The sequence below is a fragment of the Megalops cyprinoides genome, chromosome 4 (assembly GCF_013368585.1).
Source record: "Megalops cyprinoides isolate fMegCyp1 chromosome 4, fMegCyp1.pri, whole genome shotgun sequence".
NCBI classification, from domain to species: domain Eukaryota; kingdom Metazoa; phylum Chordata; class Actinopteri; order Elopiformes; family Megalopidae; genus Megalops; species Megalops cyprinoides.
This window is the reverse complement of record NC_050586.1, coordinates 40,381,443-40,450,987: the sequence shown is the minus strand read 5'-3', so window position 1 is coordinate 40,450,987 and position 69,545 is coordinate 40,381,443. Positions and strand designations below refer to the sequence as shown.

At 45.7% G+C, this 69,545-nt stretch overlaps 6 protein-coding genes across 8 annotated transcripts; 1 reads left to right on the top strand and 5 right to left on the bottom strand.

Annotated features, from left to right (window-relative positions):
* The first annotated feature begins 919 nt into the window (after positions 1-919).
* Positions 920-4,604, top strand: LOC118776632 (RNA-binding protein MEX3B). Its single transcript, XM_036527100.1, has 2 exons — positions 920-1,654; positions 3,387-4,604. Exons 1-2 carry the CDS (start codon positions 1,099-1,101, stop codon positions 4,589-4,591), a joined length of 1,761 nt encoding a protein of 586 aa, XP_036382993.1. The 5' UTR covers positions 920-1,098; the 3' UTR covers positions 4,592-4,604.
* A 4,443-nt stretch (positions 4,605-9,047) lies between these two features.
* Positions 9,048-19,086, bottom strand: LOC118776075 (mothers against decapentaplegic homolog 4). 2 transcript variants are annotated; one of them, XM_036526149.1, is made up of 12 exons: positions 18,807-19,086; positions 16,656-17,228; positions 15,864-16,038; positions 15,727-15,756; positions 14,066-14,281; positions 13,449-13,571; positions 12,993-13,097; positions 12,831-12,881; positions 12,043-12,226; positions 11,307-11,475; positions 11,046-11,184; positions 9,048-10,211 (listed from the first exon to the last, which is right to left on the bottom strand). In XM_036526149.1, exons 2-12 carry the CDS (start codon positions 16,893-16,895, stop codon positions 10,000-10,002), a joined length of 1,644 nt encoding a protein of 547 aa, XP_036382042.1. In that variant the 5' UTR covers positions 16,896-17,228; positions 18,807-19,086; the 3' UTR covers positions 9,048-9,999. The 2 variants fall into 2 exon arrangements, with proteins under 2 accessions (XP_036382042.1, XP_036382044.1); XM_036526151.1 differs by lacking the exon at positions 13,449-13,571.
* Positions 19,087-23,684: 4,598 nt separating this feature from the next.
* On the bottom strand, positions 23,685-26,349 carry LOC118776076 (mothers against decapentaplegic homolog 4-like). Of its 2 annotated transcripts, none has more exons than XM_036526152.1 (5): positions 25,774-26,349; positions 25,322-25,493; positions 25,187-25,216; positions 24,506-24,589; positions 23,685-24,072 (listed from the first exon to the last, which is right to left on the bottom strand). In XM_036526152.1, exons 1-4 carry the CDS (start codon positions 26,011-26,013, stop codon positions 24,537-24,539), a joined length of 495 nt encoding a protein of 164 aa, XP_036382045.1. In that variant the 5' UTR covers positions 26,014-26,349; the 3' UTR covers positions 23,685-24,072; positions 24,506-24,536. The 2 variants fall into 2 exon arrangements, with proteins under 2 accessions (XP_036382045.1, XP_036382046.1); XM_036526153.1 differs by having other exon boundaries at positions 23,685-24,069.
* Positions 26,350-29,391: 3,042 nt separating this feature from the next.
* Positions 29,392-32,332, bottom strand: elac1 (elaC ribonuclease Z 1). The gene is made up of 3 exons (XM_036527964.1): positions 31,825-32,332; positions 30,802-31,284; positions 29,392-29,932 (listed from the first exon to the last, which is right to left on the bottom strand). The coding sequence occupies exons 1-3, from the start codon at positions 31,979-31,981 to the stop codon at positions 29,451-29,453; spliced, it is 1,122 nt and encodes a 373-aa protein (XP_036383857.1). The 5' UTR covers positions 31,982-32,332; the 3' UTR covers positions 29,392-29,450.
* An 855-nt stretch (positions 32,333-33,187) lies between these two features.
* On the bottom strand, positions 33,188-51,212 carry me2 (malic enzyme 2, NAD(+)-dependent, mitochondrial). The gene is made up of 15 exons (XM_036527841.1): positions 51,083-51,212; positions 44,712-44,836; positions 41,636-41,769; positions 40,617-40,766; positions 40,460-40,535; positions 40,190-40,351; positions 38,966-39,179; positions 38,486-38,583; positions 38,165-38,278; positions 37,935-38,046; positions 37,663-37,805; positions 37,427-37,529; positions 36,082-36,152; positions 35,811-35,909; positions 33,188-35,641 (listed from the first exon to the last, which is right to left on the bottom strand). Exons 2-15 carry the CDS (start codon positions 44,817-44,819, stop codon positions 35,480-35,482), a joined length of 1,746 nt encoding a protein of 581 aa, XP_036383734.1. The 5' UTR covers positions 44,820-44,836; positions 51,083-51,212; the 3' UTR covers positions 33,188-35,479.
* Positions 51,213-55,850: 4,638 nt separating this feature from the next.
* On the bottom strand, positions 55,851-69,049 carry mapk4 (mitogen-activated protein kinase 4). The gene is made up of 5 exons (XM_036526985.1): positions 68,077-69,049; positions 63,619-63,763; positions 59,942-60,103; positions 59,076-59,307; positions 55,851-57,909 (listed from the first exon to the last, which is right to left on the bottom strand). Exons 1-5 carry the CDS (start codon positions 68,617-68,619, stop codon positions 56,913-56,915), a joined length of 2,079 nt encoding a protein of 692 aa, XP_036382878.1. The 5' UTR covers positions 68,620-69,049; the 3' UTR covers positions 55,851-56,912.
* Between the last annotated feature and the right edge of the window lie 496 nt (positions 69,050-69,545).

The following is a 69,545-nucleotide window of genomic DNA, read 5'->3' as shown; positions in this document are numbered from 1 at the left end:
ACACCTGGACCATTTGCACTTTGCCTCTTAATCATGTTGTTGTCTTCTCTATCCATAATGTTCATGTCACATTACATTATCACAAATCAGCTAGAACCCATAATTATACTTCTGATATGACTCATTAGATGGTTACAAAAATGTCACCTCATGGCAGCCAATTACTAGTTTGCTTCGTTCTTCAACTTGGAAGGCATTATGGGTGTTACTGCACATGTAACCACACTGTGTGTATGAATATGATGACTAGCTCACAAGGCCCCTTTGGAGGGTTCTGCTGCCAGCCCTGAGATTTGCAACTGAGAAAAAAAAAATATTCAAGTTAAAGTGAACTGTTAAAAAATCCCTGTCATTCAAAAGTATCTGTATGTAACGCCATCTTAAAACACGGGCAACTTTGCAAAAATTCATTCACACACACTGAAGAGCCACTATACCAAACAATGGCTGGCCAATATTTCTGTGCTTTTCAGCAATTAACCTGGCTGAAAGCGTTTTTGTATTGTACCATCAAGGACTCCAGTCCTCTTTTCACAAACCAAAACGCTATTCTTAATTTACTGTTATGTAGAAAAAACAATCTTATATATGCACCACATTAGCGAACATATATCCACTTGAGAACTTGTGTATAGACTACTTAGAACGCACCCCAATTTAAGGTCTGATACTGCGTTAGCCTACATGGGACGCAACTGGAGCTCGTCTTGCCCAAACAGAGGCGTTCACAAAACGTAACTTTTGCCGGCTCAAGCCAATCGTGATCGGGCTACGTTTGCTAGCGTATCCAACCCAGAGTAGTAAAACTGCAATCAGTCTCAAGTAGCCAATGCTAAAGCAGCTCTGTGTGACCCAGGGCGTGGTTCTTGCGGCTGGGTGATGAGACAAAAGAAAGAGCCAGGGAGGGCGGAAAAAAATAGGTTCACGGAAGACATCTCGACCGGCGCGGGCGGTTTTTGATTTACTGTAGCCACCCGATACTATTATTGTCGCTAAACAGATCACAAAGTTTATAAGTTATATATTTATAACCATTACCACTAAGTAGCCGTCTCGGGTAGTGGGAAAAGAAGCGGCCGTTTGGGAAAGTGTTAAACAATGCCCAGTAGCACATCTTTGTTGGAAACCGAGGAAACGGAGCCGGAGATCCCGCCGCTGGTACAGGCATTTGCCGGCGTAGGCCTCGATGACCACGGCGCGCAGAGGCAGACAGAACCGCAGGAGCCCCTTCTGCATTCGCGCCCGGCCTCCCACTTCAGCCTGCTTGGCACCGTCCTGGACCTTCAGCCTCTGCCGCTCCGCAAGCCGCCGTTAGAGGAGGAGGAGGAGGAGGACGTGGAAGAGGCAGATGAGGCGGTCATAGCGGAAGAGTCGGATTCCAGCACCACGCTGCTAGCGCAGGCCCAGGTCCCCGCGCTGGGCTCGGTCATGCTGCCCGGAATGGAGGCCCCGGAGACGGTCCTGCTGTACAGCGGCGGGCTCGAGGACCCGACGGCGCAGCAGGTCCCCGGGATGATGATGTTACCGTCCGGGTACGGGGAGCCGGGGTTCGAGATCGAGCAGCCGCCGCTCGCCCGGAGGAAGAGCGTCAACACCACGGAGTGCGTGGCGGTGCCTAGCTCCGAGCACGTAGCTGAGATAGTCGGTAGGCAGGGTGAGTGCACTATTGTAGACGGATTATTGCTTTTATCTTTTGGTATTCGATCAGGTTTGGGGGCAGTTGTGCCAGCATTCGATTTCTAAACTAAGACCAGAGTTAAGTGGCTGTGTGCTTAGCTAGCCAGGGCTATGCTAATGTTCACTAGCTAACCAGCTCTCTCAAGAGGTCGAGAGTGCAGCTTCGATCGGTAGGTGAGTAGCGTTTAGTAACTTTTTCTTTTACGATTGTAAACAAACACGCGTTGGCGAGGTTTGTTTTGGCTGTGGATTTATTTTGCTTAACTAGCAACATTTTAAATATTGATGTCATTGTCTGGGATTTTGTTTGGGAAGCGTGGAGCATGTCGACGACTGAAGAATAGTTTGTTTGCAGATTAGCCAACAAGCTAATGTTTACGGTGCAACGTAGCCAGATAGTTTTCGGCAAACGACTGGTTCTGGTTTGTTAGCTTAGCTTTGTTAGCTTAAGCAGATGGATAGTCTACCTCCTTGTGTCTTTATAGCGACTGTGCTCGAGTACTATCGCAAAGTTAGCCAATGTTAGATTAACAGATCGTTTTCACCTGTCCGAGGACGGTAAAGAATTCCAAAGTGTGTCGGCTAAATGGCGGCGGTAAATGGCAAGAACTTTGATAAGTTGGGTGATGTTTTTCTGTGTACCGACTGGTGCACATGTTTAAAGTGACCTACTTGAGTAAGGAAAGCGGAAATGTAGGGTTGAGAGAACTAGTTAGCGAGCGCTCTGAGTTCCAGGCAACTTAAATAAATTGGTAAACTAAGATGGCTTAGCTAGACGTTAGATATCGTATCTAACGTATGTAATGCATTCCATCACTACCAGTGCGCTTCTAAAGTTTAAAGCTTTCCACGGTTTATGTATTATTTGTCTGTTAGGTCATTGTTTTGTGAAGTGTGTTAGATCACTTAGGTTAAAATATTATGTCTCTTTTTTAGGGGGTTCTAAAGCTTAGAACCTTTAACCTACATCTTAAAACCTACAACTTTTTTGACGTTGAACGTTTGGTCTTTCTAGGTGTTTATGAAATGGTTTGATAGGTGTCGTTAATCCGTAATCCTAAATTTATTTTTTTATCTAATAAGCAGTTTCTGATAGGATATATCGGATAGAGACCGATACCGATGACTACATAAAACTTCCCTTTACAAACGACAGGCATCGTTTTTTTTGTTTGCGTAGCTGCAGTGTTTTAATTTTAAGAGATCGACCGCATTCTCCATAATTACTGGCTTTTTGACAAGTTAATTAAAAATGCCACTGTTTCTAGTAATTATGAGAAACGAGGCATGATTCGTATTCCCATGCAATTCACACATGGAGTAACAGGCGCATCTCGCATCCCTTGGTCGGAACTGGACGTTCTTCCTTTGATTTGCGCGCACGTCCAGGACCGCTTCTGTGGCGCTTTCTTGCTCGCTGTTCTTGAAACATTACTTCAGAGACGACGGCGGTGCAGTGTACGTCTGGGAGTGAGGTTTATGTACACCATAAAATGATCTACTAATTGTTTTATGGGAGGCGTTAAACACATTTGAAAGGAGGTTATTACATTTTTAAGAGTAAATATTTCATTCACGGATTAACAAGTTTTTATAATTTTTGAATTGTGGAGTGTGTTTTTCAGTTTATATGTCCCAGGTTGGTCTCATCTAACTCGAAATCTCACCCCTTTCCCTTCTCTCTCGCCCCTCTTTTTGACATCCCCCAGGCTGTAAGATAAAAGCGCTGCGGGCAAAGACCAACACCTACATCAAGACCCCGGTGCGTGGGGAGCAGCCGGTGTTTGTGGTGACAGGGCGCAAGGAGGACGTGGCCATGGCCAAGCGGGAGATCCTGTCTGCAGCCGAGCACTTCTCCCTCATCCGGGCCTCCCGCAACAAGGCAGGGCCTCTGACGGGGGCGGGGCCGGGTCTCCCGGGCGCCCCTGCCCTGGCAGGCCAGACCACCATCCAGGTGCGGGTGCCGTACCGCGTGGTGGGGCTGGTGGTGGGGCCCAAGGGCGCCACCATCAAGCGCATCCAGCAGCAGACGCACACATACATCGTGACGCCGAGCCGCGACAAGGAGCCCGTGTTCGAGGTGACAGGCATGCCGGAGAACGTGGACCGCGCCCGCGAAGAGATCGAGGCGCACATCGCCCTGCGCACTGGTGGCTCAGCCGAGGCAGCTGCCGACGACAACGACTTCCACCACAACGGGACGGACGTCAGCTTTGAGGGGGCAGTGCCCGTCGTCGGGAGCGGGGTCGCCTGCGTGCGCATGACGCCCAGCTACCGCAACGACAGCTCGAGCTCGCTGGGCAGCGGCTCCAGCGACTCCTACTACGGGGGCCGCGTGGCCGACTACAGCCCCGGCAGCCCCTTCAACAATAACAACAACAACAACGGCGGGGGCAGCTTCTGGTTCGGGGAGACCCTGCTTCCTCTGGGCTCTGATGACGTGGCGGCACTGGAGCCGGCAGGTTTTGAGGCCCTGGCGGTGGCCCCCGGCCCCGCCCCCCACCCGGTCCTGTGGAGCCCCTTCGAGCAGGGCGTCCCGCTCTTTGAAGGCCGTGGCCACGCCGCCCTGCAACAGGACAGCCAGCCGGGCACCCCGCGCCTCTCCCCCACCTTCCATGAGGGCCTGGAGCACCCGGCGGCGCGCCGCTTCCCGGCCTATGGCCCCGCCCTCTCGTCGTCTGGCGACAGCACCGCCTCCAGCTCTCCCCCGGACTCGGCCGGCTCCGGGGGCGCCTACCGCGGCCGACAGGACTGTGTCCGCTGCCTGGAGAGCGAGATCACCGCCGCCCTGGTCCCCTGCGGCCACAACTACTTCTGCATGGAGTGCGCCAGCCGCATCTGCCAGAGCCCCGAGGCCATCTGCCCGGTGTGCCAGACACCCGTCACCCAGGCCATCCGTCTGCGCAACATGTGAACTGCCCAAAATGGACCGGGGGTGGGGGGGGCATACCTGCGTTTGTTCTCTAAAGGACCGTGGTGGGGGTTTGGAGGGTGTTACCTGAATGAGATATTGGTAACAATTTTTTTTCCTTTTACTTTTTACATCAGTTCTCTGATCCTTTTTTATTTTTAAGGTTTTATTTTTTATCTGCGTATCAAGTTTGCTATGACTGTTAAATTAGGTGTTAAGACAAGTTAAAGATTAAGGCTAAAGGTGGTTGGTCGCAACATTTTAAGTTTCATCCCGTTCATTTTAGCTGCTACATCCGTTTCGTATCGCTTCACCTGGCCTGTCATTCTCGCGGTGCTGACGGTGGCACAGAGCTGTTGCTCTGGACCAGCAGAGGTGTGACCGGTATCGCCACGCCTGGCATTATGGCCTTTATTTTTAAAACGTAGGTTTTTAATGTGTTTACAGTAACTCGTGCCTGATTTCCACAGATCATCCTGTAAATTTTAGTCCCGCGGGCAAATGGGAATGTGGTACACCCGCAGACAGCCCAAAGCCTTCCAGGTGACATGCATTGTTCTTTTACCCGCTCCCCCCCAAAACACTATAGACCCAGGCCCTTTTCTGGGTCAGTAGGATGATTTAAGAACGGACGGATCCCGGTCATGTGAAGGTGGATCACCCCCTCACTCACCCCTCACGGCTGCCACACTCACTACAGCTTGGTTTAGGGTGGCGGGGGCCCCAACATTCCAGCCATATCTGTTGTATTATTTTTTTTTTATTTCCTTTCTTCTTTTTTCCATGCCCGAGAAAGCATACGGTGCGGAAGAGTGCCGAGTGTGTGTCCCGCTCGCTGAACGCGCGACCTTTTTTGGGGTACAGAGCTGCTGCGACCTGCACTCGCTGCACTGAAACTCCCGTCACCCCCCAACAGCTCCTCGAACAAACTGTTTCTTTTGACGGCGATCAAAGAGTTTTGTCACCCACCCCCCACCTAGGTCTTGTTTACGTACCGCCAGCAGGTGCGATGGTGAAAGTATTCTCTCTCTCTCCCCCCCCCCCCCATTCCTGTAAGTAACGAGAGCCAAAAGAGAAGGGAGACTCGCTGCTCCTGAGCCCCGCGGAGAGACGGCCCCACCCCTCCATCCACCGTCCCCCGGGGGGAGGGGAGGGGACGACACCAACCCTCAGCCTCTCAAGATTAATATTGACTTTTGTGTATTGATTATTAATGTTATTAACTGGTAAATACAGATTTTTATTTTTTATTTCCACTTGAAGTTACATTTCTTATAAATAAATAAATATATATATATATAAATCTATTAAAGTTTACAGATAAGATTATTTTTCTTTTACTCCAGTAAGAGCTGACCGTGGATGACGAGCTGCGGGGCACTGCAGACCGTCAGTGCTATTTGCTTGTAGTATAGTTTGACAGTATTGAAACTGACTTAGCTGCCGTCTTGTAGGCGAGGAGGAATGCGCACATACGCATGTTTTTTGATGTACAAAATGGCCAAGGATCTCACACTTAAGCTGCGTGTATGTCTGTAAGCCACCTTCAGAATTATATAAATGTGTCTGTATAGTACATATTTGACGTATATAATATAGCTGTGTACCATAGGCTATATTATATATATACATATATGTAATACTGTACCAACAGTTAAGTATTTGCTAATTTTACTACACTTTTGTTATGTATATGTAGGGCAGTCTTAGGGCATATAAATTCAATAAATTGAGTAAAGTTTAAAACAGACTATATTTTATGATAAAGGGCCTTTTAAGTTATGTGGCCAAAGCACTGATATATATTTGCTGTAAAGAGAATTATAAGAGTTTTATTTTTCTGATATTAAAGTTACTTAATAAAGACGGTTTCATTTTAAAAAGCTTTGTTTTGCGTCATGGCTTTCACTGTTGGGCTGGGGGGAGGGGGGTGGAACCAGAGATGTAATGTACACACAGTGGGCATCTGTTGTGGCCTTTCAATGTACAAGTGTCAGTCCATTTCATTTTGCTCTGTGTTAGGACAGAGGGATCATTTCTGTAATTTACCAACAGGTTTGAATCACCCCTTTTCACAAGTAATACTGTAAAACCAGTGATGTGCAAGCAGGCAACCTTGTGTGTCCCTAGCTTAAATGGATGTGAATTTTAGTATGTGTCCCTACAAAACAAAAGGTGCTCAAACTATGACCCAGCCCCTTTTCTGGCCAGACTGGCACCATGTGTGCATGTTCTGGTTGTGTGAGCTGCTCCTATCGGTATGTTACAGTGAGGCTCTCACTCGGTTGTGCAGACCCATTTGAGAGGGGTTTGAACGAGCGTTTCCTGTGCAGGTGTGAAACGCTGGCTCTCGACACCTGCACGGGGGGTAATTCTTTACCCGCCGCAAGCCAAAGCATCCCGGCAGTCGCTCTCCTCATCCCCTCACAGCTGCTGCCTGCGCCGTGTGACAGCAGCACGCACGCGTGTGTGTGTGTGTGTGTGTGCGCGCAGACAGAGGGCGTCTCCCGCGCACTGCCGCATTGTGCCGGGGCTAGCCCGTCTGCCCTCTCCTGCCGGGAAGTAGGTCAAACAGGATGCGACAGCTGCCTGCTTATGAAACCTCTCCCCGTCAGCGCGCGGCTTGTTCTCTGGACGAGATCTCAAAACGAGAGCCGGCGCACTTACACTGACCCTCAACAAATGCATTCTGCCTTACATAACCTTTTTCCCCAGTCTCTGTGATGATGTAAATCTAAGATTGGGTGTTTAATATTCTATATATAGAAGGAATGATGTTGTTCTTAGGTCCTTAGTCGGTCTAACAGCAGTGCAGTTCATCCCAGAAGAAAGTCACTTTTATAGCACCTGATAGTGAAAAATGCAACAGAAAAGTAGGACAAAACAAAATGGTTCATACTCAGGTCTTGACTCATTTAATTATTTTTGCATTAGAAATACAACTTTAAAAAGAAACAAAGTGCCAATTGTCCAGTTAACCAACAGCTCACCTTGTTTACATTTCTCCACAATCCAATAGCATGTGAAAGTTATACAAAACCGTGTATAGACCTATGCATATTCTTGATACTGCACCTCTCTAAAATAAGAAATGTTATGCTTAAATGTCTTTTGTCCAACAAGAAGTGAGGAAAAAAATGTTTGCCAGCAGAGAATGATGGCATTTTCAGTTTCAGCATCTCACCCTTCAATTTCATTGGTTGAAACTCCTAACATGTGAGAACTGCTTCTAACACAGTGCTGTTATCGGAGAAATCAAAGTAAAATATTGGAAAAAGTGACATACGCAAAAGAAAGCAAAACAGTTCATCATATCACACGCCTTGGCAGTTCAGCGAATTTGATCAAACCCAATTGCCACAACCGACTTGGCACTGACAATACACATTTCTTTTATACGGATACTTTATAAATGCTTCAAAAATGATTTTTTACCTTTCAATATTGTGATGAGTTACTAAGCTTCACATGTAGTCAAATGAGCATTAACCTTTAACAACGGGGTCACTGAACATGACCAACAGGGAAGTAAACCTACTACTAGTCATATTACACTGGATGACACCTCTCGAAAGTGGGATCAATCCAAGTTCATACAGTGAAAAATTGATGTATGGGCTTGTTTGGAACTGCAATATCTGACACTGATTGAAAGATTCAAGCTCCATCTACTGCTGACAGACTTGTTTCATATTACTTCCTGTTCCTTCCCTTAAAAAAATGACTAATTTATTACAAAATGTTTATTACACATCATTACACAATCAACAGTTAATGGTAAGGGGGGAGGGGCTTCTGTCACCAATTCAAAATTATACAAAAGGCTACACATTTATGTATAAAAGAAAACAGCAGTTCTGCATCATTGCTCTTACATTATTACCATTCTGATTAAATAGGGTTCAGAGTTTAAAGTCAGGACTTTTGGGAGGAGATAGTGTGATGTGGCTACAGTGACCTCCACGAGAGCAGAAAGAGTATGCGTGTAGGGAGATCGAAACATGCAGGGAAAGACTACAGCTGTGGAAGGTCATACAAGCGCCTCGTGTGAAAACAAGGCCTGGTTTCTCTGTGGGAAATACTCGCCCCAGGACAGGCAGTGCCCACCGCAGGGGTCTGAGGCCATGGTAACAAAATAACACATCAGTGGTGGCCACTCGCTATCCTGTTACAAGTTTTCATGCAGCCTCAAGTCTTAATAAACTACGTGAAGATACTGAAAAGTCTATGAACTCTGTCACCATTTACTTTTGGCCTAACTGGAGTCTGGGAGGGCTGGGAGTTGTGTGAAACTGACAGGATTTTGAATCCCCCAGACCAGAAGTGGCCTCCAACTGCTCGCGATTCTCACTCAAACATCCACATGCATTTCAAAAACAAACGGCTGTGGCGACAGTATTTACAAAATACAAAACAAAAACAATACCAAAAAAGAATAACGCTTTTTTTAAATGTGGAATTCTGTAAAATTTTGATTTTAATCTCCTTTAGTGAGGTAAGCAAACTACATAATGTGGAATCAGAATCTAATAATTTTCTGGAAGAAAGCAACAAAAAAAAACAAAAAACAAAACAATAAACAGGTGGCTTAGTGTTAAAATTGCGCATTTTGTGTAGTTAATTGTGACTATTTGTGTGTCTGTGTGTAGAAAACCGCTCTGTCACCGGTGTATCTGTACCTCAGAATGCAACCCACCGAGGGGCACTGAGGGGATAAAAACAAGGAAACACCAAAGTGCTACACCACTTTTGTTTTGTTTTGTTTAAGGTTTTTTTTCCCCCCAAAATTTCAAGAATTTAAAAAGCAAAGTCAAAAATGTGTAACAGGTTGCTGGACTGCTGCAGCTGCCTCCCCCTGCCCTGTTTTGCGCTAATGACCCCCTGTATGCAGCTGCCTCGATGCTCTGCCCGGGCGCATCTCTCCCCTGCAGCAACCGCGCGCTAACCAGCTTGGGATGCAGCCATCTGCAGACTAAAATACAAACCAGGAATCCTTGATGAGAACGACCTACGGAGAGAGAGTATGGGCTTTGAGCAGGGGTGGGGGGAGGTTCAAAGGAAAGGGGTAATACAGACAAGCAGGTGGCTCGGTGCAGCACATCCCCCGGATCTCAGTCCAGATCCCGTTCTGTACAGGGGCGGCAGGGTAGGGCAAAAGGACAGATGTTAATAATCACCAGTGAGAAGTAGGAAAAGAAAGACCCCCCCTCCCACACACACACACGCACACGCGCACACACACACACACACCCACACCCACACCCACAGAAGTCTGCAGTTATCAATGACGTGGTTCAGAGAAGGGGTTCCTCCCCGTCTGTCTGGGTCAGGGTCTCTGCTGGAGCGTCACAGTGTGGGGGGGAGGGGGGCGGGCGCCTCCCCCCCCCTCTCTCGGCCTCGCGGGGGGTGGTTCAGTCCAGCGGCTGAGGGTCTGCGATGGGCATGGTGTGCAGCACCTCATCCAGCAGCTGCAACGCGCGGTGCAGGTGGATCTCGATCCAGCAGGGGGTCTCCTTAATGCTCTGCCTGGGGTAGTCCGGCCCCCAGCCCTTCACGAAGCTCATTCTCAGGATGCAGAGTCTGCGCAAGTCGTCCACGCCGATGCCGGCTGCCGCAGACAGGCCTGGGGGGGGGGGAGAGGCGTCATCACAGTCACCATTACCATCACCGCCACTATCAGCAGCAGTATACTCCAAAACTGCACTTCTCACATTACAATGAACTGCTTCAAAAACAATGTAGGATCAATCCGTTCTATCCAGCTACCCAGCATCCGTTCCTCTGGCGAAACCATTCACTAGCCGCTGTGTGCAACAATGAAATGCTTCTGCTAGCTACAGTTTGCCATGGGGATGTGTTTGTGTATGATGTGGGAGACTGAAAACATAACTGTCAATCAAACATGAGTCAATGAATCTTTCTGAATGAGGAGGCCATGCCCAGACAACCCTGACAGTGTGGATCCTTGATAAATTGTGGTTTGCAATATTTTATTACATACTTTAAATGAGAAAACCGATATACATTCATTATAACATCCAAATCAAAAATACTGGAAAGGATCTCTCAACCAAGATATAGAACCTGAAATTATGTTACAGAATATGGGAACGACAAAGTTATTTATACTGGCTGAGAAAGTCAGTATTAAAAATTTACACTTTTGCTCTACTTTAGAAATGTGAAGACAAGAAAAACATTGTTCTGCAACATTGTTTGTAACTGACTGCCAGTGTGTAGCCTATTTATGACATGAAATGGCAGCCAAGATACCTGGCATTTAATTCAGAATACATGAGTGTTTTTTTAAGTAACAGCTCAGCCCTGAAAACTGAGTAATGAGGCCTCCAATCAGAGACTGTACGTCTAAGTGAGAGAGAGAAAACTGTACAGGAGTTCCGACAGTAAGGCATGAAGGCATTTTGGTATGAAACGGACATAGGAGAGGGCCACTCACTGATGGCGGGGGCGATGCCTCCCACGGAGCCGGGTCCCGGGATGTTGCCGGCGACGGCGGCCGCCTGAGCCGCCGCCGCTGCCTGCGCGGTGGCCGCCTGCTGCTGCATCTGCCTGTGGCACTGGCGCAGGTCGAACACCTGAGGAGGAGGAGGAGTACAGAGGAGAAATCGCACCCGCATCCGTCCAGCATCCGCTCCGCATCCATCACCCTGTCCCCCCCCCCCCCCCCCCCCAAGTCCCCTTGGCTGCTGCTGCTCACCTTTATGTACGCGCTGGGGTAGATCTTGTGCACGGCGTCGCCGGGGGCGCGGCCCGCCTCCCGGTCCAGGTAGTAGCTCTGCACAAAGACGGCGTGGTCGCTGAGGCAACGCACCCACACGTCTCCTTCACCCTTACACTCCAGCTGTACCCCCTTTCCAATGTGCAGCCTGAGGGGATGGGGAGACAATACAAATTACATCAGCAATAATATACAGGAAAACGCTTCTGAAAGGAGCTGTTGTATAAATGAACAACACAGAAACAAGTTAGTGGAAATGAAAATCAACACATATTATTGACACAAAGTGATATCTGCCAGGTGTTTTCACATAGCAAAATTTCAAGGGAATATTCCCATTAAAGGCTCACATACATGCTTTTACATAACTGCTCACACATAACTACTGTGGTGTTGCTAAGTTTTCACCTGAACTTTGAGCACCAATTTCTGAACTATCTGCGTTATCCTTGAACTGAAAATATATGGGGAAAACTATTCTGAAAGGGGCTGTTATGTAAAGAATCAGTGTAAAACACAGAGGTGTTAATGAAAATGAAAATCAAAAACGACAGCCAGCTTTTTTCAGATACCAAAATTTCAAGGGAATATTCCGAGCTTATGTATATGTTTTTCACTGCAATAACAAACCTCTGTGATGTCATTCAGATTTCACTCTTGCTTTTGAGTGCCAGTTTTAAACTCTTTACTTTTTCTCCCTGAACTCAGGCGGTACCTGGCTCTCTCGATGGCCTCGGTCCGGTGCACGTTGCTCAGCTGACCCAGGCAGAAGCGGTCGCCCCCGGAGGGGTCCACGTAGCCGTCCACCGTCACGATGGGGCAGGTGGAGGGCACCTTGAACGTCTCGCCCACCTGCACGTCCATCTCGAAGTAGGCGATGGAGCACCAGTAGTCCGGCGCTTGAGGGGGGGGGAAGAGGCAAGGGCACCGTCACACGCTCACGTCTTCCCTCCATTTACGCATGAGCCACTGATACACTTCACTAAGCTGTTAGAGTATTCAGTATTTTAAATACAAATGAATTTTAAATATCGAGGACTAGCATGAACAGCCACCCTTCATTTTGCTCCCGAGTCTGAATCGTTTATATTCTTCTGTGCGAGTTTGCAGGCTACTTTGTGCTACATCTCTTCGAAAACCTTCTGAAAGTCATCCAATTTCCTGAGTCCTGGGATGTCCTTATCTTCGGCTTCTTTCTTTTTGCTCAAAGGTTTCGGAATAATTCTCCTTTTTAATAGCAGAAGAAAACCCTAGTTGAAGCTTAGTATGCTGCTGCAACTAATGACATCCATATATTCCGAGACCTGAACATGTTAAGATGTGTATTCTGTGAATATTGTCAGAACGCACCAGAGCCATACAACTTCTTTCGCAATGGAGACTTAACACAATCACAGCTGACTTTTAGGGCCCTGGTCATACAGCTGTGGGACTTCACAATGTGTTTACATTGAATGCGAGACCCACAGAGAACTGCCAGTTAAACTGGAGGCCAGCACTTACCAGGATGGTTGGATATAGGGGGCTGGAATGCCATTTCATTGTGCACAGGCCCTGGAATATGATGACACAACATCAATGGCACTGCACAATCACTGTAAACGAGCCATACTGGTGTGTTGCCAGCCATTTCATAAACCGCTCGGCCAGATGCCCTGTACTCACAGTAGTGCCCCGGGTGGGGCATGGGGGGGTGGTGCTGCAGATGTCCGTTCTGGTGGTGGGGGATGTTGGGGGTGAAGCTGGTTCTCGTCCAGGTGGAGGTGGCATCTGTGGGAGGGCACAGTTGCATGCTTGTAGGTGAGCAACACAACCTCAGGCACACCTTCAGAGTTCCAACGAGCCGACCGCACTCCGTAACTACTTCACCGTTTCACAGAGGGAGAGAGACTAGCAGAGCCAACAGGTGGTAAGCGAGAGGAGGCTGTAGATGGCGAGCTAATCATGTGACACATCAATGAGGAAAGCCGCTGCGCTGCGATCCCTGTGACAGCAACCGCAGGCGACCTGCTCGGAGCCCTATGGGCTTTTTGTGTTTGGTTCGAGGGTGATGTTGAAAAGCTTTCCGCGCCCCCCTGGGGAAGTGCTGGGTGTGGCCTGTGTGCGGAGGGCGGAGCTTACTGTGGTGGTAAGTGGCGGGCGGGGCGGGGGGGAAACCGTTCTGCTGCGCGCCTTGTCCCGTCCCAGAGGCGATCTGCAGCAGCCCCTCACTGTGACTCCCTGAGTGCAGGCTGCTGGATTGGGCTGGGGAGAAAAGGGCCGAGTGACACGTGCACGTGCACAACACACACACACACGCGCGCGCGCGCACACGCACACACACACGCGCAGATACACACACAAAGGACCGTTAAACACAGGCGGCGGCTCACATGCTGGAAAAAAAAAAAAAAAAGAAACACCAGCTCTCCCACCACAGAAAGCTTTTCAAAATCACCCCGTGACTGTTGGCAGGGAAGGAGACAGGTGGGGGAAGGCGAAGAGGGAGCTCGGACAGACAGGACTCGTCCCCCGTGGTACTTAGGGGGCAACGTGTGTCTGGGAAGAATGGGCAGCACTACGTGAGAGGAATGAGCTTAAGCCTAAACAGTGTGCTGTAGGAGGGGGTGGGGGGAGAGAGAGAAGGGAGTGTACGGAGAGAGGGATGTGAGGTCGCAGAAACGAGGAGAGGGAAAAGGCGGCGGTCGGACGGAGAGAGAGAGGCGGATGGATAGGGCGAGGGCGGCCTGGGGTCTCACTTGCAGAGCCGACGGGGATGCTGGGGAAGGTGGAGGAGGAGGCGGAGCTGCTGGCGTCTGAGGGGGGCAGGAGGGCGGGGGCGCTGAAGGTCTCGGAGGGCGCCGCCCGGCTGGAGGGCGTGTGCTGGATGGTCTGCATAGAATGGCCCTCGATGCTAGGCAGCGATGACTGGCCGTCGTACTCGTACTCGTCTTTCACCATCAGTCCAGAGGGAGCTGGAGACAGACGGTCCAAACGCAGGTCACCACAGACCGCATTGGCAACTGAGCAGTTAACCACAATGCATTCACACTTTGCAACCTGGATAACTGAGTCTTAGACCAAAGATATGGACTTAAATATAACATTTCCAACATTTCTGCTACATTATTGGTGGGAAAATGGCATGACCCTGTTAAGTTTTCTTGAAAGGCTGCATACACATTTGTCAGGAAGATATTTGTACATAGGCATTTCAAATTTTCATCTTAAGTATTTTTTTTAGACTCATTTCATTGTTTTTTTTCCCCATTTTTGAGCATACCCAGGCACCTCTTGGGATACCGTAATTTTTTATCTTATAAAAATATCTTTTTATATTTGTTGAGGCTTTTGGTGTTTCCCTCATACACTGTGGTCTGCGGAGAACTATACATTTTCAAATGTCAAAAATCCGATCATGAATAGGTTGAATTTTGTTGAAATGTGGTGATAATGTTATACACAATATTATGTTTCCAGAGCACTGCAAATCTCAGAGTGGGACTGCTTGTCGTTACCGATATATTGGCCATATTACGAGGCGAGAGGGTTATTGAGGCCATTCAATAAATATAATCTGATTGCCAATGCACTGCACAATTACTCTTATTGGACCCCTAAGACTACAACCCTGATGCACAATGTGTGCAAAGCTTTACCTATGTCCTTTTTAGACATATGGTGAGTTCTGCATTTGTCAAGACTCAATTCCCCCACACATCACAAGAATTTCATCTGTTCTCGGGTGCAAAAATGGATGGGCTCAAGCTGGTGGGATGAAGCTCACTTCTTCCTCTAATGTGCTCCTGAAAACCTCCAGCAGTTTCACATCACATTCTGGGTAATTTCCCCAGTATCAGGACATGTCAAGGGTTTTGAAAAGACACAGACTGTGACTACAATGTCTGTGGGTGGCCACAAAATGGCAAAAAATGACTCCCTAAATCAGCAATCAATTATTTCAGATACAAATTGGGGTTTTTTTCTATGTTTGAATCTTTGCATTATAAAAGTATGTGTCAATAAGAAAACCTGAGAAGGTCATGCCAAAGTCAGTCCTATTTCATACAGTATGAACCTTACACTTGTCTTATAGCCTACTCTGCAAGTTTTTTCACCAAGTCCTTTACAAGCCACTCTAAATAATGGAGTTACATAGCCACATATGGCAGTTCTGACTGTAACTACTGATAACTGACCGCTACTTATGATCATTATTTGTACTGGATTTAATAAGAGATTCCTGCCAACTGGATGAGATAGGTGGCTCTATGATGCTTTATGTATCTGTATGCCACAGGGTTTTCTGCAATTATTTGCAGTTTGTGCTGTGCACTGTACTTGTAATATTCAGTAATTTACCATGGACAAGGGCATCTGACAAATAAATTATGGTAATAAATAGAACCCAAACACTCACCAGAGGTGCTCAGTGTCAGCCCTGACAAGTCTGAAAAGAAAGGGAGGATGCTGGTGAATACATTAGTTTCTCTACGGCAGCATAACTTCATTTGAATTTAAGAGCGCAAAGGACAGGCAAAAAGAGCATGAGCTCACCGATCCCAGGAGACACCACTCTCTCGTAGTGGTACGGGTTCACGCACACGCTGTCGCACTTGAGGTCGAAGGCGAACTGGCAGTACTTGACGTGCTTCAGTTCGTTTTTGTGCAGGTCAGGCCATCTCCACAGCCGTGCATAGATCACGTGGGGGAACCCTTTACGCCCAGCCACCTGTTGGGGGCCAGACAAGTGACACACAAACACGCGCACACACACACACACACACACACACACACACACGCACGCACACACCCACAAATAGGTCAGAAGCATAGCCAATAGGTACCGGTCAGAACTGGTTATAAACTCTACTGGGGTAAATACACTGCATGTATGTGAAAATGCTTATAGACACCAATCTCAGATTTCGGCAAAACAAACAACATGCTAAAAGCAGAGGGGAGGGGGGAGGGGACTTCAGCTTGAAGTTGTGGCCTGCAGGGAGGGCTCAACAACCTTTAACGAGAGAAACCCTCAGCCCTCTCCACCATCTCCGCTCTAAAACAATCACGGCAAAGACAGACCTCTCTCTCCTCCTCACCTGTCTGTTAATCCCTGACCCCCTGCCCCAACCTCCACACCCGCTCAATGCACATGGCGTTATGTATACATTTACATGACATTACTGTCATTTAGCAGGTGCTCTTACACAGGTTACAGTTTTTACATATTATCCATTTATACAGCTGGATAGTTACTGAGGCGACTGTGGGTTAAGTACCTTGCCCAAGGGTGCTGCAGCAGGGAATCAAACCGGCAGCCTTTTGGGTTAAAAGCCCTGCACCTACCTGCAGGCGGCCATCGAGGGTGCGCTGGATAGTGACGCACTTGCTGGGGTGCGCGCCGTTGGTGGTGATGGCGGTGATGAGCGAGTCCAGCTCGTCCTTCTTCTCCTTCAGCTTCTTCACCAGGCTCTCGATGGCGCGCTTGGCGAAGGTCTCGCTCTCGCCGCCCTGCCGGTGGCACATGAGGCTGTGCACGATGCTCAGGCAGGCGTCGTTGCTCGTGGGCGTGTTGGTGATCGACATCGCGGGGAGATGAGGGGGGGGCGGGCCGCGTTAAGGAGCTGGCTCCCAGGGGTTGACCCTTCAAGGCTCGTCCTGATCGGTTTTTCTGGGGGAGGGTTTTTTTTTGGGAACCCACCCTTCACTGCTGCTTCCCGCCTTGTCTTTCTAAGTTCGATCGCACCACCCGGGGCAGTGCACCCATAGGATCCTGGCGCGGGAGCAGGGGCGTGTCGCTCTTTGGACCTGCCTGTCACTGGAGGGGGGGTGCCCCAAAGACGGCACGGCGGTCAAGCGGGGGGGGGTGCAGCGCCGTGCCCCCAGAACCAACAGCTTCAGTGGCGGCGTTTAAAAAAACTGAAAAAAGGAAAGAACGACAGTTAAACATCTTATTTTTACAAATCTTCTCCTAACAATTGTGTGTGCATATTATTGTATTTTTTTTAAGTCAAGCCAAATCAAACAGCGAATCTAATTCAAAATCTTAGAGTTGGCTGGCCCAACAGGATACGTAATGCACACTGTAAAAACTCACTCACATTAGACACAAGAAAACAGCTAGGAGAACCTTGACAAGGCAAAGGAGAGGAAAAGTAACTCGTCAAGAGGAGGAGAGAGCAAAAAGAACATATTTTACAGTCTACGGGCTATTCATCGACACACAACACGACTCGGTTTCCATGCTGATGCTCTTGTGCTATTTAAATAGCAGAGAGTGAAAATATGCCGTTCCATCTTCAATGCACACATTTAGGAATATATGCAAGAACAAGCATCTGTATTGCGGCGCAGCACAGATATAATTGAGTGTGCAAAACTATATCTTTTACTGCAGCTGTAGCAAGAACAGACAACAGACGTATGAGACGAGAACAACGATTGCTGTGCTCCTCTGTTTTAAATGTAAAAAATCCAAGTCCTTAGAAAGACGAGAAAAATGTCTCAGCAACGTCGACCAACGTGACTACACTCTAAAACAAATTTCCTCCTACACTAATCCCAATCCAACGTTTCATTTGCCTTTCAGTTTTACTTATCGATTACTGATAATTCAAGTTAACTGTTGGTCAGCAGGAGATTAAAACTACTTTGAAGTATTAAAGCAGTTAAAACTACTTTAAAGTATTATACAGGTATGACATAGTTATCCGTGCCCCGGCAAACAATATTGCAGTATTGCAGTTTTGCTAACAATATTAACTGTATTGTTTTCTAAATCCGATCGGACCTTCATCAAAGGAAGGCAGCCAGCTCCATCTCGTGTCGCTACATTTCGTGCACACAAACACAGGGACTCCACTTACCTAACTAACAGCTTCAAAATTTGTGGTGATTTCACGTCAGTGTGGTATTTTAACACCACGCTCTACTCACTAGACCGCTAAATTCACTACTGCCGCAATAACAAAGCGAGTATTAAAAGATTATAAAGCGGCTAATTCTAAAAAAAACTGTTTCCAGTCGGACGTCATTAAGCGCAACACCATCTCTTCACGATTAAAATAAACAGCTAGCTAGCTAGCTAACCCCACTGAAAACCAAAAACAAAAACGCTTGGTTTCTGGAAATTCACTAAACTGATGAAGCACACATGAAAAAAATAAATAATCCCAGCTAGTGCGCCTGCGTTAGCACATGAGAAAGTAATACAGGTAGCTAATAAACAACACTGCGAGCTAAATAATGTAAACTAGCTAGTCTCCATAATCCCGCTCGCAGTTTACTATTAGCTCGCTAAGCAAGCAGGCTTGAAAAAAAAACTTAGCCCCGTCGATAGTCTTTCCGCGTTCGGATCGCAATATATATGACTTTCAGAGTTTTTATTTCTCAACATTTTAAATTTTGTATATTGCTTCAACATTTCAGCGATATTCCCGCGGCGAGCGTGTGTATGTTTTTAGCTAGCTGGTAACAAATCCCTCTCTCGCATCATACCTCGCCCCGGACGCGGCCAGCGTATTCCGATCTCCCAGCGGCGCTGCTTGCTCGGGCCGGTTGTGCTCAGCTTTCTTTAGTTCGGATCTGCGCTGAAGCGTTTGGTTATTTAAACCGAGATCTTGAACTATATATAATGGCGATCGAGGTTCTGATTTATTTTACTAGAGGTGCACGATCGTGTGCGAGCACGGCTTGTAAACCAGGCTTGTTGGCTACAAAACGATCGCTTCTCTCCGGGCTCCAGTCACAGCCGCCTCCGCTGCTCGCTGTCACTCTACCCGTATCAACATGGCGATCCGCGCATGGGCAGAGCGAGGGGCGCGGACAGGAACGAGCTAACCAGGCCGGGGTCGCTGCGCTCAGTTTCGGGTATCAGGGACAGAGAAGGACAACGTTTAGGGAGGGGGGAACACCAAAATAGAGTGAAGCTTTGTTTTAGGATACACACGAGGACAAACCTGGACTTTTAGCTAGGTCTAAAATGGGTGTGTCCTGGACAGTGGTGGCAGATAGCTAGCTGGTCGATACATTTTTTGTATAAGCCGTTTGTTAGCTAGCGTTTACTAGTTCAAAAGCAAATCAGAAATAGGTATTCGCGATTTATATTTTCTGAAGAGGCTTTTAGCGCGCCTGGAAAACGGGATGCCATCAACTGTTCCGACAAAAAGCGCGCACATGTGCTATGCTATGCATAGCAACTTCAATGGACACTTCTATACGGCCCACGTGTGCGCGCTTATGGCGTGCGGATTTTTTTCTTGTTTGCTTTCTTTTAAACAAACACAAGTCCGATCTCCTTGCTCCATAGAGCCGCTGACAGGTTCGGTGAGCATTCGAACCTTATTACGCACCCTGTCAATTTATGCCCACCAATCAGAAGCTGATCTTTTACAGACTTGTCTAATGTGATACTTCATGACATTAAATGGTTATAAAAGTTGGATTAAATTAAATTAAGACTAAATTAAGATTCAATTAAACTGTTTTTATTTTAATAAACTGATTGATCATTGGTTTAAAAGTTTGCAAACTTCAAATAGTAAAGGGAATTATTCTGTGAACTGCACAAAAGCAGAGGCACTGCTTAAAACGCACTGAAGTAAAAAGGATTAGGTGTTAAAGGGTGATTTATTGAAAGAGTCACGCTTCCAATCCCGCAAAACTAAAGCTTAGTAAGGACTGCATTATAAGTATCAAATAATGGTCAGTTCCCTTGCATCCACCACCACACTTCCGTTATCCACAGCCAGACTGCATTTTTACCGGTTGTGCAATTCAAGACTTCAGGCACAAACAAGCTTCACCAAGAAAAGGAAAGTGGTACAAATTTTAGTCGAGTATCTTTATCTCCTGATAGCGTCTCATCATCAAAGGTGTTAATCGGTTGGTGTTACGATACAGTAATCCCTCTTCATGAGTTTTAGCCAAAAATCGGGTGGGTACACAATTATAGGTATAAAGTAGTTAGACTTCACCAATGAAGACAACTTTAATGAAATGTGAAGAGCGAGTGTCTCTTGATTTGGGGGTAGTCTAAATGATAAAAGAGATAGTTGTACTATGTGTACATATGGTTAGTTCCAATGAAAACAAAAGGAGGACAGTTGGTATTTTAGCAGCTTTGGGTTCATCGACTAAGTTAGTTACACTGTAGACTTATGTAATAAATAAATAAATATATGAATAAAACCTATTGCTTGAACCCACTGGCACTCACCATTAAAACAGACAACAACAACAACAACATCATCCACAACAACAAAAACCCTAAAAAAAGATCAGCCAGTGTCAACTGCCCCATTATGGTCTGCCCTTCTATCATCTATCCAAGGAATGTGCCTCTACACCATCTACTTTCACTACAGAAATGAGGATAACCTTTGAGGCACACAACTTGTCAGGGTTTTGAAGTCCCTCAACACTTTTACAAGTTTCAGAACTGTTTATTTAATATAGACATTTCTTTTCAAGATTCAAGACAGTTTAGAGTATTTTTGAATATGTACAGAAATAGTGCTTATGGTTATGTTCAGCAATGTTCAGTACTTTGCTGTGGAAAATAGTTTGTAACACAATACAGCAGTGACCAGTTATTGTCCCAAGTTTCAATTAAATCAATTAAAGTTAAAAGGCTTCATATGGGAGGAAACAGGAAGAAAATACCACATGCATTGTGAGTCTTGGATAGGAGGTTCCACACCTTAAATAATTATAAAGATGTGAAGATACGGATGCACATATGTGCATTTGTATGTACATTGTTTAGTTCATCTAATTCACCATATTTCACTGATGAGTAACACCACATATTCAAACCATTAATTCACAGATTAATTAGAAGAAAACAGCTGGTCAATGTTTATATCAGTGTTGACCTAATAGGTCCTCTATGAGTGCGCTAAAGCTTTGCATGAGCACACGTGGTTATTGTGGCCACTGTGTTCATAACATTTCACTTGTTTTTTTTTCTCCACTCTCACTGACAGTTCTGAGAAAACACTGGGCAAGGTAGCATGGTAAGGAATAGACAAGAGGATGCAGAACTGATCGCTGCCATCTGGACCAACATCGAGATTAGACAGTTCAGAGGATGAGCCTGATCGTGACTAGACCCCCGTGTGGGTGTCACGCACATATGAAAGAAGACTAAGGCCTTCTGCTTTTCACCTGAGATGCCTTCAGATTTGTTTATCCCTTGGCTCGGACACACAGAGGAGAATAGGTCATTGCTGAAGTGTCCAACGCAATTTGCTATGTGCTTTTTCAGGAAATCATTTACCCTGGAGGGTCAGCTCCCCAGCAGACACATCATTCACAGATGCTGTATCAATGGTATCGAGATGTCAAACTCTGTTGCTCATTGAAAGTTCTGTGTTTACCCAATGTAAAGAGCTCTGCTGAAGACGGATACTTTTAACATATTCATCAATAGGAAACCACTATTTTTTTGGTTCAGTTTCAAATTACACAAAATCCCAGAAAAACAAATCATTTAAAATCTGTAGCAAAATATGTTACAGACCTGCCTACTCATGACCATTGAGACAGTCACGCAACTTGCTGTTTGAAACAGGAAGGAAAACAGAATGTTGGGGCTCACCAATGATTAATGCTCTCTGGACGAGTCCCTTCATCTGTTAAGGAGGGGCATGCTAGAACTTGCGTGTCTACTACCGAGCTAGAGGCTCATCCCATGTCACATGGGAGAAGAGAAGAGAAGAGAAAACAAGGTAAATTCAGTTTAAAGATATCTGTAAAAGATTTCAACAGGAAGAAACATTGAGATAGGTGGTGCATCTTTTGAAAAACTGACAACCTTACAATTTTTTTTACCTTTTTTTAATCTCTTACGGGAAAATCTCAAGCAAATTATCTTCCTAACCAATAGACAAAGATTTGACTCACCATTTTGACTCTAGGAAGGGAAGAACAAGAAAAATTGTCCCATGAGATCTTTTTAAAGCGTATCTATTCCCCTGATTTTTCTTTGTTTTTAGGTTTTTTTTTTTTTTTTTTTTACCCTACACTGTATTCGTTCCATTTTTCATGTGTACACGTGTTTCAGGACAGGAATGAATGCTTTATTGTATTCATTTTTCTTCCTAATTTAAACTTTGTATGGAAACAAAATGCAGTCAATAGCGATCTAAAGAATTTCACTGCCCTCTAGTGTTCGCTCATATTTATTTCATTGTCCTGTCTCGACATAAGGTTTGTAAACCTCCCCGCTATGATTAAATTGTGGTACTCTTCAACATTTCATCGGCTTTACATCTAAACATAACCCTAACCAGTTTATTTCTCTTAGTGTTTATTGTCACTATGACCTTCCACGTTGCTTATATAGCTATCTTGGACTGAATGATTGCTCTGTTGAAATTAAATCCTTTTTGCAAAAGAGAACTAGACTACTAGATTAAAGTGGATGTCTTCTACACTACAGCAGACTGTGAGCTTGGAATTGATTTGACCATGGAGCACATTTCATGCTTGATGAAAAGCACTATATCAAATGGAAGGCTGATACAAGAATGCTGGGCAGGAATAGCCTTCACTTTATTTGATAGCATCACAAAATGCCTAGAACCTGTTGCTCAGGACCTTACTGATAATTGAGATGGTAAGTATACCATCTGCCCTCATGACCTGCCAGGTATGACCTCAACTACTGCTCTACAATAGATGGCAAATTTCTGATGACAAAGTATTCCACCACCAATGTATTAACCACCACATTCAGTGTATGAGCAGTGACAAGTTTCTGATAGGTAATGGAGTGTTGGAGATTAAATCATCTATAGATTTCCTTATGCAATGGATAGACATTATTTGTCATTGCATGAAGCTGACTGGATGGTTTAACAAATAAACAAGTACAATCACAGATTGCAGACCCTTCAGTGCAATACCTCCATAAAAATGTACACTCAAATGTTTTTCATGCAAACATGAAGCTAAAAATGTGTATGCTGCCTTCATAAGTCAAACATATCAGATGAACATAGCTGAAATCAGATAGGCAGCAAGAGCAGGGCTCTTAACCGAAGGGGCACTGGTTTGATTCTCCACTGAAGCACTGCTGTTGTACCCTTGGACAAGGTACTTAAACCACAACTGCCTCAATAAATATCCAGCTGTGTAAATGGATAACATGTAAAAACTGTACCTGATATAAGTTGTTCTTCATAAGAGCATCTGCTAAATGACAATAATGTAATGTAATGAAACAAGCTTTATTTGTACATGTGGTCACTGTAGTTGAAGCTCTAAGAAAAAAAAATGAATATAGGAGACAGAAACAAAAATGAAGCTTTTTATGTGTTGTTTTTTTTTATTAAAACTGAAAAATCAACTGGCCACCATCTAACTGCTCATGTAGATCAATCCATACAGAACTTGTGAGTAGTTTGTTAGTTAAGGGTGGGTAAAAGTTGATTTGACCGTCCATGCTCCTTGAAAGACAGACAGCCAGCTCTCAGGAGAGCTTCTTGATGGGGTTGGACAGCGGGAATCCTCAGAGAGCGTGACCTCCATCCCGGTGCCCTGTGGTGCCCCTAGGATAGCCTTGCGTACCATCATCCCCACCGAGTCTTCCCTTCCCTTCCCCTGACAGGTCCGCAGCGGCGCCCTCGCCCAGCAATGTCCCACAGTCCCCCGGTGTGCATGCTTTGAGCTCCAGAACAGCTTCCTTCAGCAGTGCTTCTGGGTCAGCGCTAGCCTGGTCACCAGTGTCACTCATACCTTGCTGTCACCGCCTTCACTGCTGAAAGAGACAGGAGTGCGTTCAAGTTACAAGTGCGCTATTCTGGAGAATACGAATACCTTCTTCTGGACAAAGGGTTCAGATGTGCCTGACCTGTAAACATCTGTTTAATTCATGCTTTTTTCATGAAGTATTCATTTTCTTAGAAGAATCAAATCTCATTCTCAAGAACACTAACAGGGTAAAATACATACTGATATAGTATCATTTAAGTATTTATTCCATTATGTGTTTTTGATCAGTCTATATTTCTTTGCAATTTTATTTCATAGCATTCATCCAATAAGCTACATATACTTCAGGTGGTCATGTACAAAGACAAAATGACTTTAAGATCATAACCATTCTTTATATCTGTTTAATCCTCATTTGGGTGGTTTGGTATATACATTTTTGTAAAATAAAGTACCCAGCAAACATTACCCGGCCTCACCTTCCTGTGTATAAAACCTTCGTCCAAAGAATTACTGGTAATCATCAAATCCTTCATATTCATCTTTTACCATTCGTGTGGAAGCTGGGGACAAACAAAAAGTCAGAAAGAGCACAGGTCATCACTGAGCAAAACAACACAGAAATTACAGGCAACTGCACAGGCATTAAACTATTCTTTACTTGTTAGGCTTCAAAATGTCATCAGTCATGCTCCTTGGGCAAGACTGGAACTGTGGCAAGTTATGTTCATCTGTTGAGTGAAATAATGCTGACACAGAAACAGATCATTTCAATCAACTATATGTCAAATGCTAATGTGTATCAACATTGGCTCATGGGTCTTTTTTCACTAATCAGGGCTGTTCCCTCACAATGCATTCACAGTTCTGCAGCAGGAGAATTGTGTCAGAAGTTAAGATATTACGAATAAATAATAAATTCCAGATATATTACGGCATTTGTTTTAGTAGACTTACACATCACAGGGTGCTCTAATAAACATGTACATGCAAAAACATTTGCTAATAACAGTTGTCTATTTTTTTTCCCAGCTAAAATAATGCTACTTTCTCACAATCATTGTTTTTTTCCCACTTGCACTTCACACCAAATCATCTGCCTGCTACTCTAAATAAGGCAGCCTGAGGCTGCAATATGCAAAGGACAACACATCACTCACCAGAGCTGGTCAGCGACAGTTCAGATAAGTCTGAAAAGATAAGGAGGGGGGCATGTGAAAACATTCTTAACTATCATGACAGAAGGTCTTCATTAAAATGGCGCAGCACTGAACAAAGAAGAAAGTGTTGCTCACCAATTTGAGACAACACCCTCTCGTAGTGGTATGGGTTCACGCACACACTGTCGCGCTTCAGATCGAAGGCAAACTGGCAGTACTTCATGTGCTTCAGCTCATTTTTGTGCAGGTCGGGCCATCTCCACAGCCGTGCATAGATAATATGGGGATAACCTTTACGCCCATCCACCTTTAGAAGGGCAGAACAGACACACGCTGGGGTTGGGGACACAGCTAATGCACAATTAGAGCAGTGAGAAGCTGATTTACATAGGGGGGGGGGTTAACATACCTCTCAGAAAAAACATGTGTGGCCTACTATAGGATGTGCTCCTAACCTTCAGAGACAGAAATCCCCTGTTTCTGGCCCACTCCAAGCTCCACTCTAATCCTCACCCCTCTTTACCAAGCCTAAGTTCCACCATTTCCCATAATGCCCTCTCCCGTCATGCCCTGCCCTGTTACCCTACCTGCACACGGCTATCAAAGTTGCGCTGGATGGTGACGCACTTGCTGGGGTGTGCACCATTAGTGGTGACAGCTGTGACAAGGGAATCCAGCTCCTCCTTCTTCTTCCTCAGCTTCCTTACCAGACTCTCAATGGCCCGTTTTGCATAAGTCTCACTGTCGCCGCCCTGCTGGTAGCACATCAGGCTCTGCACAATGCTGGCGCAGGCTTCGTTGCTTAATGGCATGCTGCTTATCGACATCTTGAGGGTTGCAGGTTGGGGTTAACACTTTGTTGGATTCTCTCAAGGGGGCTTATCCTGACGATTCTTCTTATACTGAGGAAGCTGACCTTTATAATATTTTGCTTGTACCTTTCAAACTCTTGCTAGAGAGACAGCGCAACCAAAGTATCCTGGTGTGAGGGTGTGTCACTCCTTAGCCCCACCTGTCATTTGAGGGATACCCCAGAGACAGCACAGTGAAGTGGAGGGGGAAGAATGGAGAATGTGGCATTGTAGTGCACGATACCACAAAGTTTGTTTCTTTGTGTAGTGCAGTGGTGTTAAACTCACATCTTCAGGGGGACCGGTTCAGAAATCTGAAAAAAAAAGTTAGCAAAGAACTATAAATGCACATTTATAATGGTATGCAAATGAAAAGTTATGGTAAGAGTAGACAACATGCATGCAATCAAAAAGCACATTAATCTCTTCAGATGCATACATTAATGTTTAATGTATCTGTATCGTGAACTGTGCTGCAAGAGCAAGCATTATGGAATTAGTCATATGCACTAGCAGTTTGAAGATGCATCCATTGAATCCACCTCCGCGTGTCATTTCGTGTTTATCAACCAATAAATGCCTAGCCAATTGTCATAAGCAGTTTCCTGTCGGACGTCCTTAAACGCAACACCATTTCGAAAACAAGTAGCCTTGCCAGCTAACTTAGCTACTGCACCTATTAGCAAACTAATTTAGCCATTAAGCAGCACGACTCCGAAACTCACAATGAACTATCAGGAACTTCAGGTTTAGTTTCTGTGCGTGACGTTAAATTTCAGCGGAACAATTAAATTCTACTCTTTAAAATCCACCACGATATTTGAATATCCAGCAAGTGAAATTGTGATCCAGTAAGTGATACTAATGTTAGTCTGCATCTAGCCGGTCACCTTAGTTGCATATTTATGTTAATCGTCTATCCGTTATAGTAGCGTATCTAGCTACCGATGTGACATGCCTACCTGACGTTACAGTCAGCTCAAAAATCCTTTCCCACAATCATACCTTGGTGTTTCCCACGCTGTGAGGACACCTTGTTCTATCGCCGGCGTTAAAGCGGGGCAGTTGATCTGCAGCTGTGATGAGGACGATCGGTTGTTTAAAAGAACATTTTAAGTCAAGCTCTTTCGCTAGCTAGCTAATCAAGCCTACGAATTGTTTTGCTTCTTCGTCTGTGGTGTTTAACGGAGACAAAAAATTAACTTCAACGGCGTTACCGCCACCCACCGTTTCGTCCTGAATTACCGTTGTGGATATAGGTCTACTAGGCAAGACAGCCTCTAAATAGTAGCCTCCCACTCCCAAGTCAACATGGATAAGCAGGTGAGCCTGCAAAGGACAAGTCGCTTCTTCTGCTCTTCTATAACTGGGAATCCTTATTCCACTAAGACTCAGCAGTACCACCAACAGTATTGGAGGGTGTGCTAGGACACTGCGTTTGTCAAATCAAACCTTTTTTCAGGGTTAGATGTTATTTATAAGCATGAGTACTAACCTCTAAGACGTGTCCACTACAAATAAAAGGACTATGTTAGTCTGTGAAAGTCTGAACTCCAATATCAGTCCGTTCTATGGACATTTTTTTAATACTACTGTCAGAATTACTACAGCTCTTGTGTTCTGCAGTGAGTACATAGCCATAGGCCATCACGTTGTTTACCCAGCACCTTTCTTCTGTTTTTTAGCCTTCTGATAACAGCCTCCCTCCTGCTGCCACTCCCATAAGAAATCTGAGGGCCTGACTAACTAAATCTGTGTATCTCACATTCTCATCCTGCTATTCCCTTTGAACCTGAACGAGTGCTGTATTTATCTTCCATGTCCATTGGTTACCCTAAGGTTCCAGACTGGGACAATTTTGCCACAACACTATCTCATTCCACATCACCCCTAAATGCACCAGTGCCTCTGCACTACAATAGAGAGGGCTCCTGGTTCAGAGTGGTTCAGTCTGAGCTCGTTTCAAGCGCAGACTGAGCCTTACAGAACAAGGCATTTCAAGCTGTAGCGTGGGCGTTAGCCAAGAACGGCCGGGAGCTGGCAGCTGTGGAATATAACTGGCTCTGTTCTGCCAAGGTCTGTATCAATGTCAGGCATCTCAGCCCAAGTGGCATGGTCACCATTTCCATCTGCAGAGCCATGATAGGAGTAGAAGGAGTAGGAGGAGGAGTAGAAGGAGGAGTAGAAGGCTACACAACAAATTCACAGTGTCTTCCAATGAACTAACTCCAGTTTGGATGGCAATGATTTTGCCATCAACCTGCAAGCCTTGCACTCATAACCCTTCACAGAACCAACCATCCTCCTGTACATGGGCAGAAGACACTCTATTCGCTCCACATCTGAGTTGGAGTGGCCCCTTACTTGCATCACTTTACTGAGTTTGGAAATAACTAAAATAAGGTGTGGATATGAACCACCTAAATAAAATTTTCTTCCATCCATATGCCTAAAAAATGTAAACAATGAATTCACATACATGTTGGTCATCGAGTCACAACAGTATTGACTCGAAGGCAAAGTACTTTTATCACTACACCTGCTTTTCAGTACTGGAGAGTGAAATGAAGTAATACTTAAGACACATACATAGTGAAAATCCAGTTTTGGTCAAAGGTCTAAACGGGTGTATCCATGTGCGTAGTGACAGCTTGGTAGCTAGCTACCACTTTCTTCAAAACCTATTCCAATTTAGCACAACATACACAGATAGATAATCCAAAATGGGATTAAAATATTTTTTCTTCTAACAAGAATGCTGTTTGACACATGGAAAGGGGGGGGGGGGGTCAGCATGGATAAAATGCAGCAGACAGGTGTACTACTTCTTCATTACCAGCTGTAAAAAACATAAGAACTGGACAACGCATTAAGCACACAATTCTGTACAAATGAAAATCCTTAAGCCATTATAGAACACTGCTTTTTGTGAGTAAGCATAACCTTTTCGGTTTTTAATTTTAGGTCTTGTAAATATAGAAGGTCTATGTAATTGATTATTAAATTGTCCTGAAAATAATCCAGTTTGACAGTACCAGCATTTTAAAATTTGTGGATTTGTGGAATTTCATAATGCATAATATGCCCATAACCAAACAATTTGTAAGGTTTTGGATTTCAAACTACAAATGTTTGTGAAGTCTGTATAGCAGATGAGAATAAAATAGTTAATGGTAATTTTTATTACAATAAAAAAAATACACAAACGGTGTCTCCGGCTGTTTTAGCACAGAAAAAAATACTTTGATGACAGAATTAAAATGAATAGTTTTTATTAGGATTTTATTAAATAATACAAACTTACTGGTTACCGTCAGAGTGCTCAGACAGGTCAAGCCATACACACCCTGGAAGTTTTGTGTTAAGAGGCTGGGTTGTACTGCCAGTCCGTGTTCCCTGCAGGATAGAGAGCCTCAGTGGGGCTTCTTGATTGGGATGGGCAGCGTGAGAAAGTCCTCGGCCAGCACGACCTCCACCCCGGTGCCGCATAGTGCCTCCTCGGCCTGCCTCCCGAGCTCCGCCACGTCGTCCTCCCCCTCCCCCTCCTTCCCCAGGCCCAGCGGCCTGTACCTCTGGCTGAAGTGGGAGAGCACCAGGCGGCGCGGCCGGCAGGCCCGTGCCACGGCGGCGGCCATGCCGGGCGTGCTGTGGCCGTGCTCCACCGCCCGCTCCCGGTGCCCGTCCCCCAGGGTGGCCTCGTGCACCAGCACGTCCGCCCCCCGGCAGAGCCGCACCGGGCCCGCACCCACCAGCGCGCTGCAGTCCCCCAGCACGCACACCTTCCGGCCCGGGATGGCCTCCTCCAGCACCTCGTCCGGGGTCACCACCCGCCCGCTCTCCAGTGTCACTGTCTCGCCATTTTTAAGCCTCCCGTAGATCGGGCCTGGTTTCACCCCTGAAACAGACCGCTCAGGTTAAAAGAGCTTTGCTAGACACTACAAATCAACAACTATCTGGACTAGAGTAGATCCTGCTTTTTAAAATATTTCTTTTGCCTTGAAACAAATTCATACCTTCAAAAAAAGAGCAGCTTTACAAGAAGAATCTAACTAATCTAATCTTTAAGACAGCAAATAAAGATGGAGGTGTCCAAGTGTTTTCTGGGTTAAAGACACAAACAAAACAAAAGTGTCTGACGATCACTTTCAGCCAGTCTGACCCTTACCAGGAGGCCCACTATTCATATAATTTGCCACGCTCAATCATTTTAATGTGCTTTTATGAATGTGTCCATCCTTGTTTCATGCTTGGCTTCCTGCCTAGCTACACAAGTCTATGTATAAATTTAAGTATGAAAAAACAGGATTTTTACAGGTGACAGTTTCTTTCTGGGAAACAAGGTTACAATACACTTGGAATTCCAAGGATCCTGTTCCCATAAATGCCCTATATCCAAGTATGAACTACCATGTGCCATTTCACTCATTTTGACAGTGTCATACAGAAGTATACTCCCATACACTATTCACACTGTTCTGACATGGAGGCCGTGAGTGACAAACCAGAATCAATTAAGTCCGATTAAGTCACATCATCAACTGTTGCAGTATAATCAGCAACCATTATGTATAGCTGGGCTACTCATCCCTACTTTTAGAGGGCTGAGTATATGTCCAACTGAATCAACTGGTCATCTTATTTAGATCAATAAATCTGAGTGTATGAGTGGTTTAATGAGTGCTGGAAAACGCTGGCCTCCAGCTGTCCAGGACTACAGCTGAGTTGCCCTTGTACACAGTAAAAAGCAGAAGTACAGCAGATTACCCAGATCCCGCAGCAGCTGAGTCCTGAGCCGGCCCGGCCGCTCTCGCTCCTGCACGCAGAACCCGAACGACGGCAGCCGGTGAAAGAGCCGGAACGCCAGCACCACGAAGCGCTCGTCCTCCAGGAGGGCGTAGCACTCCTCGGCCGGGTCCAGAGGGATGTTCCGTCCCAGGCGCTCCTGGGGGTGCAGGCGATCATCAGCGGGGGACGCCTCCGGCGGGGGGCTCAGCCAGCCCTCGGGAGGACACTGGTCGGCGGTGGGCTCCAGCTCGTGCACGGCGTAGGGGAAGGGCAGCTGGGAGCCCGACAGTTCCAGGGCCACACGCAGGAAGCGCCTCAGGCCCCGGGGGCCGTATATGTCGACACACACGGGCGTCTGAGCGGGGGAGGGGCTGCAGTTCAGCGCCACGGTGCACAGCAGCCCCGGGAGCCCAAACAGGTGGTCGCCATGCAGGTGGGAGATGAACACCTTAGTGATCCTACCTGAGAAGGAAACAACAGCGGTTAGAGACAGCAGCCATGTGATGGGAGTTGAATACCATCTCCTATGCACACACTTAATCATGTATCAGTGGGAGTGCAGCCATGCTGAGTGGAGTTCAGGGCACTGGGTAGCCTAAACACCACACTGGACACCACACTGTTCACATTATGACCAAATCATAAAATAACAGCTCTGTTGTTACCCTCCAACTCCATAAAAATAAAGATGGCTTATTATGAGGTTCTGTTAAAATCAGAACACAAATACATGAAACGGTTTAGCTATAGATGCGTTCATTGCACACTGAGCACAAGGCGTGGAGCGTGCTCAATGCCGATGTCACTGTTCACAGAGATCGTTCTATGGCAATGAAATAATGTGGGGACGCATCATGTTAAGTATAGCAAGGTTATTAAACTGACATTGCACGGACTTGTTTTTCACTCTTTAGCATTCGTATTTTTAGTTAAAGAATGCAATCACTACACGGAACAACAGCGAAGCTACCTGGGGCAGAGCGTTAGTGGAGAGGAACTCACCGGCTTTCAGGTGACTTTTCATCAGCTGCGTTTGCGTGCCCTCTCCGCAGTCGAAGAGCCAGCACTCTCCCTCGGTCCGGAGCACCAGGGCCGAGGCGCCGCGGTGCGGAGACGGGTATGCCGAACCCGTACCGAGGAACGTCAGGTCCATGGACATGACTGACAAATCACGTTGACGTTAAGTACCTGATGTTTCTAACTATTTAAGCAAAAAGATACCGTGCCATCTAATTAGCTAACTCATATAAAAGCCTGGTAAGAACGCTGTTCACCCGGACCTGTACATGATTGCGCTAAAGTTTGCTACAGAAACTGAGACCAGCGGCAACAGAAGAAACTGTAATTAGAACTATTAATACTTTTACTGTATTCTTGAACAACTCCTACGATGTAGGTTGCTGCCTAGCAAGCGAGCTACTGGTTTGGAACCAAGCTTCATTTGGGTTATTCAGATCTAACAATACTGTAATTAAGGACTGAATAACAAGACCATCAAGGCAACCTAAACTTTTGCACCATAAATAAGGGTACTGGACAACTGGCCATATCATAACAGCAACCATGCTAACCACGTTCCACAGGGCTGAGTTCCTAGCTGACTGTTTCTTTGGTTGGCTGTTTCAGCCTGAGTTTTGATACAACAAACACATTCCTGCCACCTACTGCTCTGGATGTCTCAGTGCATCCACATGGTAGTCAAGTACAGTTCACTATCAGCTTTTGACAGGCATCCCGGCTTTTCAGTATGGTCTGCGCAGATCTGTAGACCTCTCTTGTTTATACCGTGGCGTCAAAAACTAACAGCCATGTGTGGAATATGCCTCTCATGCGAAAACAGAGACATGCACTGGCATTTCTAACACGCAACAGTGTGTGTAAGTTTATCAATCAGTAATTCAGACTGCAATGGCCCAACATTTAACCATCAGATTCAAAACTAAATATACATAGCCATTTATGATGACTTCTCAAAGTAAGTGTAAAAATATGTCTCCAGGAGCCTGGTAGATCTATCACACTATAGAAAAAACAATGGCCATAATGATACTGTATGCAGGACGGCCATCAAAAATGCATAGGCAAGTTGAATCCAGATTTAGGCAAAGATACAGACTTGACAGCTTGCTCCAAAATGTCACCATGACTGTCTTTGTCCGCTGACACAATGATGTGGCTATCAGGTGATTTTCACCAAAATGTACTTAGGAGGGAACAAGCGTATTATTGTCTTGAGCTGTTGAAGTATAGTTTGATGCATTTTTCCAATACAATAATACAATGTGCAGTTAGACAATATGGACACATAATTATTGACAAGCGAAAGAAACAGCAGAGATCGACTGTAAAACTATGGTTTTAATTCAGCACTTGTAATGGTGCACACAGAGAGTGGAGCAGCACATTGCACGTTGCGGCTTTGGGCGCATACACGCTAAGGCAACACTGCATTACAAATATAAACCCCATGAACTCAGTGGACGTACACACACTTCACTGGCACTGGCGGAAAGTCAGGGAGGTTCAACAGCACAGGTCTGTTAGGGCACTTACAGTAAATTGGAGCAGCTACATATCCACACAACACATCATGTGACCACTTGAAAGATACAGCACAGTGGTCTTCAGAATCGGACATATAACAGCGTCAGGAACCCTGATGTCTGACAGGGTTCAATGCAGTCCAGAAGCTCAGCTCAGCTTCCCTCCTATTGGTCCATCCAACTGATCCTGATTGGAGATTAGTGAATTTCTCTCAGTCATTTCACTCTCTAGCGCTAAAGCTATGGTCCGCAGCCCATCAGTCAAGAGAGGGAGACAAAGTGAGACTTTTCTCAGCCCTTTCAAACAATAAAGATATGTGGAAAAGAAAAAAACAGAAAACCAAAATGACAAATGCTGATGAACTGCTGGTACATCAATTTGACACGTTTCATGTTACACATTAGAAACTGACATTTACTCTCATGTTGCAACAAAGGACAGCAATGAAAGGATTTGATAAAAGACGATAAAGGATTTATTGTCATTAGCTCTTGTATGAAGCATTTTCCTCAGCTGAATACCATGTAGGTCCATGTAGGAGGTACTGAGCTACCACTGTAGCTCAGAAGTCACATTAACATGAAATGTATCTTTTCAAAAGAGTAGATGAACAAAGACTTCAAAGTATAAATTGAAAGCTGTGTTGTACAAACTGAAAGTGATGTAAGTCCCTCTGGATAAGAGCATCTGCTAAGCTTATGTAAAGTGAAGGATACCTTCGCAGGAACTTCAGTGGAGTGGGGGGTAAATTTTAGCCATCCTGTACCCCGGGGTTTTAAACAGCAGTCCCAAATTTTTGACTGCAGGGATTATTATCATCATTATTATATTTGGGACTGAACTCATTCATTAGGCAGAGAACTGATGACTGATTTTGCCTTGTGCGTTGTGCGTAAACAGTGTGAGCAGTATTACCAAGGTCGGTTCAATCAGCCTAAACAAATATAATAATGATAATACAGAAACACCTACAAAATTAATTCAGTGAAACACAGCAGGAAACTATGCAAAATATAGGCAATGCTTCACAATGAACCTGAAAACATATCGATTAAAAATATACACTAAAGATTATTCTATATGCTCTGAAACTTGTGCGCTTGAGTTTTCACGTGCAAGTGTCTTTAAATGAATGATATTAATGTCCCCCGTGACAGTAATGCCTATCGATCTGTCAGTCATCTGTTTGTAGCCATGGAAATGGAGGTGGCAAGGGACATAAGGGAGATCAGAACACAGTCCGGGATCCTAATTACGACGCAGACAGTAGTCAGTGTTCACTTGCGTCACAGTCTCATAAAAACAGGGTGACGTTTCACACACTAACACCACTTCTCTTATCTTTGCTTACCAGCCACGTATCAGTCCTACATCGTCTGACTATCCTTACATGCATGAGGTAACAACTGTGATCCTAACTGAGATACATATGCACAGCCCATCCCTACATGTCAGGAGGAACATTGCTCAATTATACCTTTTGTAAAAAAGTGCAAAGTCTACTGTGTGCTGAGCTTTTGACTGCTCAGCTTTTGTATATATATATTACCTCAGTTTACAGCATGGCTGTAACCTGATGCATGCTGGAAGACAAGACACAGCAGGTGAGCAAACGGCATTCGTACCCTACCCTTCTCTGCCTCTCTTATGTACGACTTTCTGAACTGCACAAAAGGTGCAAGATTGACAGAAACACAACACTGGAGTGTGCACAAAGGAAAAATCATTCTGAAATGTAACACCTACAAATCTTAAGAATTCAAATAAGTTAAACAATTCAAATATTTTTCACATAAGTTCCATGAGAGTAATCGGTGGAGTGTTGTGTTGTGACCGCGGGACGGAGTGCCTTTCCCTTTATGCCATTAAAATGCGCATCCCTCTTTGGAGTGTTTCAATGAACAACCCATTCAATGGCAAACTGGGAGCTGTTCCTCAACAGAACTTCCTGGGAGCATCTGAAATATAAAACTCAGCTTCAACATTAAACCAAATAAATAACCATAATGAAGGCAAAAAGGAGGAGTGGCCTCTGGCCTCTCTGGCTGTAATAAAATTCAACTTTAGCTCCCTTTTGTCACTTTGTCCCCCCCCTTCCCCCTTGTTCCTCTTCTCAGTTTTGCTGCGGTGTGTGATTGGCCCCTGGCCATTCATAGATGTCGGGCAGGAAGGAGTCATAGTGGGTGTCCCACACGGTGGACCTGACGTATTTGTCCTTATCCAGGGGCTCAGGGTAGTGAAAGGCCATGCCCTTGGCGTACACGTACTCCACCACCTGTAAGAGGAGCCGAGATGTGAGTCCCTGAAGTGAGGACTGCTACGCAACACAAAGGGAGAGGACTCATAGTTCTCCCCTTTTCCTAAGCCACTCTCCCATCCCCTGCTGTTTGACTAGTAAGAGCGTGCTCCAAGCCCCTCCCCTTGGCCATGTGACCCCGCCTCACCTTGACTGCCATGCGGATGGACACCTCCCGGATGTTGGACAGTGGTGGGTACAGTCTGCCCTGCCTCAATTCCTCATCTGTCAGCTGCTCTGCCAGTGTCTGAACATAATGAAAAACATTTATTAAAAGTAGTACTCTTACATGCATACACACACACACACACACACACATCCTGCCACCTCATCAGTCAGTGTCAGTGAACACAGTCAATGAACACACATGTACTGATTCACTTGTACTCAACACAGTGATGGATGAATGCTGTGCTAACCTTTGCAGCCTCCAGGAAGAGGGTGTCACTGATGTGTCTGACACCACTGAGGATCACAGCTAGGGCCACCCCTGTAACACACAGGCATACAAAAATCTCAAACAGCATGCATATACATTTCAGTAGGGAATTCTGAGTCGAATCAGCTCTTAAATCAGAGCAGAGATAAAGGCTTCACCTCTCTTCCGCATACATGCTTCACCAAGACAAAGCAAATTTATCCAAACTGGGGAGTACAGGGGAAAACTTGTGGGCCTGTGGTCCTGCTCTGGAGGAGTGGAGTTTATGCACTTTAAGTGGTTTCAAAAACAAATCGCAGGATGTGAATAGCTGTTTATGTGGATGACTCTTATCTTGTACTCAAAAGGTCAAGGGCCACTACACACAAGACAGAGTGTGTCTATGTGTAGTTCCCACACCATTAGGGAACACTCAAAAGCTGAACTCAGACAATAGGCCCCTGATGAACAGAAAATATTCCCTGCAACAATAACTCCGGCTGTGCTGAATAACTTCAATGCATTCAAAAAGGGCAGAGACTGTAAATGTCCTCTGAAGCCTCATGCTCTCATGCATACACTGACGAACACACTTTTGTTGTTCTGAAGCTGTCTATGTAGGTTACAGTGCCATTGTCCTAGAACACATATTACAAACAAATTTTGAAAACTGTAAGCCAGGGTGCTGTGAGGGAACCTGATGCGCTGTGGACCAGGCCACAAGAGAGTCACTAGGGTTGGTGCAGCTGCTTTTTTGAAAATGGGGGAACTGTACTTCAGGTCATCGCCTTGGGACTCAGAAACAGTTTACGACCCATTAAGCTTGGAGCTCGCCTCTCTCTGGCATTAGTGTGTGTCTCTCTCTCTCTCTCTGCTTTTACGCTGTGGCTCTAACAGGTAAGAGCGTGCAGGAAACAGACATGTTTTTGTTTGTTGGCACATTACATAACTGACGGGTTATTTTCCATTGGTTGTTGGCGGTCCAGCTTCGTTTGTGAAAGCTGACACGGAGCAGGCAAAAATGGCAAGCCTGTGGGAAATGTACTTGCATGGGCTCTCGCAAGAGCAATTATTCATGCTCATAAGCACCCGACACACATTTCAGTAAGAACCACAGCAAACTTGTAGACACTTTTAAAAGAGCTAAACTGATACTAAATTATAATTTGTATACTAACTGTGCTCGACACAAACATAGGAACTTAGGAAATTAAGGTTATATGACAAAACAAAATAACACAAATTGTGATGCAAATTGAATTTCACTTCAAACAGAGAAAGCAGAAAATGTAAGAATGTGATCCTTCATGGCAAAGATGATGATGAGTAAATCCCCCCCCTCTCACCTGGGAAAATGTAGGCGTTGTTTCCTTGTCCAGGTGTGAACGTGCGGCCATCGCTCAGGGTAACAGGTCCAAATGGGCTTCCACTGGCAAACAGGCACCTTCCCTACAGCCAGCACAAAGCGCGCAATAAACAAGAATCAGTATACGGACGCGTGCCTGGACTACCCTGTACATGGAACTGTGTGTGTGTGTGCGTGTGTGCGCGCACGTGTAAGCGCGTGTGTGTGCATATTTACCTCTGTGAGTGTGTAGGCGTCCTCAGCAGTGCACTCGGCCTTGATTGTGGGGTTGCTCAGAGCAAAGATAATTGGTCGCTCATTTAAGGTCCCCATGGCTGTAAGGACTTCTTTGGTAAAGAGCCGGCCTGCCCCAGCCACACCTAGGAACAAGTCGCATGAAATGTCAATGTAAAGTCTGATCAGCAGAAGCACAGAAGACAGAAGAGATCAGGAAAACAAGAACACTGCTGGGAGAAAAGCACAGGCCTTAGTGCATCAGGGATTCTTACCGATGATGGCAGTTGGTTTGATTGTGTTGACAGCGTCCAGGAAGCTCTTGACGTCACCTGGGCTGGGGTGCACAAAGGCCTCCTGATTGCTGTCTGTGGTCTGCTCTCTTCCCTACACACACACACACACACACACACACACACACACACACACACACACACACACTGGGTTCAGCTGCAGACATAGGGGCAGGTTCAGATGTAGTGAGGAATGTAGGTGTGAGCCTCACCTCCACCAGCAGGCCATACTTGTCAAACATCCAGATCTTCTTCCTCGCCTCTGCTTGTGACATACCACCCTCCATCATCGCCATGACAATTAGGTTGGCAATACCAAGCGCGGCCTGTAGGGGACAACCAAACCATGGCTACAAACACCATATAAGCATCCTGACAAGGTTCTCAATAAAAGAGATGATAGACTGCAAAAAAAAAACAACCTAACATGTTTTGTTAAGGGGAGGCAGGCGTTCACATACATGCAACAACACAGAGTATTCAGTGACAGCATTCAGTGACAAATGAGTCACAGTTTCATGAAATACACCTACCTCTCCAGCACCAAGGAACAGGACTCTGTGTTCAGTGATGGGTTTCCCAGTGGCCCTCTGTGCTGCCAATAACCCAGCCAGGGCCACCGATGCAGTTCCTTAACACAGCACATGCAGAACATTACAACACAATCACACCTTACCCTTAAGAATGCATACACATAGCAATTCAGTAAGGATGAATAACATCATGACTACACCAACACAACACATACACATAGACACAAACACAAACACACACATAGCCTACTTCCTCAAACACCATGCATGTCATGACCTTCTTTATATGCAAGCTCATACAGAGGTACTCAGAATCACTTCTCATCCCATCTAGTGATGGCAGTGTTACTAAAGTATCACTGGGAAAAACATTACAGTCGCCTTAAGCAAGTTTACATGTAATACACATGCTATTCTGAATATACTTATGATAATGAAATGTGCATATGATGAATGTGGCAGGGTGTAATTCTCTCTGACCTTGGATGTCATCGTTGAAGGTGCAGTACTTCTCCCGGTACTTCCTCAGGAAGCGGAACGCGTTGTGATTCCCGAAATCCTCGAACTGGATCAGCGTGTCCTGGCCGTACTTCTCCACGACGGCCTCCATGAACTCGTCAATGAGATCGTCGTAGAGCTGGGTGCGATCACGCTTCTGGTACAGACCCATGTAGAAGGGGTCCTTCAGCAGCATCTGCAGGTGAGCAGCGTGTGTGTGCGCGCGTTGGGGAGGTTAGGAAACATTCTCTGATGTTTCTGAGCACACCTTCTTTTAATCTCAAACACTCGGGCCAACAGGCAAACAGGAAACAGTGGGGAATTCCTGTCTGTTTGTTACAGCCAGGTGTGAAAAGACAGTCCCTTTAGCCAGTGCAATGTACAGTGTCTGTGTGCGCATCTGTATGCGCGAGTGAATGAGTGATTCCCACTTCTGCCTCATTACCACTATCCACGTTCAGGTGCACCTACAGTATGCCAGATCATGCAGCTGAGGTTCAGGCAGTAATGGGTTTTATGTTTTTCCTCAGTCCTTGAAATTCTGGACCATATTAAATTATCATCACTAAAGCTTAATTTAAAAAAAGATTTGATGTGCAAATGCAACAAAATCGCCCTGAATGTGTGTACTCACACATCCTTTAAAATGCAGACAGCAGTAAACCTTAATGAATAAATATACGAGTGAGATAAAATGTTGAATTATTTGCTGGAAGTATTTTATTAGTGCAATTATGTGCTTTACCAAAATATTTCATATAATAGGACCACAAGGGCTGAACCATGGACTGCACTGTATTAACGATGGTTTTGTAAACAGACCCGCTAATGGTAGTAAACAATATTATAAGAGAAGCCAGACGTGCTTCTCTCCAATGCAGTCTCATTACTATTCCAAAGCAATTCCACTTAAGGTCAGCATTTTCAGCCCACAGGCTTTGGCCAAAGCCAACCCTGGAAGCAAGCCAGGTTTCCCCAAACATGTTTCTGTGCAACACACAGGTGAAGCTAGCATACACGGAAACACCTCTGCTGAGGACCTGCTAGTGCAGCTGAAGCTGTTCTGGGGGTTACTCAGCATTTTGCCTTGACTGATGCATGTTGTGTAGATGGCCTGCACCAGCTCAGCATGTGTATGTGTGTGGGTGTGCATGCGTGCGCAGGCACACACGGGTGTGTGAGCGTGTGTGTGTGTGTGAGACCCACCTCGTTGTCGGTGCCCACATCGATGCACACGGGCAGGCAGCTCTCTGGCCTGATCCCAGCGCAGGCCGTGTAGAGGCACAGCTTCCCCACAGGGATGCCCATCCCGTACACTCCCAGGTCCCCCAGACCCAAGATCCGCTCCCCGTCCGTCACCACCACCGCCTGCGGGGACGGCAGGGACGACAACACAGTACTGCACCTGTACCCCGCCGATACACTTCTGCGCTGACATCTTTAACAGGACGCCCCCGACTCCACCCTCCCCTTCACCTTCACTTTGGGCTCCGGCCAGTTGTCCAGGATGGAGCGGATGTGTCCGCGATCCAGAATGGATATGAACAAACCCCTGTTGAGAGAGGACCCCGTCAGTGAGGTGGCAGCCGTGAAACGGGTAACATGTAAAGTCGGATAAGGGTAAGCTCTTTACTTGGGCCGGCGGAAGATGTGTCCGTATTGCGTGCAGGCCAGGCCCACGGTGGGGGTGTAGACTATGGGCATCAGCCTCTCGATGTCCTCCATCAGCACACGGTAGAACAGGCGCTCGTTACGCTCCTGGATCCCCATCAGGTAGATGTACCTGAACACACAGAGACAGCTCATCTGTTTAACACAGTCCACCTGAGACATCCACATACAGATGCATAAACACACACACACATATGCACACAGAGACACACATACACACACATGCGCACACAAACATACACACAAACCCTCACACACACACACTTAGTCTTCTCTTCTATGGACACAGCAGGCGGCTGGGCAGAGTGATGTCCAGGATTAAATGTGTTCCCACTTCATGAAAGACGACTGCTAGGTTTTGATTACTCCATTTTCGGGATCATTATTTTGAACTACTGTCGTACACATCGTCCACTCTACCCATTCAGTGACCAAAGTAACTGTCCAAGAGCTGCCTTCCCATTAGTGCCCACTGGTGTAGTGCTTTCCCACCACACCACAGGCATTTGCAGTGAATGATGATCAAAGGTAATGGCCATGACATACTGGCAGCATGAAAAAGTTCTCCAAGGAAGACAAATACCCTTCTGCAGTATCATCTTTAATGAACTGAGAAGAAAAATTCCAGTGGAAGCACTGAACAATGAATTCTCCTCACCAGATAAGACGGAACCCTTATTGAAATATCTGCAGTGCCTGACACAAAGCCTATGATTTCATTACCGTGATGTAAGAATGGGATTTAATTGTTGAACCTTGCAAATTAACTCTCATCTTGAAATCAGATAAAATTCTTGGGGCTTGATACAAAAGTATTGCCACATTCTGCCTGCGTTTTGCTGGAAAACTGAATTAGCAACTGAACGTGCTTTAATGAATGGAAAAAAGCTCAGTGGCACAGTGCTACTGAAAAACGTAATTGGCTCAAGGTATTAAAGTTGGCTTTAGCGGGCTAATCTCCAGCACGGAACATGGTCTCACTTCTCCAAAGGATCTGTCATCTTATTCAGGTTTCTCTGGAAACGCATGGCCTGGATGTCCTGGGTTTCGATTTTAGGAGGCAGCAGCCCCTGCAGTCCCAGAATCTGTCGCTCCATCAGCGTAAAGGCCATGCCCTAATGAGAGCGAGAGAGGGAGGGAGGGAGGGGGGGAGAGAGAGGGGGGGTGGGGGAGGGGGAGAGAGAGAGGGGGTGGGGGGGGGGGGGGGGGGGGAGGACCACAAGGCTGTCAATTAAATATACTAATGGGATCAGACGCTGGTGCAGGGGGACTGCCATTCTAAGCTGGATGATCACGAAGAGCTAGGCTAGCCAATGCAAAGCAACCCGGCTGGTTTAATTAGTGAAAGTTAGCGCAGAGCGCACAGACTGTTGACTGATGCAGGCAGTCCTCTCGGACAGATGACAGCTGCAGCAGTTAAAACAGGAAAACTGTGGTCAGGTTTTCACTGGTCACTCTCCGGCAGACCCCCTGGCATTTAAAGACCTTTAGCCAGCCATGGAAGCATTCTCATAAACACAATCTGACTGTCCCTTGCTCTGGTGTGTAAATTCTTGTGCTTCCACTAGTGTAATATTATGCTGGTTACTGCATACTGAAATAAACATTTACAAGGAAAAAGCATTCCAATTTATTATGTTTCTAGTATTTTTGTTTTAATTATGCACCCTTAACTATAGCCACTGTAAATACATAACCTACAAGTGACCAGATGGAATGTGTAGCAAAGATTTAGTAGGCTAAAGGCAATGCTAGCTAACTAGCTAGCACCATTGAATATACTGTTTGCATCTACTTTTTTCATTTTTTTATCCCTTCTTCCAACCTTATTTTGAAATACTCAGTTGTATAGGCTTGTCTCACCATGATAAGCACAGTGAGGCAAGACAAATGCAATCCTCAGATGCGCTTACGCGCAGCCAGCCAGTGGCACTACAGTAGAGCGGATGCTTACTGGAGAACAGATGCCACTCTGCTGACATCATCTGTGCAATTTCAGGAGCCTGGCACAGCAGACAAGGTGCCTAACAGCAGCCCCTGCCCACACACCCTACACCTAGTAAAACAAAGCCAATCTGTGGGCTTTCAGCCGTTGTTGGCTGATGATATAGCTGGCATGGAACCCAGGCCGTACACCTCAGCTTGCGATCAAGGCAAGTGCTCTTAACCACTGAGCCTTCTTGGGAGCCACAATGAGTCCACTCTGTATTTCAGGTGACTATCTGGGTAACATTACATCAACAGCAGCATTACAGCAACTTCTAGCACAAGAAGACAGACATGGCTTATATAACAGATGTATTGTTTTCAGACAAAATGCTTCAAGGAGAGCATAACAGACTCATGTCTGCAGTTGTGCCAGGTCACCAGTTCAATCCTGCTCACTCACACCTGTGATAAGTGGGCCCAGTCAAATGGAAACAAGGCTTATGAGAACAAGGGAAGTGGGTTTCCATTCAATCCATCTTGGAATATTCAGTGGCTCCCAAGATAGACTATTCAAATAACTAAACCTTGTTTTTCCCAAAGCACTATATGAAACTCCAGTTCTTTCTGTGTAAATAATGACTCAGCAAAGAGATTGACTTTCACTCCCACTTTCTCAGTGGAAAATTAACAGCATCAATAAACAGCCTGTTATTTTATCCAATGTTCTCAGATACTCCTTCAGGGATATAAATGATAAAGAATAACACTGAATTTTCCGCTCTTAATCAACACACATTTTAAAGCTGACCCAAACAACTGAGCTGAGATCACATTTTAATGTTCTGTCTGAAAGGAGTCTCAAAATGTGCAGCCAACGTGTCTCATAATGCAATGTGCATTTCCATTTATTGTGCCATTTTACTGTGAACATGTGTGAGCTGGTCTATGCCAGCCTGCAGTGCATTCTGTCCTCCACAGCGTGTGAAATCCACGCCTGCTCCCCGCAGCTGTGTGGAATCCTGGGTGGTGATTCAGGGGGCCGGGCTGGTTGGAGGGGAGCTGGGTGTCTCGTCACCAATAAGAGGCATTCTTGTGAGAAACACCCCTCTGAGGAGGCCGAGAGGTGGGAGTTGGAGGATATAGCGCAAGCGCCGGCCTTTTATGTTCAGCATGCTGTTGTATGGCGCGAGATGCCGGGCTGCTTGGCATTGAGGGCCTCCGGTGAAATGGGAGCTGCTTAGCGCACAGGACCTATCACTCGCCTCAGAGGGAGGAGGCACGGAAAGGGGGGTGGGGGGTTCCCTGGCGGCAGCAGAGTGTAGCTTTAACCCCCCCCACCCCACCCCCAACACACTGCTGGCACATAATCAGGTACTGCTCAAAGGTACTGTACACTGTAAGGCACCATATGGCAGGAGTCATTCATAATTGAACAGAGGCTGTCTCATTTAATGGGATTGGCACTGAGGAGAAAATACGGTCAAACACACACCTGGAAATAATCCCAAAACCATAAAGATGACTATAAATCCTTAGCTGGCTGTCACATCAGAGCGACGATTTCTCCCGCTGCATATGCAAACCATTTTCAACGCATTCATGTTGGAGGATCTGTACACTGTACGGTAATTCTGGGATAAACCTGAAAAGCACTAAACCCTGTGTTCTTTCAGTGACAAATACAGCAGATTAGAGTATCGGTGTGAGTTCTTTTTCAGTTATTTCAGTTGCATCAGTTATTTGGATCAGTTTACTGCTATAATTTCTTCCCTCTGAATGGGACATTACTTTGCATATTTAATTACAGCATAAAAGATGGTATAGTGGCTATCATAGTTAAACCACCTCAGTGTATGACAAAAGAATGCATGTGAACTGAAGCAATTTAAATCTTCAACAGCTCACACTGTTGTCTGTCTGATTTGAGGGGTATAAGCTCCAGAACTCCCATAACTCCGCAGTCAGGCCCTGATTGCTCCTCTCAACCTGGCTCGTCGCAGACTCCGCTCTGTTAATGAACTGCTGCTGTTTCCCTGAGCAGAGCCCAGGGCGGAGACGCTGCAGGTGTCCCACAGCCCGAGACGCCCTCTGGTGAGACACTGCTTAAACGCGGGCGGCTGTCTCTTACCTTGTTGGTACGGGGGTTGAGCATGAGCGGCTTGCCCTTCTCCTTGGTGTGCACCCAGCGGCAGGCGCTGGCGCAGGGTCGCACTGCCGCCCGCAGTCTGGACAGCATGGCTCACTCCGACGGCACTGAGGGCAAAACACAAAGAGCCGTCCAACTGACACAACGCCTCACCGCACGACTACACAGGTGAGCAGGCGCACTAGAGTCTGTGTGTAATCTGCACTTTTTAAATGCCTTGGGTTGTTTGTGTCAGTGAGAGAAGCCTGACCAGTCCTTCCGGGGGACCACTGAGGCCAAGGCGTCTACAGTTCCGAGTTGTACTTACAGCCAGAGTCTGAAAGTATGTAAACAGTATGTGCAGGACACAGGGTTAACTGTGCCCTTTGTCATTTGAACTGTGCTCACACTGAAAAAATGCAAAGAGTACATGCAACACGGGTCCTCTTCTACAGAACTATGCAGCGAGACCTTTACTGCAACATACACAACACCATCGAAACATGTGAGTTTGACTATGTATGCGTGCGCAATAAGACTGTCCTATACTGCCCTACACTGAAGGCTGGATGCTGTGCACTGCTGTTGGCAATGGCCTGATCAGGCCACCACAATTCCAATACTACTGCAATAAACCCCTACTGCCATTTAATGTTTGTACACCAAACATGATGTCACAGTGTAAGCTGGAAAAGTACACAGTAAGGCTATAAAAAGAGAGCTTGTACTGCAGATGTTAATGTACCGTAGCTTATTTTGTTGAACAACACATGAAAGTCAAATTTAAATGACAAAGCAAAATGAGTGTAGCAGTCTTCTAATAGGCTATGAGAAGCGCAAACAATACTGTAACATCCAACTGCCGAAATCATTATTTTCCGTCCCTTTCCGCCACAGGAATAAGACTCCCGTCTTCCCACGGATGTCATTAAAGCAGCAACGTTTAATCAAACACAGCCTCAGCTTTTCATTAAATGACACTGAGTATGTAAACAACACACTCAGCCTTACATTAAATGACACTTGCAACAATGGCCCGCTTACAATGCCATTTTAGAAGCAATGCTCCACAACTGTGGCGATGTAAACCATTATCCTGGTACACAGCACACAGCAATGTAACCACCACAAATTACATCAAATGACCAGTTATCTTAAAAACTCTAGCATCGGCACTGTCTCATTAAGCCGGAGACAACACACAGCAATGTCCTTTCACACATCTCTTTAATAATGTGTAAATCAGGAAATGGGGGAGGTGCTTTTGCTAGCGTAACCATCTGCCTGCAAAAGCAAAAGCAGCCAGAAAACTTCCTGTCATACAATTTCATTCACCACTAAAAAATGATAGGCTGTATCTCGCTGTATGTGGGCTGCTTTTGGATCCATATTCTGTACCACACACAAATTTCAAACACAGTCAACATGACATTGCAACAATGTCTCTGTGTGAGTAATATGGCTGAAAAACTCCTCTCCTTGTCTTGACCTCATACGGCAGTGTAATGGAGGCCACGCAGATAAAGCCACACAAATGAAAGCACCGGACAAATTACATCTCTGTGATGAGAACAACAGCCAGATCATAATCTTCTGGAGGGGGGAGAAGCAATCTACTCTCAGTCTGACGAGGAAATTCAAGAGCAGCTGAAGATTTCCTTAATCCTCTTTCTAAAAAGGGCTGCAACAAATGAAAGAGATAGAAATCAAACGGTGGCTAAAATCCTTTTGAACATGAGGGGAAGCATGGTGCGGTGGAGACCGGCAGGGATGGAGAGCCTTTTACCATCAGATCCCTTTGTTAGGCCTCCTGCACTATTATTGCACAAAGCGTGTGAAGTGTTGCCATTGTCTAAACCTCCCCACAAACGTGATGGCCATTCAGTGCCCCCCGCCCCCTCTGCGCACAGCTGACCGAGGGCAAATGCACCGCCCACCCACGCACCCCCCCACCCCAAAACGGGCCCGCTCTCCGGGCTCCAGCTCACGTGCTTTCATTACACAGAGAGCTGCAAGCAAATTACCATCCCCCTCCTTTAGTCGCTACAGTGGTCATGGCTTGTTTATTCATTTGAAAAACTAACCTCCTTTCACTGTAACCCAACTGGTAGCGCCAAAGGCCAAAGCCAGAAAATAAACAGGAACCGATTCCTGCTGCGTGCAGTGGGACCAGCTTGCGTCCAGCACATGACCTATGAAACGCACACGTGACACACGATTCAGAGGAGACAAACCCAGTTTCAGCGTGTCATCTGTTTTAATAATGTACTCTTTGTGAGATCTGCACATTTCTGACATTACCCTGTCAAATACTCTTGAATATTTCAATATTCAGATATTTATCAGATAGATATCAATTACATTATCATTGTAGAAGGTCACTACTCACAACTGATTTAAAATTGACTAGTAACGCCAAGAATAACATTACTGAAGAGTCAATGGAAGCAGTGCTGTGGTAATGACAGGTTCTGAACAATCATCTGCAGAACACTGCAATTTTCTCTCCACTCTGGATACAGACATACTCCTGGTGAGAGCTGAGCAGTCATGCCCAAAAATAGAAGATGTCCATGTAAGTAACATTTAAAAAATACAATTCCTGATTTCCTTAATGAGGTTGCAGTCCAGACACCAGGCTTTGAGGAAGCAAATTTCAGACTGGGATCAGTTTTAGAGATCCCAGGCATTTCTGTTTATTATTAATGATTAATTGTGGTAGAGGGGAAAAAGCATTCCTGCATTTTTTTCCAGTTAATACAAACAAGTAAAATCAAATATGCTTCAACAACTCCACATTGAAATCTCACATCATTTTCGCCAGCAAGAGGGTGGATATTCACTTCTGGAATTCAGGGCATGAGGAAACACTTTGCGCCAGTTAAGTGACCATCGCACTACAAGCATAATTCAACTGAATGTGAGCAATGTGCAGTCTGGAGAGAGCAGCGAGCCAAATGGCTAGCTCACCTGCGCTCATCAAGCCGTCACATGCTTATATAGCCCACAAAGAGAATCTGTACTCCCAGGCCCACAGGGTTAGACATCTTTACCAGCACATGCCTTACTGGCTCTTTACTCTGAGGGCACCATGGTCACACTAAGTTAGAGAGGAAGCAGGCTCCAGTGGTATTTGTATGAGTAAGTTGCTGACTTAACAACTGTGACTAATCTGATACCAGCAGGGTGGCTATAGGAATAAAATGTGCCAGGTACATTCATTACAGCATCCAGCAAACCTGCATATAATTCAACATTCCTGCCGCTGAATTCCTCTACTGCCGAGCCCAAAATGTGACACATTTGAACTGAGTTCCAGAAGCATTCATCATCACCGGAATATCACTGAGGGCTGTTAGCATTGCTGCCTTACCCTTCTGCTGAACTGCCCTGCCCTGCTCTGAAGGCGTGATGTTAAGCCTTCCAAGTCTCACCCGAACACTCCTATTCCGCAGTCCCCCTTACCTGAGTCACTGCCCTCCACCCAGGGGAGGAAGTGACACAGCTGCATCGGTCCACAAACTGATAAAACAGAGAAAAATGCAAACACATCACAGAAACACTAGAGTGACACACTGGCAGCTGCCAGCCCTGCAGTCCTCTGACCTTTGCCTGGGGTCCCAACTGAGCAATGGATATTTCCTCAGTAATATCTACCTAACTCACACAACCACAGTCAAAACTGGGGGCAATGCAGAGCAGCAGTGGCCAGGACACTAGGGGTTGAGGACTCAAACTGGTATGAATCCTGGTCTGAATCCTAGCATGGGACAATGCCGTTGTGACTGAGATCATTAGTCAGAGGTAAATTACCTTGTTATGATCAGTGCAATGTCACTGCACATGACTGAAGAATATATGATGAAAAACTAAACACTGTTAGTCAAGCTGGTTGAGATAAAACTGCACTGAGCCAGCAGAGTGAATGATGAGAGACTAAGCAATAGATAAGGATGGAAATCACCTGGCTTGCAGATAACAGGTGCCACCAATGTATCTTCGCTCAGCAATGGGTACAGTCTCCATGCATACTCTCACCAAAGGCTTCCCTGAACCATTTCAATAAGTAACTGTGTAACTTTTGTGCGCAATAATCATTATCATGAAATTTCCGCATTCTTAAAACACATCTGGCAACTGTGCCAACGTACCCTACATGTCACCCCTTAAAGAGGGACTACTGCAATGACATTCCTCTTGTGGGCAGTGTGGATTCACATACTCTGAAACAAGTTCAGAAGCTAAAGCACCCACATACACACACCACACCTTGCTTTCACGGCTGAAATTTACAGTACTTCTGCTGTCAAGCCCTTATAATGTGCAGAGACAGCATTGTTTTATTGTTGTATAGTCCAAAGAGCAGGTACAGAGATCAATGCTTTGTTTGCACAGCATCTGAATATTGTTTACGTATGGATTAATAAAGAGGAACAACTCTATAGATATTAGTCATACCCGAGAAGCTGCTGCAGAAGCTGAATTAATACAGATTTTTTTTGGTGGCAAACCTCATCTCAAGGATCAGGCAGGTAGCTAGACATACAGGATTTTCAAATTGACATGCAGAGCCAAAGTCAGGTAAATCAAATATTAACTTGTAATTAGCAGCCAATCTATCAGATCATCTCCCTCCAGCCTCCCTGTCTTATTGTGTAAAAATGGTGACAGTTGGTACATGCATATAACATGATTCTGTAAGTGTATGTTTATGTATGCATGCATGTTATGCATTTGCTGGTACAGGTATGTTTGCATGTGAGATCTTTTTAATGTCCAACTGTACATACATTTACATCAAGGTTTACTTCCATATATTCCTGTACGTTCTGGCAAAATCTGTATTATAGGTTTATGTACTTCTGCTTAAGGACTCTTTTTTTCTTATCTACAATCACAATAAACCCTAGTAGCCACAAAAAATATTACATTTACATTTATTTATTTAGCAGACGCTTTTATCCAAAGCGACTTACAAAAGTGCATACAGTAGGTACAGCGACAGTACGGGGACAGGATGTGTACAGTTCCACAATGAGACAGTTCTCAGCTGAGAGCAAGGTCTGTTTGAGGACGCAGTACTATCAGATTTTTACAATTACAGCCTAAAGGGCAATTAGTACAATATACTTTCGAACGGCAAACTTCAACAACTTCAAACGGCACAATGAGCGTCAGGGTAAAGGCGGCAACAAGAGACAAAATTTAAAAGCACAGTTTAAAAAGCACATATTAGCCATTGAGTCATGAGTCGAAACGTGACATAACCCAATTTCTACTTGCTTTCTTTGTATCGAGATATTTCTGTCGCATGACCTCAGTGGCCTTTCACCTTCAGCTATCTAGCTGAGGAACAAACTGGCGGCAATTTATTTCTGGTAACAGTGACATTAAAGTTCAAACCCTGATGTGTTTTTCTGGGGGGTGGACCAGTCTGCTCTCGCCATCATGAAAAGAAACCACCCCGCGTCATGTAGTGCTGCGAGTGTAGTATAGTACAGTATAGGTAGCATGGCTAGCTAGCAACCTTGTTGACTAAATATCTTGCGTGTGTTGTTGTTCAGACAAATTGTCAAAAAATAACTCGGCGGTGCTGTCGCTAAGACTATGCAAACCACGACGTTTTTTCGGACAGCGCATTAGTCACAGGATGGAAAGGAAGCGAAACCACTAGGTAATCAAATCATGGGGGAAAAAGCCATCATTACGTTTACGCGCGTGTTAAACTGTCAGGAGAGAGCGACACCGTTAGCTGGCCAGCTAGTACGGTCTCACAGGGTCGCAGAGCCAGCTGGCAAGCGAGATACGGTTTCTTGCGTATGAAAAAATTAGCTAGCTAGCCGCTCGCTAGCTAATACGCAACTTTCCACTCAAATCAGCGCGTGAATTTGAATTTTCATTTTGTATGCCGTTCCGTTCCGGTGACATTGCTTGCTGTAGAGTAGCTAGCTACATCACATGTCGGCTAGCTGATCAGGTACACTATACGACGAAACAGATATTCCGCTAGCCGACAGGCTAGCTAACCTAAAGTGCTATTCAGTCAAACTGCACAGATTTAACCAGCTGGCTGGATTAGCCGGCAGCCTACGACTGAACTGAATAACGTTACATGGGAACAGCCGGTTTGCGAGCCATCTGCTAGCTGGATTATAACGTCATGCAAACGAAGATATATAATTTTGTCTATAAAATTATGTCTCCTCACAGCTTTCCATACCCTTTTTCCATACTAAACCCCAGTATATTCGCACTAGGTGTCAGCAGAAGTATGCGTCTAGCTATCTGAGTCACCAAATCTCAAAGACATGCATAGGAACGTAAAAGTTTTTTTTTGGATAAGGCTGCCATTAGCAAGGCTAAGATTTACTTACCTCCGTTTTAAGTTTACAAAAGGTGTGTCCCTTTTTCTGATCACTTAGTTGCAGACTGTGGACATATTATTACTATTTTTTTTTTAATTCTGAGATTGTGTGCGGACTACTGTAACGTTAGCTAGCTTGTCACGCAGTGCGAAACCCTACACTCGCTCGCTGGCTCTTCCCCGGACAGCAATATGTCAAACTGAAGCATCCAGCTGCTAAGCCAATCACAAACCACTACCTACAAACCGTAGTTCCTGTTCAAGCAGGAAAACATGATTAAATACGGCGATTACAGCCTTCTGACATATGAGTAAAGCATGCTGAAATGACACAACGCATGAAATGTGTTGTTGTGGTTGTCATTATGTGGCGCTGCTTGTTAATGAAAATTTAACAACAAAGCTCGTCCAATAGAACGAGAATAATTGGTACATCATTTGTTTGAGAAATTACGGTAAATAAATGTTGGCTCCGAGGACGCCTGGCTATTCATTGAAAGACTGGGAAGACCTTAGGAAGTAAAGGATGCAAAGGATTTCATATCATCTGTACGGCTGACAGACAGCTGCTGGGTATTAACCAGATTCTTGTAACTTAGACATGGAATGAATTTTTTATTTGCAGGTTATGAAGCTGAAAGCAGACAGTAAATTCACCGCGTAGTTGTGCTACCTTTGTGCGGTGTAATTGCATCAATGTAACGTGAATGCATCCGAATTAAAACGTGACACCACTTGACTTGACTTGACATTGAGTACATTTTCCCTAAAATATAACAAAAACGTACAGCACATACAACACAGGTCAATCGGCACCCTATTGCGGTCTATCAACTTACCCCTGACTGAGAAATCTAACTACTTAACTTCATTTAACAACCCGTAGCAAATTCATCTCTGAGCATTTTCACATAAATGGGTATACTTTTTCCCCAATAATGAAAGGTGCTGAGCACAAACTAGACGAAATAGTCTCTGATAGTGTAGATAGTTGGTTTTACTGTCTTACTTTTTTCTCTTAAATATAGTTAAATATAGTGGCCAGATCTGACCACTCGTTAAGCAAATCGTTATTTGTCGATTACTAGATACAACTGTCACTTGACTTGAACTGTATCTATGGGGGTTTAATCTCATGTATCTCCTTGGTCCATCCGTCTGCTTTGCCGGAGTGGTGCATTGTTTGGTGTTATACGTACTCCAAACACTAGGGGAGAGTAGAGAATAACGTATGATTTATTACAATTGGATAAAAGGTTTTAAACGAGCGAGCGCATCCTTCAAATCTGTACACGAAAGCCTAAACTCTTCATACACGAGCATTTTAAATTACATCATATGAAATAATATATAATATAATATTATATAAAATTAAGCAGAACACAGCCATGCTTCTGTAATGTTGTATTTAGCATTGCCATATTTGGAGCATACCTGCAGTAAACCTATTTGTTCACATTAATTATTCCATCAAATTTTCGACAGTACCTCACAGTCTCTCTGGAAATATGTTGTACTTTTCTCCTCCCAGACCTCAAAGTGCCTCGGCCTAACACCTGAAAACACACACACTTCTAACAGAACACTGCCGTCCTGAGCTGTACTTGGTGATTCTTCATGTTCACTTCAGTGGAATTCTACCTTACCAAGCTGCTGGTCCATGCCCTGGTACCCTGTCATCTGATCTGATGCAACGTCCTCCTGACAGGCCTCAGTGCCAAATCTATGTGACCACTCAAACTCATCCAGATGTTTGAGGTCCAAGAGGTCTCGACCCATCTTCAGAGTGATGTGTTTGCTCACCTTTTGCTATTGGTTATCATTTAAAATCCTCTTAAGGTTACACACATGGGCACTGGTATATTGAACTACTCCCAACTTACTTAGAGTTTACCATTTCTCCCTACAGCCCATCTTGTGCCCTGTGCCTGTTCTCTCCGCTCCAGAGCTCCATGAGGGCCAACTGACTCATAGGCTTAAACCCCCAGTAGAGGAATAAGCTACCTACTCTAATCAGGATAAAAATGTCACCACTTCCCGTTGACTTCAGAAGGCTCACCTCTTCAAGCTGCACCTTGGTTCATCTGATCTAGATCAACTCTAATCTACCTGTTCGACTGAGACCTGAAGTGCACAGATTGAACTTTTAGCACTTTGAGATTTGTGGTAGAATTGTACAAGATGGCCCTGAGTTGCTTTTTAGTTGGTTGTATTGCACATATTTTAGCATTTCTGTTCTGCTATGCCTTTTCCAATGTTCTGAAGTCTATAGGCTAACCTGGAGAAGATTTACCCACAACAATGATGGGGAAGATGCAGCTGCAAAAAAAACTAAATGTCCTGCTTTTCAGTCAATAAGAGCATGTTAAAACAAGACTGATAATCATTGCTTTCTGCTCTAGATTTAGAAACAGAAATCATTTTGTGCTCCATGCTGTTAACTCTAGAACAACAGGGTGCACATTATACATAAAACTCCATACTCAGGGGTGTGATAAGGCAAAAACCTTTTGAAATCGGAAAAAAAGAATCATGACCCATTTCATAAATTCATTATTACAGTAAACCCATGGGCAAGAAAAGCTGCACCAATTCCAAAGTCTCAGCCACTTTATCAAAAGGCAGCCTGTTACTCTGAAGGAAGTACTTTTTGTGACACTAATATTTACACAAAAATTAATTTCAATTATTGAAATATTTAACATATCAGCATATCAGTCTCTAAAAATGCAGTTTTACAAGTGCAAAATGGCACTGCAGGGTGTGCATTATATCGAAAAGCAGCACCCTGTGGCTTTGTCTCACCCCTGGATGTGTGGCCATACAACACAATGAACACCCTGGGTTGCCTCATTGCTTACATAATGCATAGCTGGAACTCCTAATCAGCCAGTCTAGAAAGAGAGATTTCTTACCCCGATTTATAAATTCCTCCATTTCTTTCATTAGGATTCCTGTGAGTTTATGTAACATCCCATTTCCCTTTAGACTTCTGGTCTTATTCAAACATCAAAATATTTACTTCCCAGCTGAATTTTATGCCTTCGCAAACATATTCAAGGCACACCAATGAAAGTGTGTGAGACTTGCGGAATCTCCCTGGCACACTGGTTAATTTTTTAAATTAATTAATTCATTCATTTTTTATTCATTATTCATTCATTTTTTTAATTCAGTGCTTACAAAACATGGTGGTAATCAAAATGAATTGTTTACGCAAAAGCTCAAAACACAATTCGGGCTCTAGCCAACCTGAGATATACTTTGTGCGCTCCTAAGGACTGAAAAAATGTAAGCTTTCATATTGAAATGACTGACTCTTTTTGTGAACAACTTCGGAGAAATTACTGATATTCATGCTCAAAAACCTGTACATGTTGACACACCTTTGTGTTAAAATCATAGTGTTTTGAGGACTTTTATTTGGTACTTCAGGGATTAGGAGAATGGAAATTAGACCCTGTTCCATGAAGTGGTGTATACTAAACCATGTCCTGAAGTGACCTTCCCATCATGCTCTCCATTCTCCTCTCTGCATGATGGAGCCGAGAGCACAGCAGGCTGCAGGAGTACTTGCTCGGACACTGTCAGAGGAGAAGCGATGTGATGCAAAATAAAATTTTGGCAACCAGACTTTGCCTGCCTACCCATTGCCAATAAATTGGAGGACTCATCCCCTACTGCAGTAGTGCTGAGATAAGCATGCATTTCAAGAACACTCCCTTCAAGGAAACTCCTCGGTCAACTTTTTTTTACTGCTCATCAGCAAAACAAGAACTTGCCTACAGATGAATTGCCATAAATTGAACTATGAGCATTTTTGCCAAAAGCAGGCTAAAAAGTAATTCTCAGTTATCGTGCATGTATAATTTAGGATGATAAAGCTTTGTCCTTCATGTTGACTGCACTTTTTATGCTTAATTAGTTGTATCAAATTAAAAGATCCAATACATTTTGTATGGATTTGTCCTCAGCTGAAGAAAGCACATTGCACCATAGAGAACATATTGTTACAGGTATTGAATAAGCCAGTTCAGCTAAAGGGTCACTAAATTTCATACAGCAACACTGGTTTGAGGGTTCTTTTACCATGCACTTGTGAAATTTTGTTTGAGCTCATTCAGCAGCCCAGCCAGAGTCAGTAAGTCATTCTGAGTCCATAAGGCCCCAGTCTAGCATGATAAATAAATGAAGAACACCAGGATACTGTTATTGAAGGTGACCTGCTGATGGTATTACTTGGCAGTGTGCTATTTCCCTTGCAAATGTTACATTGCCCCATCATCGATTAACTCTGAATGAAGGATGTTCTTATTGTCTGTGTTTATTCTTAGAAAATACTGATATTATGGACAGCATTTGAATAGCTGTGCCTGGGAGCTGAGGTATGCTTCAATGTATGGTGTTCGGCTAGTTTGGCATGTGTCTGGGATGTTATCTGTCAGCACACGATTAGTCCCTGGACTTGAAAATGTTATCAGCTTGGTGTTAATCTGCTGACTACTGTGTGACCACTAATCTGCGTCTCAGTCTTATCTCCCCTAATGAAGATGTGGGTGTGCAGGGGCCAGATAGACAAGGGAATTTGAAGGCAATCGATACAACCGTCAAAGGCCGATTCTCTCACGTCAACTTTATTATTGTTAAAAAGCGAACACAAAAATAAACTAGAAAACCATGTCCCATCTTCAGATACTTACAGGCATCTGAGGGAGAGTAAACAGAACAACTGTAAGATTACTTTTACAATCTTAAATTACATGTCATTGGTGAGTGTGTTCAGCAATAACCGAAACGCTAAAAAATATCAACAGCATTAATATAACAGAGCCAAGTAATCAAGCAAGTAGTCAAGACACAACTTCCTAAAACTCAACTGTGAGACCCACTTCTCAAAACATGAGGTTCAGACATTCTATGTGTGGCAGTCCATCTGTCCATCAGAAACACTTAGTCCATCCCCGGTAGCATCGCTTGAGACCAAGTGAGGACATGTTCTGCTCCAAAGCAGAAACACGGATGGTGTCAGGGTTAGGGTTGAGCACCATGAACCTAGAGCTGTTATTTTGGGCCAAAGTACCTGGAATTTGAGATGAATCTCAATTCTCAATTCGATTGCTGGGGAGTACCTAGAAAAAATGTTTCCCACATATATAGCATAATAAAATGAAGGACGTTTGTGAAATACTACAAAGCATCCAATAAAGTGAGGAAGCATTTGTTTTCTTTTGCATCTTCAACAGGTCAGTAATAAATTGAAATCTGAAGAATACCAGTTTTTTGTTAAATAGATGTTATGAGTCTCACAGAATCGTTACATGACAGTACGACATCCTCTCATACCTCAAGCCTGCCCAGTTATGGAAGCGTACTCATTAAGGAACCAGCAGGAAGATGGATCAACCAGATACTGGGCAAGTTAGTAAAGTAATTTATGTATACAGTTTTATATATGTACGTTCAGAGCTATTTGGTCTGAGGTTTATTCCTGAAGGATAAGCTCTTATTTGAAATTGTGATGTGATGTATCCCTTATACACAAACACTCTCTTTCCTCAAACACTTGCACTGTTATGCATTCAGACACAACATTCTTTAATGGAGTGAGGACTGCAGCTATGGTGACAAATGCTTCTTTGTGACAAACCACCCATGTCAGCAGCGCCAGCCCTAGCGGAGGGCACATCTTTTGTGCTCAAGCTGATGTCTGAGCCGGCCAGCTGAAATCCACGGCAGCGGGTCGCAGCCCACACTGTTTCACTGTGTCCAGTCCCAAGCATTACAGCACGGACTGGAGCCGCATCTCTTGAAAAAGCCAGCGTCCTGGTTCCAGGCCCATCCTACCAGTGCTCTTTGTGGCAGCCCTGGGCCTTGACCATCTCGGGGGCAGGGTTAGGAGTCGGGGGAGGGCAGCGGTCGGGGAGTCTGGGGATACCGTTGATATCGGTCAGCCTGGCCCCGTCCACAGTGCAGCCCAGCTCCTCCTTCTGGCCGCACAGCTTGAGGGCGCGCGAAATGAACACGTCAAGGTCAAACTGAGACTCCGCCTCTCTGGGCGGGACCACATCTGAGGGGGCGGGGTTAGTGAGGAAACATGTGGAGGAGGCGGGGCCCGAAGGAGAGAGTGGCGGTGGGGGAGAGGAAGGGGAGGAGGGCAAAAGAGAAGGAGGGGAAGAGGAAGAGGGCGGGGGGCTGGTCCTGCTCTCTGCATCCATCAGCTCTGGGGCGGGCAGCAGCACACGGGTAGGGCTGAGAGAGAGGGCCCCCGGAAACGCGGTGGGAGAGAGTGGCAGCGGGGGTGACCTGGGGGAGGGGAGGGGCTCCGGAGGTGGGCTGGGGGAGTGGAGGCGGGACTGTGTGCTCTCCACCCACCGCGAGATCTCCAGGAACAGGTCGCCCGGTGCCTCGGCGGGCAGCTCCTCCGCGCCGGCCTCCGTGAGGCCCGGGAGGCTGTTGCGCTTCCAGTGGGACAGGTCCAGGATGAGCTGGGGCTCCGAGTAGTGCTGGGGCTTGCCCTCCCGCCACGCGATCTTGTCCAGGTAGGAGGGGGACCCCACCTTGTAGTCGCAGGAATGGCCGCAGTCCAGGTCGGAGTAGGGGGCGCAGGCGCGGTCCAGCGACGAGTGCGAGTGCTCCAGGAAGCGCTCCGCCGAGCTGCTGTGGGAGTACTTGCGGGGGTCCACCTGCACCTCCTCCAGCAGCGGGGTGGAGCCGGCGCGGGGGTCCCTCTGCACCTCCTCCTCCGCCTCCGCCTCCCCCCCGTTGGAAACGCCCGGCACACACCTGCATTCACTCTGCTGCTGCCAGCACAGGTCCGATGACAGGCTGGTGTCATACCTGCATGGAGACAAGGGCAAACAGATCAGAATCAGCTAAGACGAGTTTCAGGCTTTGTATTAAAACTCACTGAATTTTTTGATTTTCATTGATCCCATTGAATCTGCCTTCCTGTGAAGGTGAGCCTTCACCTTTTACTCAAATCTTATTCAACTGTCATGTTGCTAAATGTTTAAGGATTGTTGCCTCTCCATTTTCAACCTTGTCAATAACTGACCTTGCTTCACATCAAATGCATCTGAACAGTTTAACTGTTTAATTGTTGATTGTGATTGTCAGTACGTGTGTTTAATTTAACAAAACCAGTCATTGGTTAACGACCCACACCAGCCTGATTAAGTACAGGTTTGTGGCTGTAGAGCAGGAGGCTCCCTTTTTTCAGCTGACTGTGTGATCAGACGGGCTCCTTGTGTTTGTTAGTATTAAAATGAATTATTGTTTTTTTTTTATGTTTGTTCTTTCTGTTCATTTTTGTGCAGAGTTGGCCAGTGTCGCTACACTTTTCATTCATCAAACTTTCTTACGTTCAACCAGCAACCCTTCCAGGGCACATGGCTCAGGGTGGAGATGAGGATGACACTATAATCAAGTTGTCGGTGGGCCAGCCCGGACATTTAATTACAACAAGAGTAAAAGAGCTGCTATTTTTAGCCTCCATTCAGCCATCGAGTCCTAAGGGGAATCCAGTCTCAGGTTCCTTGCACTGCCCTTAATCTTGCCATCTTTATTCCATGTCAACTCATCTGTAATTTAATCACACTTTGAACTCATTATCTAAATCCCCCTAACCGGATGTTATTCTAATACTCTCTTAGATCTTTTGCACACTAATCATTCAGCGGTGTGAGGTTCTGTGCTTGTGCTGTTGCAGGTCGACAGACTACGTGCAGGAGCTTTCAGATGTATCACAATTGTCCCTGTGTAGGGTATGGCTCTTGCTCATCCTAGTGTGGGTGTGGCTATGTCACCTGTCACAGTATTGACCCAGTAGAATGTGGCTACATCACCTGTCCCAGTATTTGTGGCTCTTATTATTCGTAGCTTACCTGTCCCCCTGCAGAGTGTGGCTAAATTACCTGTCCCACTGTGGAGTGTAGCTAAATTACGTGTCCTACTGAGGGGTATGGCTAAATTACGTGTCCTACTGAGGGGTGTGGCTAAATTACCTGTCCCACTGAGGGGTGTGGCTCTCATAGCTGCCCCACTGAGGAGTGTGGTCGTGGCAGTGCTCGGTGATCAGGCTGTCGTCCAGCTCATCCTCGATGTGGAAGGGGTTCAGCGACGTGGGCTCGTCCTGGGGGCAGGAGTACTGACGAAGAAACCGATGGGAAAGGGCCGCCTCCGCTGTCAGCCGGTCCATTGGGTTAAAGGTCAGGATCTGCTCCAGGAAGTCAATGGCTGATTGCGAGAGAGAGAGAGAGGGGGAGGGATAAGGGATGGATTTCCACTCACACATACTTTTAGGTGACTGGCAGAGAATGGTTCTGTTCTGTTTGCATGTTGTGCTTTGTGTGAACTGAATGTGCATTTGAATTCTTGCAAATGCATGTATGTCACTGTGTGGGGGCGTGCTCCATATGCGCGGTATATCCATGTTAGCATGAGCACAGAGCTGCTTTTGTGAAGCACACTTCTGTTTCCACAGCCATCTGAATCGCATTAGAATTTTGTCATTATAATGCACATACTAAGCATATAAAGCTTCAAAAATAACTATCAGCCATGACTGTACCACACAAGTGTTCTCTGCAGGGCCCTCAGTGGGAGCAAATGCTTTGTAGCAATCTCTCTTCAAGGGCACTGTGCTAAATAATTTTTGAATTATTGACTCATCCGAAAATGTAGTTACACATTATCCCCACTTTGCTTTGTCCTGACTGTCCTTACAGTCCTGTCCCTCTCTCCTTCCCTTCCTCTCCCTCTCTCCTCCTTCCCTCCCTCTGTCCTCCTTCCCTCTCCCTCTCTCCTCCCTCCCTCTCCCTCTCTCCTCCCTCCCCCTCCCTCTCTCCTCCTTCCCTCCCTCTCTCCTCACCCTCTGGCTCCACCTCTGGCAGCAGCTCCCTCAGCGACCTCCTGACCTCCCAGCCCTGGCTGACGTACGAGGGCATGACCTGCAGCAGCTCCTGCCGGTCCTCCTCCCTCAGCACCGGCACCGTATCCAGGATCAGCTGCATCTGCTCCAGCTCGTGGGCCCCTGGGGACGAGAGGTGAGGAGCCACATTAACAACTGACCGGTACCAGTGCCGGAGGGTGAATGTATGACGTGAATGACGCTGATCCCAGGTCAGTCTGACAAAGAGAGTCAGAGCCAAACCAGAATGGCCATAAATTACAATGGAATAATGACGCATGGATTACTGTGGGTATAAAGACAACTGCTGACTCTCTACAAGAAGGGAGGGAAGGTGATAGATGGTATAAAAAAAATAAGGACAATGACAAAAAATAATGGGATTGCAAGAGCTGTACTTTATGTACAAAAAACAGCTTTTCTGAAATGCTGAGAGGCTCTTGTTTGAGCTCAACTGGATTTCTTCCAGGAGCAACATATTCAGTTTGTTGTTGTTGTTACTAAAAGATCATTCAGCTTGATCTGACGCACAAACTCAAACCGGTGCGGCAACGCTGCCAAAAGGCAACACATCCAAGCAATCAGTATTCTTTTCGCTTAAGATGGTGCTTTTTTACCAGGATGTTCTGTGAAATGTAACAACCACTCATTATTCAGGTCAGAACTACACTGTGTCTTTTTTACTTCTTGGTCTCATTTTTTCCCATTTTAAATCACAGTTCATTTTAAACAATTGTTCTGCGTGGCATCAAGGTTTGGACTGGTAGTGAGTAGACACTTGTATGCACCCTTCATCAGTGATAAGTGTAAATCTAAAGAATACACAGCATATGAAGTCTGTGGTTTTATGCACTTTCAATAAGGGAACACAATGAAAGTCCTAACAGCAGATTGTTAACCCTAAATGTTGTGTCTGAACATCCACCTATATCCAAATCTGTAATCTCTCATTATGTTCTCCTAAGCAACACGTTTATTTAGGCTATACCCATCTACTGCCATCTAAACTATTATTCTAGGACCAGTTTAACAAAGGTTCTTAAAATCATAGCTGAGTTAAATAGCAGCACTGTCTATATACAGCTGAGGGTTTTACCTTCAAAAATACCAGTCTACACACACATCTACCTAGGAGTGTAACCCCATCTTGCTACAAAATACAATGCAAACAGTAGAAGTTAAATAATTCATAACAAGTAACTGTTTAATGAACTCTTTAACATCACATTTCTGTATCCGTTAAGAGCATTCTACAGTTAAGACAAGTAATATTCCAAACTCAGTCTCATCTTGCTAATCTACACTGAGCTCAATATATAAGGACACATTCTTTGGCATTACTCTGACAAATTCAATGAATACCATAAGTGAGTAACTTCTTCAGGACTGAATTAAGCTAAATAAGCACATGCTGAGTGCCCCCTCTATGATCTTCACTGAATTTAAACGGATGGAATTGATGAGATTAAATTCATCAATGAGCAAACACATTCTAAGTAATTACTGTTCCAACTCTTTACTTGTGAAAGGACCATGATGTAAGCATTCGCTCATAATAAAATGAAGATTTAGATTTGTGTTAGACATACATTAAACTTTGTAGCTAATAGCCAGGAATGTGGCAGGGGTCACAGTGGATCATTTATGGAAAAGTAACTTGTTGATAAGTACTCAGAACCCATCATGTTAAAGGACTGAAGTGGCACTAAATGAGCCATGTCACCCCTCTAGAGTGGGACTCATTAGTAAATCACAGTGTACTGTGCACAGCTATGTTTGACTACAACACTTGATTGCAAGCACTAACATGTTTTTCCATAGGATGGCCATGCAAGATTAATAGTGATATGTGAGTGCTATATTATGAAATGTTTGTTTCTATGCCTATATTTTCTATTAGTTTACCATTTACAAACTGCTTACCAGTTAGCAATACCAACAATACCAGTAAAGCGATTTTGAATAAAAAAGACAAACTAATGTCAAATTAAGTAAGTGGTTTTCATTTACAGGTATGATATGCTGGACTGTCCACATCATTTTGTATCACAATTGTATACACAATTATTATACTATATTCCTACCCTCTGAAAAGTGGATTTTGGGTGATTACAATCAGATTTTTCATCCCTGTCACCCTTGAAAGTTTTTTCTTTACATTTCTACCCTTAAGTGTATTGGCAGACCTTCAGACAATCAAGACTTTGCTGAAAAAGGAAACAAGGAAACAATATTTGACTAATAGATACACTCTGACAGAAGGGGACGGTGAAAGAAGATGTATGAACAGTGAAACTATTGACTACAGGGGAGAAACGGGGCCACGAGAGAGAGCTCAAGAGACTAGCACAGAGTAAACAGATCAATTGCTCAGTCCAAGACCATCTGGACCTGACAGGATCTAACCAGCAGGGGGTGCTACAACAGCCATCTGACAGCTGGGGCGAGCCTCCACAGTAAATTTCCAGTTTGAGCAACAGCTGACGCGTGTGCAAATTTGGAGAAGACAGGAAAAATCAATTCTTTTGGCTCAAGCTGATCTTTTTAATTGTTCTGACACATCTTATTGTCATCAACATCACTTTGATTGGGCGATTGGGGGACAGCAATCCTGCATCAGATTGGCACAGTGAACTTGATTTTTATTTAGACCAATGAAAATGCCTCAATGCTTAGAACAAGATACAGAAGCAAAAGGTTTTCATAATAGATGAACATGAGTATTTTCACAACTCAGTGTCTAATCAGGAGGCAATGGTGACATTATAATGTCCTCACAAGCTGACCCTGATAAACTCACAGAGCAATCCTTTATCATAACTGATCATCAGTGAACACAGACATTCACAAACGCAGTCACACTCAGTGTCTCTGCTAAAGGAAAAGAAAGGCATACACACACACTGGCACACATACACCCACATTCACACCCAACAGATTTGCTGCATCAAGGTGATTGTAATTAGATACACCAGGACAAACAGATGCATGACCTTAGTACCCAAGTTCATGGCAACTAAATGAATGTAATGTAATGTAACTGATACACACAGAGATGCACAAACGCAAATACATATAAACACACACAAACACATTTATACTCAACAGATCTATTTCTGTGTCAAGGTGACTGTAATTAGATATGCTAGGACAAACAGACACACAAAGCTCTGTATCCAGGTTCAGGGTGACGGTATGCATCAAAACAGCCCCCCCCCCAACACACACACACACACACACACACAAGCGTGACTGTGAATGTACACACACACGCACAATGGCACACGCTAGCTCATTTGAAAGCCTCTCTTCTCCCCAGGAGCACAGACAGCAGGTCACTGTCCCACTGACTGGGGATCGACTTCCTCTCTGTCGACGTGGCACTCATCTTTAAACCCTGTGTTCCATCTGTCACTGTCATCTTCTGTCCTCCTCTACCTGTCCTTACCTCTCTTCTCCACTTCCTGTCCTCCCCACTCTCTTCCACCTCCTGTCCTCTCTTCTCTTCTCCACTTCCTGTCCTCCCCACTCTCTTCCACTTCCTGGCCTCTACTCTCTTCCACCTCCTGTCCTCTCTTCTCTCCTCCACTTCCTGTCCCCTCCCCTGTCTCCTCCTCCTCAGCCCAGAAGAGCCTCACCTGCGAAAAGCATGCGCCCTGTCAGCATCTCAGCCAGGATGCAGCCGGCCGCCCACATGTCTATGGCCTTAGTGTAGTTGTTCGGGGAGAGCAGAAGGCGGGGTGAACGGTACCACTTGGTCACCAGGCCCTCCGACAGGTACCCCTGAAGCATACAGAGAGACGGGGGGAGGGGTAGGGTGGGGTGGGGAGAATAACAGAGAGGAGCAGAGCTTGTTAGCACACAACAGTACAAAAGGGAGGAGTATGCCTGGCAAACACTGTGCTTCATCTATTAGGAACAACCATTATATTATAATAAAGTTGATTACATAATAATCCAATTCCCCATACCCAACCCTTGTCTAGCCGTGTTGCGATATTAGATTTGTCAACATAGATTTAGCTAATGCTCACTGATACTGAGCTTGTGGCCAAAACTGTTTACAAGATGACTTAATCAAGAACTATTTTAAGTACTTAGATTTAGGTAACTTTGAATGTTGGGAACAACTCATCAAAGCACCTGATACTGTATATAGTCAGTCTGGTCTTTTGGAGTAATTCAGCCTCAGCTGGAGTCCATGAACAGACATCAATGGCCCTCCTTCCCTCTCTCTTTGCAGACAGCCTTTTACAGCCAAACTTCATTTGCTTTGCTTTGCTTGTCTGTCAGGAGAGCGCTTCTGATGACAGATGATGCCAGCTAAAGGGCATTAAAATGGAACTTTAAACTACTCAAACCTGAACGGTTATTAAGCCATCCTCGCAAATGTGTGGATGCTTGTGTTTAATAAATCCAACCGTGTCGTTACGCCTAATCAGAATGTAATTTTCAGCGACTGGTTGGGGAAATTGATACTTTGAAGTGGCACACATGCCCATGCGCTGTTCTTCCCTGTGGGCTAAGAGGTTAGCTTTGGACAGCTTTGGGGCTTGATTAGCCTCTTCAGGGAAAGAATAACTGTGATCTGCTTACCCTGCTTCATAAGGCAGTAGCCTTTAAGAAGTGAAAGGGAACATGTCCATTCTGAAAAGCCTACGGTAGCACCGTCCTGCAGCATATGCCCCCCCGCCCCCCCCCCCCCCCCCCATCCCCCCAACCCCCACTGATTTCCGCACTCGATAAGCTCCACGACCTCAGTGTAAATGGCCTCTCCTTTCTACCTCCCTCTCCTCTCGCTTGCCGATAAAAGGACCCGTCGGAGTGCTGTTCAATGTTTGATGAGAAGCAGCTGAGAGAGGCTGTTGCCCCCCCCCCTCCTCCCCACTCTCCCCAATCCCTCTCTCCCTCCCTCCCTGGTTTCTACTTCCCCGTCACTCTCCCTCCTTCCTTCCTCACCTCCCACACTCCTTCACTCCAGGTGATGAATTATTAGTGGGGGTCTGACGGGCAGGATTCGGAAAGGAGGGGTGGCGGAAAGAAGAGGAAGATTTCGTTCAGAGGCAGATTTGCACCAGAAGAAAAGATAACCATCCCCAGAGACACACGCTTTTAAATACCTTTCTTTCGCTGTCATTGCATCGCTTCTAATCGTTTTCGATTACGTCCAAGTTAGGGGAAGGCGGGACCCTCCCACGCACCGCCTAGCCATAACTGATATCCCAGCAGTCTTTGGGGCTATGAGAATATTGATCTCGGGCACTCTGTTAGGCCCCCCCGCCTCTTTGATTTGTGTAGACCCAGATGTTACTGTGAGAATGGAGCGAGTTCCTGGGTAGCGCTCCCTATCTCCTCTTACAGAATAGGACTGTCAGTGGAGTCAAGAACTGAACATTCTGTTCCATGACTTGAAAGGCACACATGGTATGAGCCTTTGGCATAACAATGATTCAATATCTATACCAAAATAGTGGTACAGTAAAACTCTGAGTGATGATACCATTGTATCATTGTGCTAAAATATACTCTTACATAACTGCTTTGCACATTGTTCCCCTAAAGTATAATTAAGAAATTCTAGTGGGCAAATATTTTTATTACCCATCTACTTTGGATAAATTCACTTTTTTTACAAAGGCAATTACAAACAAACTAATTCTGTGGTAACTCTACGGTAAAAGAACACATAAAGGTATGCTGCATTTCAATCAATATTTGGTCAATACTAATTACATTTGTATCAGTTGTAGTGTTTGGTACTGAGTCGTGGCATACACAATGTCTGGGGAGAAGGTCGGTTACTGAGACACGACTACCTCAAAGGAAGAGAGGAGGAGAGAAGGAGGCACACGGGGGAGACTGCCGAAATCGACAACTTGGTCCGTCTCCAGCATGACACAAAACACCCTGGCAACAGCCCGCCTTGAGCTGGTCGAGGGCATCTCGTGTGCCAGTGTCCAATGTCACCTGGCTCGCCGGGCGGAGAGGTGGCACGGGGCCAGCTCGACACTCTGTCACAGTCACCTGTTCCACTCGTGCCGATTTGGGTGGCGGTGGCTGTTGTGGTGGCAGAGAAGGAGGAGGAGGGGATGGCAGCTGGCTCTTCTGCATTCTCTTCCGCCCATCGCTGCACCAACCGAGCGTCGCAGGTTTTCGTTTTGGTTCACTGTGTGCAGAGTGCTTACCCCTTGTTACTCTCCTGCCCTGTCCTCAGCCTATGCGCCCTGTTAGTTCCTTGCGCCATCCCTTACCTCCACCCCGCTCGGATATCTCTGGCTCGGCCCGTCTCTGACAATGCACCCCATTCACATGGCCCTGACTGCCCTGCTAGTGTTACACACTGTGTTCCCCCCAATAATAACCTTGCACAATGAGGCAGTAAATTGTCACATTAATCTTTCAAACCCTAATCCAAAGCTGACAGGCTAATCATTCTGTTTGATTACTGTGAAACGTGATATGACTGTTTCGGAGGTTACCGAAGTTTTGCTTGGTCTCTCTGTCCTGCATGCTGTTGACAAATGCCCACAAAATAAATGATTTGTGGAAAAAAAATCTATTTAATATTTACAAGGCATCAATAATGTGCATCTTAGACAGCACATACACACAGTACCATGTGGATTCACTTCAGTTACTGACAATCAAGAGCTCTCTATTCCCCCCTGGCCACCTAGCTGGAGTCAAAATACTGGCAGGGGTGAGAAGCAGGCATTCCAAGAGGCAGAGCAAGGGCGAAAGTGAATAATGCATCTGCAATATCAGTGGCCAGACTGTTTGATCCTATCTGATGCACTTTCCTCTCTGTGGCCCCCGCTTCGTTTTTCAAGGGGGGGGGGGGGGGGGGGGGGGGGGGGGTGGTGCAGAGCCGGTCGGGGGAATACATCTTTAATGATATTTCAGGGCAATTAGCATATTAGCTCAATTTCCAAGTGAGCGAGATGGACGCCCAGCTCCATGCTGTGGGCACTGACTACAGAGAGAGCTAACAAACGGCCGAACAAAGAGATTCTCAGTGCTTTGCGCCGGCTGGGTACGAGGTAGGAGCCTTGATCTAATTCATGTAGAGCTGGCATTCCGGGACACTGCCTAATTCTCACTGTAATTGTGAAGTTTTCTTCTTCAATGTGCTGGATTAGAAAAAAAAATGTTTTCGGAGGTTTAGATCTCCATCAAAGGCTGGCTTTGTCAGCCCAAACTGCTGTACACGTGGGTATAAACACTGATGCTTAAAAGACCAAAGAGGAGATTTTTTTTTCTTTCTCCAAATGCTACAGAGCAAACGACTGAGGTTTAAAAACAACCCACAGAGGATAACATCTCTCCCTCACTTTCACAAACCCTGGCATGAGAGCAGCTGTAGCCAAAATATCTCACTTGCCCACACCTGCTTATGGCCCTGACTTCCGTGTGTGTATGACGCAACTGTGGCCCTCGTCTTGCATGAGAAACCCAGACTCAGCACTAGGGGTATGACATTACATCAATTCAGAAAGATGCATCGATACAAAAGCAACAATACAGTTGCATCGATGTTGCATGTATGAATCGATCCATGCCATTGATTTTTTTATTTATGCATTTTATTCACATTAGTGCAGCGATTTGGATGAAATTGGAGTTCTTACACTAATACCAATTACTGAATGCTGAGTGATATTCCAATGACATGTTATGAATCAATGCATACACACTCACCATTTCCTTAAAAGCATAAATTAATTTTAAGATTAAGGGTCACATTGTATTGAAATTTATCAAACTGTATTGTATCATATTGTGAGTTCTCTTACGAATACATATATATATTCATACGTGAGTTCTTAGATATATTCCGCCATATTGTACTGTTGCTTAGGCATAGTGTGGTGTAACAGTAGGGAGGAGGGCTCGCATCCAAAAGGTTGCAGTTTTGATTCCCTGCTGGGAACACTGCTGCTGTACCATCGGGCAAGGTGCTTCAGTACTTGCCTAAGTAAATATCCAGCTGTAACATGTAAAACTGTCACCAAAGTAAGTCGCTGTGGATAAGAGTGTCAGGTAAATGACAATAATGTAATGTATCGTACAGATATTGGTACGGGTAATATCCCTACCTTGTGCGAGTAGTGAGGGTCGACGATGCGGGCCAGGCCGAAGTCCCCGATCTTCAGCAGCAGCTGCTCGGTGTTGATGAAGATGTTGGCGGGCTTGAGGTCGCGGTGCAGCACGTTGGCGGAGTGGATGAACTTGAGGCCGCGCAGCAGCTGGTAGAAGAGCAGCGTGGCGTGTCCGGCGGGCAGCGGGCCCCGCTCCAGCAGCCGCGCCAGGTCTGTCTCCATGCACTCCTGCACCACGTAGAGCGCGGGCAGGCGGGCGGGGTCGGGTGGCAGTGGGCGCCCGCCGGGGCCCAGCACCTCGTGAACGCGCACCACGTTCTCGTGCCGCAGCCGGCGCGTGATCTTCACCTCGCGGAGCGCGCGCTTGACGCTCAGCGCGTCGCGCATGGCCAGCCGCTTCACCGCCACGCGCCGCCCGCTGCGCCGCTCCACCGCCGACACCACCAGGCCCGTGGCGCCGTATCCCAGCGGCCGCGGGTCAACAAAGTGCCCGCCCAGGTCGAAGCCAAACAGAAAGGGGGAGGGGTCTCGCGCGGCCATGGTTCAGGTGGCTGCCGGGGGGCATCGCATGGGGGGGTCACCCGGACACCCCCATCCACAATTAAACCGATAGTAATGTTGCAAGCAAATCTTAAAAGAAATAGATATCTACTTAAATAGATCAATAAATTACTTAAAATCATTTAAAATCATGGTCTTCTGTTTATACATTACTATCTTTTAAGTGCTTGTTTTTCATGCTAATTTTCTTAAAGGTGGCTTGTGAGTTACATTGTCCAGATGGAATCACCCCGAGACAAGGGTGCAAAGACGAGCGTCTGCTCCCCATCCCGCAGATTCTGTATCACTGTGACGAGGGGTGCGGGACTCGGTGCCAGGGCCTGGTCCCGGGCGAGCGTTTCCATGGCAACAGACCACCATCCGCCCTCTGTAGCGCGTGCCTTTGTCGGGCGGTGGCTGCTGTCCCGGGCCCCCGGTCCCCCGAGCGATCCCCGCTCTGGTCAGTCCTCTCTGCACCCGGAGCTACGTCCCTCGTTGGTCCGAATCGGTCTTGTTCCCGGTCTCCGGGCCCACGTTGCGCCTCTTTCCCGGAAACCTTGAGCCCGGGCAATCCTGGTCTCCGGGCAGAGCGTCAGTAAATCCCGATGTAATCCGCGTGTAATCTGAGAGGCTCCTGGTCTCTAGGCCGGGCTCCCCGCCAGCTGTCTCCTGACCCCGGTGCTGGATCTGCCCGGCTCCCAGCCACCCCCACCACACGCCTCCTGCTGCATAGAAACAAAGACAGACAGAAGGAGGGACGGAGGGACGGAGGGAAGGAGGGAAGGAGGGAAGGAGGGAAGGAGGGAAGCACGGTGGCAGGAACGTGAGAGTCCGAGTTTATCCGCTGCGAAGAAAATTTTCATGGGGAATTTATAACACTAAAATTCAAACAGTGCCGTAAATTCTGCCCAAGATCTGCTACAGCT

What these genes read in the sequence shown, in the direction of transcription:
- LOC118776632 (XM_036527100.1), top strand. Translation starts at nt 1,099, where the DNA reads ATGCCCAGTAGCACATCTTTGTTGGAAACCGAGGAAACGGAGCCGGAG. An exon ending in TGAGATAGTCGGTAGGCAGG is followed by an intron (nt 1,655 to 3,386) that starts GTGAGTGCACTA and finishes GACATCCCCCAG; the next exon opens with GCTGTAAGATAAAAGCGCTG.
- LOC118776075 (XM_036526149.1), bottom strand. Translation starts at nt 16,895, where the DNA reads ATGTCGATCACCAACACGCCCACGAGCAACGACGCCTGCCTGAGCATC. An exon ending in CCCTATATCCAACCATCCTG is followed by an intron (nt 12,227 to 12,830) that starts GTAAGTGCTGGC and finishes CCCCCCCTCAAG; the next exon opens with CGCCGGACTACTGGTGCTCC. An exon ending in AGGCATCGCCCCCGCCATCA is followed by an intron (nt 10,212 to 11,045) that starts GTGAGTGGCCCT and finishes CCCCCCCCCCAG; the next exon opens with GCCTGTCTGCGGCAGCCGGC.
- LOC118776076 (XM_036526152.1), bottom strand. Translation starts at nt 26,013, where the DNA reads ATGTCGATAAGCAGCATGCCATTAAGCAACGAAGCCTGCGCCAGCATT. An exon ending in ACTTTGATAGCCGTGTGCAG is followed by an intron (nt 25,494 to 25,773) that starts GTAGGGTAACAG and finishes GCCCTTCTAAAG; the next exon opens with GTGGATGGGCGTAAAGGTTA. An exon ending in GAGGGTGTTGTCTCAAATTG is followed by an intron (nt 25,217 to 25,321) that starts GTGAGCAACACT and finishes TTATCTTTTCAG; the next exon opens with ACTTATCTGAACTGTCGCTG.
- elac1 (XM_036527964.1), bottom strand. Translation starts at nt 31,981, where the DNA reads ATGTCCATGGACCTGACGTTCCTCGGTACGGGTTCGGCATACCCGTCT. An exon ending in GAAAAGTCACCTGAAAGCCG is followed by an intron (nt 31,285 to 31,824) that starts GTGAGTTCCTCT and finishes TTTCCTTCTCAG; the next exon opens with GTAGGATCACTAAGGTGTTC. An exon ending in TCAGCTGCTGCGGGATCTGG is followed by an intron (nt 29,933 to 30,801) that starts GTAATCTGCTGT and finishes GGTCTGTTTCAG; the next exon opens with GGGTGAAACCAGGCCCGATC.
- me2 (XM_036527841.1), bottom strand. Translation starts at nt 44,819, where the DNA reads ATGCTGTCCAGACTGCGGGCGGCAGTGCGACCCTGCGCCAGCGCCTGC. An exon ending in TCAACCCCCGTACCAACAAG is followed by an intron (nt 41,770 to 44,711) that starts GTAAGAGACAGC and finishes CGCTCTCATTAG; the next exon opens with GGCATGGCCTTTACGCTGAT. An exon ending in CAAACCAACTGCCATCATCG is followed by an intron (nt 37,806 to 37,934) that starts GTAAGAATCCCT and finishes ACTTGTTCCTAG; the next exon opens with GTGTGGCTGGGGCAGGCCGG.
- mapk4 (XM_036526985.1), bottom strand. Translation starts at nt 68,619, where the DNA reads ATGGCCGCGCGAGACCCCTCCCCCTTTCTGTTTGGCTTCGACCTGGGC. An exon ending in ACCCTCACTACTCGCACAAG is followed by an intron (nt 63,764 to 68,076) that starts GTAGGGATATTA and finishes TGTATGCTTCAG; the next exon opens with GGGTACCTGTCGGAGGGCCT. An exon ending in CACACCCCTCAGTGGGACAG is followed by an intron (nt 57,910 to 59,075) that starts GTAATTTAGCCA and finishes GTCTCCATGCAG; the next exon opens with GTATGACACCAGCCTGTCAT.